A 51,896-nucleotide genomic window follows, 5' to 3' on the forward strand; every position below is an offset into this window, starting at 1 on the left:
AGTGGGAGTTATAGTTGTCTGTTCTTTAGCTGTAGTGGGATTTATAGTTGTCTGTTCTTTAGCTGTAGTGGGAATTGTTCTTTAGCTGTAGTGGGAATTGTTCTTTAGCTGTAGTGGGAATTATAGTTGTCTGTTCTTTAGCTGTTGTTGGAGTTATAGTTGTCTGTTCTTTGGCTGTAGTGGGAGTTATAGTTGTCTGTTCTTTAGCTGTAGTGGGAATTATAGTTGTCTGTTCTTTAGCTGTAGTGGGAGTTATAGTTGTCTGTTCTTTGGCTGTAGTGGGAGTTATAGTTGTCTGTTCTTCATGTTGTAGGGCTGTTCCATCTTTCATACTTGTCTTTCATCCTCCTCTTTTGAGCCCTCTTCCTCTTGTTTCTGTTGCAGGGCTCAGATTTGTCTGTTCTTTAGCTGTAGTGGGAGTTATAGTTGTCTGTTCTTTAGCTGTAGTGGGATTTATTCTTTAGCTGTAGTGGGAATTGTTCTTTAGCTGTAGTGGGAATTATAGTTGTCTGTTCTTTAGCTGTACTTTCTCTTGAACTTCTGTGGACTTCAGTGATCACAATGTCATTATTCTTGTTCCCTCATTCACAATGTCATTATTCTTGTTCCCTCCTTATCCTCATGATTTACTCTCTCAAAATATTGCTGATAAAAATAAAATGAGACAAAATTAAAATAAAATAAAATTCAAAAAGAGAAAAAATCGTGAATACGTAAAGCCGACCTTTAATTAGTTGCATGATTAGTTCATAAAACCATCCAAATTTCGATGGCAGTGACTGTATGTGAACACTCGTTCTCAATTCACAAAACCATGGTTACGGAAGTAACCTTTAATTCATTAATTCTCTCTAAAACCATCCAAATTTCGATGGTAGTGACTGTATGTGAACACTCGTTCTTAATTCATAAACCATGGTTACGGAAGTAACCTTTAATTCATTAATTCTCTCTAAAACCATCCAAATTTCGATGGCAGTGACTGTATGTGAACACTCGTTCTTAATTCATAAACCATGGTTACGGAAGTAACCTTTAATTCATTAATTCTCTCTAAAACCATCCAAATTTCGATGGCAGTGACTGTATGTGAACACTCGTTCTTAATTCATAAACCATGGTTACGGAAGTAACCTTTAATTCATTAATTCTCTCTAAAACCATCCAAATTTCGATGGCAGTGACTGTATGTGAACACTCGTTCTTAATTCATAAACCATGGTTACGGAAGTAACCTTTAATTCATTAATTCTCTCTAAAACCATCCAAATTTTGATGGTAGTGACTGTATGTGAACACTCGTTCTTAATGCATAAACCCTGGTTACGGAAGTAACCTTTAATTCATTAATTCTCTCTAAAACCATCCAAATTTCGATGGCAGTGACTGTATGTGAACACTCGTTCTCAATTCACAAAACCATGGTTACGGAAGTAACCTTTAATTCATTAATTCTCTCTAAAACCATCCAAATTTCGATGGTAGTGACTGTATGTGAACACTCGTTCTTAATTCATAAACCATGGTTACGGAAGTAACCTTTAATTCATTAATTCTCTCTAAAACCATCCAAATTTCGATGTGATACACGACAGTGATGACTGATCGTCACCCAGACCATAGATTATAGCAGAGAACATGTCCGTTCGTTTGTTATCCCGTGTGAAAAACCGGAAAACGGAACCCAGGTCATGAAATCGGATGCAGGTGTGGTTGAAGCAAGTGGAACTCGAAAATAAGATTGAATACTTAACATTATAGCGCAATCAGAGATTAAACAATGAACGCGCGTCCAACGCGTCTAAAGCGTCGACGCGTTTTCGAGTCAATGACGTTTATAGAGTCTTTCTCTCTCTGTGTGTCTCTCTCTCTCTCTCTCTCTGTGTGTCTCTCTCTCTCTTACTGTACCTACAGTAATTATGGACCTCTCTCTGTGTGTCTCTCTCTCTCTTACTGTACCTACAGTAATTATGGACCTCTCTCTTACTGTACCTACAGTAACTATGGACCTCTCTCTTACTGTACCTACAGTAATTATGGACCTCTCTCTTACTGTACCTACAGTAACTATGGACCTCTCTCTCTCTCTCTTACTGTACCTACAGTACACTATGGACCTCTCTCTCTCTTACTGTACCTACAGTACACTATGGACCTCTCTCTCTCTTACTGTACCTACAGTACACTATGGACCTCTCTCTTACTGTACCTACAGTACCCTATGGACCTCTCTCTTACTGTACCTACAGTAATTATGGACCTCTCTCTTACTGTACCTACAGTAACTATGGACCTCTCTCTTACTGTACCTACAGTAACTATGGACCTCTCTCTCTCTCTCTTACTGTACCTACAGTAATTATGGACCTCTCTCTCTCTTATTATCTCTTTGTATATCTCTTTGTATATCTCAGAGTATCTCTGTATATCTCTGTATATCTCTGTATATCTCTGTATCTCTGTATCTCTCTGTATCTCTCTGTATCTCTCTCTGTATATCTCAGAGTATCTCTGTATATCTCTGTATATCTCTGTATATCTCTGTATCTCTGTATCTCTCTGTATCTCTCTGTATCTCTTTGTCTCTCTCAGAGTATCTCTGTATATCTCTGTATATCTCTGTATCTCTTTGTATCTCTCAGAGTATCTCTGTATATCTCTGTATATCTCTGTATATCTCTGTATCTCTGTATCTCTGTATCTCTCTGTATCTCTCTGTATCTCTTTGTCTCTCTCAGAGTATCTCTGTATCTCTGTATCTCTTTGTATCTCTCAGAGTATCTCTGTATATCTCTGTATATCTCTGTATATCTCTGTATATCTCTGTATCTCTGTATCTCTGTATCTCTCTGTATCTCTCTGTATCTCTTTGTCTCTCTCAGAGTATCTCTGTATATCTCTGTATATCTCTGTATCTCTGTATCTCTGTATCTCTTTGTATCTCTCTGTATATCTCTGTATATCTCTGTATCTCTGTATCTCTCTGTATCTCTCTGTATCTCTTTGTCTCTCTCAGAGTATCTCTGTATATCTCTGTATATCTCTGTATATCTCTGTATCTCTGTATCTCTTTGTATCTCTCTGTATCTCTTTGTATATCTCTTTGTATATCTCAGAGTATCTCTGTATATCTCTGTATATCTCTGTATATCTCTGTATATCTCTGTATCTCTGTATCTCTCTGTATCTCTCTCAGAGTATCTCTGTATATCTCTGTATATCTCTGTATATCTCTGTATATCTCTGTATCTCTGTATCTCTTAGAGTATCTCTGTATATCTCTGTATATCTCTGTATATCTCTGTATATCTCTGTATCTCTTTGTATCTCTCAGAGTATCTCTCAGAGTATCTCTGTATATCTCTGTATATCTCTGTATCTCTGTATCTCTTTGTATCTCTCAGAGTATCTCTGTATATCTCTGTATATCTCTGTATATCTCTGTATCTCTGTATCTCTGTATCTCTCAGAGTATCTCTGTATATCTCTGTATATCTCTGTATCTCTGTATCTCTGTATCTCTCTGTCTCTCTCAGAGTATCTCTGTATATCTCTGTATATCTCTGTATATCTCTGTATATCTCTGTATCTCTGTATCTCTGTATCTCTTAGAGTATCTCTGTATATCTCTGTATATCTCTGTATATCTCTGTATATCTCTGTATATCTCTGTATATCTCTGTATCTCTCAGAGTATCTCTGTATATCTCTGTATATCTCTGTATCTCTGTATCTCTTTGTATCTCTCAGAGTATCTCTGTATATCTCTGTATATCTCTGTATATCTCTGTATCTCTGTATCTCTGTATCTCTCAGAGTATCTCTGTATATCTCTGTATATCTCTGTATCTCTGTATCTCTGTATCTCTGTATCTCTCTGTCTCTCTCAGAGTATCTCTGTATATCTCTGTATCTACTGTAATTGGGATCATCATTCATAACACAACGTTACTACACTTTCACACACAACGTTAAAACACACCGTCACCTGTTTTGTCTTCCCTTAGTCTCTCTTCTATCGCCCCTAGTCAGCCTCTCTGCTGACTGCCTCTCCTTCTGTAGGGGTTATAACATTTACAACACAACATTAATACACTTTTAAACCACAACGTCAACCACACCGTCACCCGTCTCTCTTTACATCACAAAGGTTCCTTATATATCACAAAGGTTCCTTAGCAGCGTTGTGATATATTCTTTTGAGGTAGCTGTATTGATAAATGTTCTTGTATAAATTGTTTATGGAACCAATGTGGTTGCTTGTGTGTTGTGGGTGTGTGTATATGTGTGTGTGTGTGTGTGTGTGTGTGTGTGTGTGTTACAGTAGTTATGCGTGTGTGTGTGTGTGTGTGTGTGTGTGTGTGTGTGTGTGTGTGTGTGTGTGTGTGTGTGTGTGTGTGTGTGTGTGTGTGTCTGTGCAAATACAGCGGCATTTGTGATATTTGAGGTAGACCTGAGGTAGATTTCAAAAAAGAAATATTCTTCTAGATTTTCAGAAACCCTTAAATCTAATACTTTACAAAGTTTTAAAATGTTCACGCAATCCACACATTATTTTAAACGTCAAACCGACCACTGCTTCACTATTCTATTCTGACCTGGTAAATAACACCAGGGGCCTACAGAGGCACAGAGATAGAGACGAGAGGCAGAGGAGGTTAGCACGGGTGGGGGCGCCTCCTTAGCGCTGGATCCCCCTTCTATTCCCAGTGAAGCTCGCTCTCCCATTTTTCCTCTCTCTCTCTCTAAGCTCCAACCTAACTCGTATATCAAGTTTAGGTTGTCATCCAGGCTTCACAGAGAGAGAGCCACGAGAGGCAGAGAGGCCAGCACGGGTGGGGGCGCCTCCTTAACATTGGATCCCCCTTCTATTCACAGTGAAGCTGGCTCTCCCATTTTTCCTCTCTCTCTCTCTAAGCTCCAACCTAACTCGTATATCAAGTTTAGGTTGTCATCCAGGCTTGGGGACGCATAATTTGTTTATTTTAAATTACCGCGTTCAAATGTTCTAAACTGCATTATTTTTTTCATTTAATTAGTCCACTTTAAAACATGTTTTTTCATTTAATTATCCTCTCTTTGTGTTAGGTTATTTTTCTTTTTATTAGTACATTTATTGCATTTATTTAACCTTTTTCCGATCGATTTTCTGTATTCTCTTTTAAATCCACACTGCACGCCATCCAAATGAGTCTATTTCTATGCGTGCAAAATACTTCATTCACTCACTGTAAAATTGTCCTATTTAAGCCATCATGCGCTCATTCAAATCCATTCTGCACGCCATCCAAATAACTCTATTTCTATGCATTCTAAATACTTCATTCACTCACTGTAAAATTGTCCCATTTAAGCCATCATGCACTCTTTCAAATCCGCACTGCACGCCATCCAAATAACTCTATTTCTATGCATTCTAAATACTTCATTCACTCAGTGTAATCCTGTCTTATTTAAGCCATCATGCGCTCATCAATCACGATCATCACACTCACCAATATTGCACCTAGTTATCTCAACCTGTGATTAAACCAGCCATGTACTCCACACACTTCCATTGCTCTCTTATTTCCACTGTCTAAATTCTCCAGGTTGGTCATGACTTTATGCGCTCTAATTAATTTGATTATACAGTATATATTATTATTATTATTATTATTTTATTCTCTGTGTAGCTACATTTACTCTATCTCCTTATATAAATACCTTGACTCTCAGCCTGTCGGCTGATTTATATAATTGCTTTCTACTCTTTAAATGTTCCTAAATTATCACATGTGAGCTCACCATTCATTTCTTTTTCTGTGTAACGTTACTGGTTCTCTTGGCCTTTTTACCTCTTTAATTATCTGAATACAGCTTAATCTCTTACGCAGCCTGATGGCTGTATTATTTTCAGACTTACAGACTGTCATTTTTATCTCTTCAGACTCTCTCTTAGTCTGTTCCTTTTTAAAGCTCTATATTGTAGCTTTTTCATGCGTCTGTAATTTTCCTCGTCAGACTCTCTTAGTCTGTTCTCTTTTAAAGCTCTATATTGTAGCTGTTCATGCGTCTGTTATCTCTTTAGACGTGTTCTGTCTGTGTTTTGTTTGTATAAATCTGCGCAATATCTCTGCACAGTTTACTGCAAACTTTTAAATTTATCTCTTTAACCGGTTTATCTCTCGACCTTGTTATCCAATTATGGTCATTTAAAATTTTGCTTTTGCCGTTTGCTTTGCAAGGCTCTTGAAGCTGAGCATTTTAAACATGCTTGTTTTGCTTGGTTAGTATTATTAAGCTTAATCGTGCATTCATTCACCTTCCAATCCGCTAATAACTACATTTATTTTTGGTACTATCCTCCCCACACAGATTCTTTTATTTATAGTTTCGCTGTTTTTTCCTCCTCCCCGCTCAGCGCCCCACAGCCCCGGGCCGGGACCCCCCCGTCTCCCCCCAGCGAGAGAACTCCACAAAAAGGCACTGAATCAATGGCTCGAGTTTTATTACCTTTTCTCTGGTGGCCACCTTGAGTTCTGTCGACAGGCGAAGCGCGAGATTGGCCCGGTCCTCCGGCCGCTGCAGCTGCGCCGCGCGAGGCGTCGGTCAAAATTCACGAAACGCTTTATTAAACTCCCGTTTTCGTGACGCCAATCTTTGTGGGTGTAGTACCTAGGGATCCTTAGTCTTCCCGGTGATGGATTGGTAGAATGAAACACTCTCAAACTTGAAGTTAGTTATATCAGCAGAAGAGGTTTATTACAGTAAGCATAGCAAGGCTTAAGCATTACAGCAAACGATGTTGCCTCTCTGGGCTCCCGAATATCTCTCTCTACTCCTTTTCCGTCTATCTTACTAATATATCTGGGCACCATCGTCATCACTGGGCTTCACCCGTAATCCTCTCATCATACAAATATTTGTTATCTCTCCACTGTGTCCCACATGGGACCACAGTGTCGAACACCACCTGTTGTTTGCTTGCTTAGTTGTCAAGTCATCTTGACATGACTCGTATCTTTTAACGAGTAATTGATCCTCCGTGTCGAGGCATTCCCCCTCCCTTATGTTCTTCTAGTTCTTTCTAGCTGTTTCTACGTTGTTTCTTTATAGGCCTGAGGTTACTAGGCCACGAGCGCTCCTTGGTTGCCCCCTAATCAAGCGCCAACCAGCTGTGCTCAGCTGTAGACCTTGTTCGTCATACGCTGTCAGTAGGGATGCTCGCTGTCAGTAGAGAGATTCCTCTGCCTGATTTACCTCCCATTCTGGGCATATAGTATTCTTTTGGTTTACACCCACTTCTGGGCAGAGGAGTGGGCAGCTTATCTCGATTTACTGACAAATCAACTGGAACTGGAAATGGACTGGAACTGAAATGGAAGTCCACTTCTTCCAGTACCTTCTCTATTAATACAATTTAGTTTAGCAGGCCAGGGTCATAGGTCACGACCTTCTGCCCCCACACATGCAAACTGTTACGTTAAAGTTATGAGTTGATGAGATGCTGATGTTTGACTTTTATCGTCTGTGGACCTGTACGGAGTCCAGAACAAACCTCCCTAGGAGCTGGAGACATTAAAGTAACCTACTGTATATCTTACCTCTTAGATCTCGGGAGAAAGATGTGTGCACAATTAACCTTAGACTTGTATCACATTTTCATTTAAACATATATGTTGAATCATGTTTTAAGACTACAGTAGGCCTACTATACAGAGTAGGCTACAGTAGAACCTTTGGACAATTAAACTAAAGTTTTCAAATCTTGTCCCTAGTGCCCACTCGTCCAAGGTGCCCAGTTTTCCCTAGTGCCCAGAATGTGTTGGTGCTCAACTATTCTGTTACCCCTGAGATTAGCTGCTGATAGACTCACAGACTCAGACAGTAGGCCTGGTGAAGACAACAATCATAATATGCAATGGTGCTTTTGGAGCTCCCCCTAGTGGCATTTAAGATACACAGTAGGTTTATGTTTATGTGAGATTGTGGGATTTTGTCATTTTTTTCATCCATTGGACCCAAAGTGCTGTCTCATTGGATCATCAGATCCAATGATCGCTTCTACTTTGTATGTTGGTGCACAGAAAGATTATAGATTACTGACTGAGTTTTCTCATTACTGTAGTGGACAATGGACACCTTTATCAGCATAATGACTTATGCCCATGATGAGGTGAACCTTGACAATGCTTTGTGAAAAGGAAACTGACTGCATTTATCATGCAATGAACCACAGCTGTAATAGTTATAGTGTTGGTAGAGGAGAGTATATGTGAATGATGTCTGTCTGTGTCTGTCTGTCTGTGTCTGTGTGTGTGTGTGTGTGTGTGTGTGTGTGTGTGTGTGTGTGTGTGTGTGTGAGAGACTTTTTTCCCCCTTACACTTTTAAGACATTTTAATACCTTAAATAAAAAATAAAAAAAGACCATTACTGCATCAAAAGTAATCAACAAACTATACTATAAAAATTGGTCAAACATTGGCCAAATTGTCAAATAATAAGAAAAGGGTTAAAAAAATTAAATAAAAAAAGCCAATCTACAAGCTCACAACGCCTGGTGTTGCGAGGCGTTGGGGGTCCCCCAGTTCAAATATGATTATTTTGGGGGGTCGGGTCGCGGCCTGAAAAGGTTGAGAACCACTGTTTAGAGGACCACAGCAGTTCAGTAATAAAGTATTACTTCTCTTTTTAAAATGACGTGCCTTTTTTAAAGGTGTTTTTCTGGTTTGTCTGGTATGCATTCCAAATGCATGCAAGTCATCATTAAATACAGTAGAATCCATTGACAAACCAGACATGTTCTGGATCTGGACACTTTATTTTATATGCTTATATATTTTTAACTGCCTCCCTACATGTTTGCTTACAAACATTCTGATCTGGTCTATTTTAGGGCTGTCAAAATTAGTGCATTTAGCTACGTGGGATGATTAATTTATGAAATTAATGCATACAAAATATTTGACCCTGAATTTCAGAAGTTGAACAGTATCATACATTTTATGAACAGGCAAAGTAGCCAATTACCTCCTCTTGGCCTAAAGGGGACCCTGAGGACGAATTCAGAATTCCATGGGATTTGCTGCTCAGGGTCCCAACACAAAATATATATTATGTGTGCCGTGCATGAAACAGTACATGAAAATATATACAATAGTATCTAAAATAGCATCCTGGTAGGATCATGTGATGATCACCAATCTTCCTTTTGTCGATAAGAATTGTCTCATGTGACAGCCTCATTCATCACATGCACGCAAACAAGACAAACAAGTTTCACACAAACTCCCTCGCCCGATTGGCCCAAGTCTTGAATGAGTCGGCAAAGCTCTTCTTGATTGGCCTAGCCATGGTTCACATGAATGGCTCTGGTTCACATGACGGTCATCTGTCACGACCGTAATGGAAGAACTTCAACCTGGTCTTTGCACTTTCTCCATATTAGCCCCTTACGTCTACATAAACGTTCAAATGTAAAAGATAAAGTGCGTACCATATGTCCATGGATATTGCAATACTGTACGGGCCCTCAGAAGTACCCGTATCTTCCGTATTGTTCAACAAAAAAGCATTGTAATCCGATCGGTGGCCATTTTCTTCGTATTTCCTCATATGCTTTCAACGACATGACCCTATCGGTTGGGAGGTGTACTGCACTCTGAAACATTATAACTATGAGAAAATGGCCACCAATCAGATTTAAATGCTTTTTATTGAACAAGAACGGAAGATACGGGTACTTTAGCAGACCCGTACAGTATTGTAACATCCGTGTCCATAGGGTACGCACTTTATATTTGAATCTGAACGTTTATGTACATGTACGGGCCAAATATAGAAAAGGTGCAAAAACCATGTTGAAGTTCATCCATGACGGTCATGATATAACAGTCATGTTTCAGGGAGCCTATCATTGGCTCAATGATTGTTTGGTGAGCAAACGCTTCCTGGTTTGGCACACAAGGCTGCGGTTCTGCAGCAATCGAGCTTAAAACTTATCATGAAGTCGGGACAGCAACATCTCGCTTGAAAGTCAACGGCTATCAAAATGTCAGTCCGGAGAGGTTATGGGATCGTTTTATTGGTTCTATTCGCCCTGAGCGTCACGGCTCATTGCAAGACGTTCCAAACCCTGGATCACTTGAGACCGCAAGCCAGCGACAAGACCCAGAGGAGAGCCGTGGTGGACCTCCTGAAGCGCTTGCTGGGGGACAGACACCGAGAGTTCATCGTCTCTGTCAACAGAACCCTGTCCAATGACAGTCTGGACGTGTGCGAGCTGCGATCCTCCGCTAGGAGCGACAAGATCGTCGCCACGGGAAGCACCGGGGTGGCCGTTGCATCTGGGATCTACAACTACCTGAAGTACTTCTGCAACTGTCATGTGTCCTGGTCTGGTGATCAGCTGGATGTTCCTCGTCCTTTGCCCAAGATCACCGGCGTTCTGCGCATAAGCACACAGCACAAGTGAGTTAGATGATCACACACACAACCAGTGGTGGGAAAAGTACTCACATTTATTTACTTAAGTAAAGGTATCGATACTGCAATGTAGAAGTACTGTTACAAGTAAAAGTCCAGAATTCTAAATTAAAAAAAAAAGTATTGGCATCAAAATGTACTTAAAGTACCAAAAGTAAAAGTACTCATTAGGCAGAATGTCCTATTTCAAGTTTTCAAATGTATAAAAAACATTTGAAATAGCAGATAAGCTCACTGTATGGTAAGTGGTTAATGTTTTGTAATAATCAATCTGCAAAGTAACTAGTAACTAAAGTTTTGTTATGGCGTAAAAGTACAATATTTGGTATTGAAATGTAGTGGAGTAGAAGTAAAATAATTGACAATTGGAAATGCATGCAAAAATACCTCAATTGTACTGTACTTGAGTAAATGTACTTAGTTGCTTTACACCACTGATGACTGACATTGTTGCTGCAGGGGCGTGCCGCGTGCGACTAGATGCCTGACGTGATCTAAAGTCTAAAGTTCATCATCAATCAAGTGGCATACAGCATAAACATAACGACACACTCAGAACATACTATTTGTACACTCAGTTGCAAAGTGTGAGGCCTGGGGCTGTATGTTATCGGCTTGATTTAAATGAAATCTTTTTGAAACGGTCCAAACAATCTCAGTCCTGTTCCAACTTCCATCCAAGCTTGTGTTAAAGTTGTAGCTGAGTTCTAAAGGTCAGCGGCTTATATGATCTATATTCTGCATTGTATTCTAATTAGAATGTATATTCTCAAAACAACTATGGACATTATTCCATAGGAGCCATATGAATGCTGGATGAGTGCCAGAACATACTGTGGGCCAAATGTCATGACATAGACCATTCAGCCCCTTTGTGTTATGTTTTGTCTCGTAAGATAAACAGGTGTTTCTTGTCTCCTATACCCTTAGAGGAACTTGCATACTTTACAAAACTTTGTTCACATTCTATGGTAGGTAGCCTTGGTCCAAGGCTAATTCGATGGCAGCCATCTTAGGTATTACTTACAAAGTAATTTGTTTTGATTCAGGTTGAAGCTTGTGTTTTAACATCGGCAAATCAGTATAGTATCAGTTAACATGAGTTTTAACATGGAAGGTTGTATAAAGTGAGAGGAATAGATTGGTTCTCAACCTTTTTTGAGCTCTGGACCACTAGCATATTTCAAGCAATCTTCGAGGGCCACCCCAACCCACCTTTAGCTAAACTTAGCCCACATATCCCCACCCAACACAACAGTGGTCCCCCAGGTTGATTCTTAGTCAGGGTGGTGGTCCCTGGTTCACAGTCAAAACCCCTGATTTAGTGGACACATATTTGGGGTGCAGTGGTATAAACATCATTGTGTCCCCGGCCCTTCCACTGCATTACATTACAAAGCCAAACCCATGGGTGCGTTACAAATGTGGATCGTTGTCACACATGAGATTTCCTTGTTTACTGTGATTGTTATGTGAACACTTGCCATGACAGGGCCTTTAAAGGACCCTTCCCTTCAATTATCTGTCGTGCATTAGGTTCGCATCAGCTCACTTCAGTTATGCCATGTGCACAGTGGTTATATTGTAAAATGCATGCAACCATGGAACAGCTTTTCCCATGGCTCTGTTGAGGAACATGTTATGGGTTGGGTAAATGCTTATGTCAGCTTTTCTACTGTCTGCATGTTTTTTCACTATTTATTTTAGTTAGGCTAAATGTTTGTCATGTAATAAACAACTTCATTCAGTGCCATGTCCTCATACTTACAGTTATAGCTTCACATTAGAATAAATTTTTGATGGTGGATTCTTAAAAGCAAGTGAAATGTTAGTGAATTTCAGTTTTTGAACATTGCACTTTTTCAAGCAAGATAAAAACATAAATACAAGTTTTTGTCTTTTCATTTTGCATTCTTATCTCTTTAGGTCTGTGACTTTTATCAACTGAAAAACAATGTAGCAAGTTTTTCTTGACAAATACAGTTGTGCTGCAAATATAGAATTGGGCTTAAGTCTATTATGTTTGTGCCATTTTCCAGATTCCGATATTACCAGAATGTATGCACTGTCAGCTATTCGTTTGTGTGGTGGGACTGGCCACGATGGGAGAGAGAGATCGACTGGATGGCCCTCAATGGCATCAATCTGCCATTGGCTTTCACTGGTCAAGAGGCTCTGTGGCAAGAGGTAAGACATCCAGTGAGGTATACATGCATGGATACAGTTAATTCATCTAGTTTGGCTTTGTTACTATTGTATGTTTACATTTGATGCATATGGTGATGATTCAGGGTTCCCAGAGCTGGACAGTGGCCCTGGAACGCGGCAGAGATACTAAGCTAAAATACTCGTACTCTGCGTCAGTGAAGCCCACCAGTGGAGGAAAACAATTCCACCAACAGATGTACCTGATTTGTGTCTCCGCCAGGCCGAAAGGCATGGCGAGAGAGTATGTTTTGCCCCCTGTCCGTCCGTCCGTCCTTCCGTGTGTCCGTCCGTCCGTCCGTCCGTCCTTCTGTCTGTGAGCAGCTAATCTCCGCCACCGTTGGCCAGGTCGCTGTGAAACTGCGCACACACACTCCCTGGATGCCACAGCAGAACCTCTGCCCCACATTTTTCAGATCAGCCTGTCATAGCGCCACCATGAGGCCGACTTTTGCAAAACACATTTTTGGATATTACTCCTACAGATTTTGTCTAAACAACACGCAAATCGGTAAACAGTATCTCTATAGTCATGTGATCAACACGGATCTGTCCGATTTTCCATATGCCATCCTGATTGCCTAAGATTGTCTTCCAAAGTTTGCAGGATTGGTTCATTTTTAACAAAATGCCTCAAATCATGAACGCAGCATGGGATTTCCGTGAAATTTTTCAAATCAGCCTCATGGTGGCGCTATAACAGGCCAATTCACGTTTTTACCTATAACTGCACCGATCTGCGTGAAACTTTGCACGCACACTCCCTAGAAGCCAAGGAAAAACCTTTGCCCTGCATTTTTCACATATGCTTTTTAGAGCGCCACCAGGAGGCTGACTTTTGTAAAACATTTTTTTTGCTCTTACTCCTTTAAATTCTGTCCAAAAATCACACAAATCGGTCCACAGTATTTCCATAGTCATGTGGTCAAGATGGATCTGTCCAATATTTCCTATTCCATCCTATTTGGCTAACATTGGCTTCCAAAGTTTGCAGGATAGGTCCTATTTCAACAAAAATCCTCAAATCATGAACGCAGCGTGCGACTTCCGTGAAATTTTGCACGCATATTCCCACTAGGCCGAGGAAGAAATGCCACCCTTTTCACATTGACCTGTTATAGCGCCACCAGCAGGTCTAATTTAGCAAACCACATTTTTTTAACAAAATGCCTCAAATCATGAATGCAGTGTCCGATTGCCGTAAAAAGCCTAAGAAGAAATGGCACCCTTTTCACATTGGCCTATTATAGCGCCACCAGGAGGCCATAATAACCTACCTGACCTGGCGGAGACTTGTGCTCCGAGGAGCACTTTTTCGAGTTGTTATTGTTATCGTTAAATCCACACATTTAGCCAGTTCTTAGTGTCCAAATATTCTTAAATGTTTTGAGGGTACGCTTTGTAGCATTCTGCCGCTTGTCATCTGTAATAACAACTTTGTTATACAAGCTTTGTTTATATGTTTGTTTGTTTGTTTATATAAGCAGCATAACATAAAGGGATGGCCATGTGATGTTTAGATCCCATAAGCCGGTGGGACAGATGCATTGTAATTGGCTAATTGGTTGTTCTCAATGCATTTCTTCTTGCATTGTTTTTCTAAATGCTACATGGATTAGTGTTGTGATCTGTTTGTGACCTCCGTATTCTCACTTTGTAAAGGAATCTTTGCAGGCTACGGTTACAACAGTTGCATGAATGAGAGATAAACAGAAACATTGATACATATCGATATGAGGGGCTAGGTGATCGATACAGTTTTGTGAAAAATATGGTGATACTCACTCATCTGTGTAGGTTTTTTTTTGCTAAGCCCTTCCCCAGATTGATAAACTGTCTGCTTGTGGCCATGTCGATTAGAGTGGTGACAGTCTATGTTCTTTGACCAAAAGGAAATGTCGATCTTTATAAATGCCTTGCTGACAAAAGTGCACCACAAAAACAACATTGGTTTAACTTCACACTTCATCTTAACGTCTTTCACTCCATTTCCCTTGCGCTTGTGTGCAGTTTGTGTATGGTCAGAGGTAGTTCTCTTTTGTGATGTAGAGATGTAGGATATACATGCACATCCCCACAATTCTTGATACAAATCTCAAAGTAAAGAAAGGTAATGTCCACACACAGAGTATATTAAACAAACAACATTTCACCCAGGAAGGGCTTCATGAGGTTTATAGACAGAATTATACTGTTATCAGTGGTTAATAAATAGCTGATTTACAAGCTCACAATGCCTCGCATCGTAATTGATAAAAGCGGCTGCTAAATGACTGTAATGACTGTAATGTAATGTGTTGTGAACTTCTAAATCAGCTATTTTCAAAAATGTGTGGCTGTAATGACATGTCCAAAATCTAAAGCCTGATATGCTGCAATATGTAAACATTAAACTAAGTATAGATGTCCTGTCCATCCTTTTTAGGTTTACCGTGCTATTGGTTTGAACCAGTCAGAGATTGAAGAGTTCTTCTCTGGGCCTGCTTTCTTAGCCTGGAATCGCATGGGGAACATGTTCGATTATGGAGGACCCCTAACGCAATCCTGGCATGTCAAGCAGCTGTATCTCCAGGTATTATATCATCTCATACAGTTTATTTAAAACATTTAAATAGAATAATCTTCTTTGGATGATACAAAATCATCTCTGATTTTGATACCTTGACTTACGGTAATCAACTGGCCAAATATTTCCAAAATGTATGTTGTAATTAATCTTTTAATAATCATTTCTCTGTCTCTGCAGTTTAAAATCTTGGAGAGAATGAGATCGTTTGGAATGATCCCTGTTCTGCCGGCATTCTCTGGAAACATTCCCAAGGGCATTCTAAGGTTAATATGAAACTGTTGTTAAAACAGACTGCCTGTTTCTGATGATTATTTTACATTTCACGTTGGCCAACAATTAAACCAAATATTATGCATATGTCATATACATCATGACATATGTATATGTCACAAACTTGTTTGTTTCAATACATTTAAATGCCGTAACCCATATTTATTATAGTAATCTATTTAATATAGTTTCTGAGGAATTCATAGTCCACCGGGAAAGCGTCTGTGTCATTTAAAATGTTAGCGTTGGCTATTCAAGAATAGCAGATATACAAGCTCAAAGCGAGTCACTTTGTGCCGGGCTGCGAGCTTGCACATCTGCTATTCTTGAACATTTTTGAAAAATCTTGATAGAAAAAATGTTGAACCATTTTGAATAAGAAAAACAACTACTGATTTAGAAGCCATTTGTAGAATCGGCCTCAGGTCTAAATGGGTTCAAACCGTGTGTCTGTATTGGCTTTTCAGGTTGCATCCAAAAGCGAACGTAACCAGACTGGGGCCGTGGGCTGGTTTCAACTGCAGCTACTCATGTGCCTACATCTTGGATCCCCGTGACCCCCTTTTCCTCCAGATCGGATCTCTCTATCTGTCACAGGTGGTGAAGCAGTTTGGGACGGATCACATCTACAACACAGACACCTTTAACGAGATGATTCCTCCGTCATCGGACACCGAGTACCTGTCCGCAGTCAGTCGTTCTGTCTTTGCCGCCATGACCACAGGTGAGTACAGACTTCTGTGTAGACTTCAACCCATGCTAGATTTTTGGGTCCGATGCCAATCCAGACTTTGGAGAGTGCTAGACCTTTTAGATTACTGATATCAGTCTGGCTGATAAATCAGCCTGTCTCTAATTCTGTCTGACAGCAGTAAAGTTTTTTGGTTAGTATTACAAGCGGTAAATATGCCATGAGAAGATCCCCACAGCTTTGAGTTCATAAGTTCAATAACTGCCCCAGTTTCATAACACAGGGTTGACACACTGCCCTATTGCCTCACACAAACGGCCCCTCTTAACCCCACTCCTGTTTTCTAGGCATGTTCAAACTGTGCCTTTCTTCTCTCTAACATGCACATTGTTTTTGTCCCTAGTTGATCCGCAGGCAGTGTGGCTGATGCAGGGCTGGCTGTTCTTTAGTGCCTCCGCATTCTGGAAACCGGCCCAGATTAAAGCCCTTTTGCAAGGAGTGCCTATTGGCCGTATGATCGTGCTGGACTTGTTTTCGGAGACGGAGCCAATCTTCTCCTACACCGAGTCCTTCTACGGACAGCCCTTCATCTGGTGTATGCTGCACAACTTTGGAGGCAACAGTGGTTTGTATGGCACAGTGGAGAGCATCAACTCGGGGCCGTTCAAAGCACTTGACTTCCCCAACTCTACCATGGTGGGCATAGGCCTGACGCCCGAGGGTATTGAGCAGAACCCCGTGGTGTACGAGCTGATGACCGAACTTGCCTGGCGCAAGGAACCCGTCAACTTGGCCAAGTGGGCGTCACTGTATGCTTTCCGACGTTATGGTAGCACAAATGAGAACTTGGCTGCTGCGTGGAGGCTTCTGTTTGCCAGTGTCTACAACTGCACTGTGCCACATTACAGGAATCACAACCACAGTCCACTAGTGAAACGACCGTCCTTCCGCCTGAACGTTGGCGTCTGGTATGACCCAGGTGAATTGTTCAAAGCCTGGAAGCTCCTTGTGGATGAGGCTCCATCTCTCATGTCCAAGGAAACCTTCCGTTATGACCTTGTAGATGTGACACGGCAAGTCCTGCAGGATCTTACAACCTTGTTTTACCTGGATATTGCGGAGGCCTTCCATTTACAGAAATTGCCCGAGCTGCTGACTGCCGGTGGCGTGTTGGTCTATGACCTCTTGCCTGAGCTTGACCGTTTGCTGTCGAGCGACCGCAACTTCCTGTTGGGGGTGTGGATTGAGCGGGCACGTTCCTTAGGGCTGGATGAGAAGGAGGCTCAGCTCTACGAGATGAACGCCAGGAACCAGGTCACTTTATGGGGTCCGGGTGGTGAGATCCTGGACTACGCCAGTAAAGAGTGGGGAGGCCTGATGGGAGACTACTATGCTCAGCGCTGGAGCATGTTTGTCAACACCTTGGTGGAATGCCTGGACAGGGGACACAAATTTAATCAAGATGCATTTAACCAGGCCGTATTTCAGATAGAGAAGGGCTTCGTCTACAATGGCAGAAAGTACCCCACCAAACCTCTCGGAGACACTTACGAGATTGCCCACAGGATCTTCCTGAAGTACTACCCACAAGCTGTGAAGAGTAGTCACAGACTATCCAGACAGACTATCTCTCCCACAATCTCTGACTGCTACAGAGAGTTTGTATTTCCGCCCCGTAAATGTTGAGAAGCTGTCGTCTGCTCTTTACAGGAAGGACATTTGACCAATCACAATGCTGTGTTCATAAAAGAAATATTTTGTAATATCGTTCAAATATATTTTAGAATGACCCTTTCTGCTAAGGCAACTAGCTAGATAGACTACTTTGGTTTCTATTGGGAGTTATTTACGCAACTATAAAGGCAAAATGGAAGTGGAGAAATGATGTGGCATTGCCTTTATTTTCTACTCGTTTTCAGAGCTTCCGAAGTGCGGACTGTTAAGCGGAAGCATTTGAAAATTGTGAGAGCCAACACGTCTACTTGAAAGGCTATAGTGAGTGGAAAGACACCACTTGAGGCTCATTAGTAGCCATAGTGGGCAATATACATATTGTAATAATGGTGTTTTTTTATTTTTGTTTGTTTTAGATCAAATTATTTGTAAATATAAAATATTCAGTTAAATCAACAGCTCAATCAAAAACAATTACAAAAGGGATGAGTGAAATGATGTTAAAAATGTTGCTGGTTTAAAATTTTGCTGGTTCGAAATTATTCTGTATTTTAAACAATTTGCTCTGCCATCTCCTCAGTTTCCTGGTTCAAACTCAACTGAAAATGTTTCTTCTGAGGAATATTTTTAATGGTGTTTTTCAAATCTTACTTAATATTACTTTGGAATTTAAATGCAGGTACAAATCTGAATGTTTTAACACACACAGAGAACATTATTTAAATAGTAATCATGACAATAATTGTTTTCATATCATGTTTTCTTTATGGACAGCACATTTAGATTTTCATATTGCACAAAGTTTTGCCGCTCAAACATAGAGTGCCTTCATATTGTTCTCTACTTGTAGAATCATGTACAACAATTATAGAATATGTGGGAAATGTTATTTTTGTATTTTGATAATAAAACTAATAATATAAAAATGTACAAACTGTTCTTGTTATTTGTAACCTCAGGGAAGTGATACAAGTCTGAATACTACATGTATAATATAAGCCAAGAATCTAATACTTTCTCCATGCTAGAGAATACAGCGGAGTACCTTCAGAGACGCCTACTGTAGGCTAATCAGACACCCCTTGCTAAGAACTGAGTGGTGGTGACCAATCAATCTATAACACATATTGTGTTTCACACGAAAAAGTATGGAAACTATTTAAAACCTCTACTTAAACCCTATGCTTAGTTGACCGTGGTTCCCCACAGAGGTCTATACATGGTCCGCTCCTTTTTTCCCTCTACGATGTGTGCATTATGTCTGTCGGCCTGAGTTGATCAAGGGGAGCGATATCAAACACACAGCTGCCCGGCTGAAAACTCAATCTGAAGTTCAAGGTCAGCTGTACATCTGGGAAGGCCCAGGTTCATTCCGGTAAGGCTTGAGCCTACCCTGGCCTACCGTTGATCCGGCTCTACCTCTACCCCAAATCTCTTCACCGAATATAGACGATCTACAAGCTGAGCTTGTAGATTGCTATTTTTGCTGACAGTACGCTTGGGTTTTAAACAAATGCACTTGGGGCCTATACATAATTACTATGCTACTCCTTTTTAGCTGGACATACATTTACACTACATGTAAATATACTTTGGAAACTGCTTCACGGTACAAATAACACCACATCATTTCAAATTTGAGCACTCAGGATGTTGAGGTGAACAGGGTCTTGAGACATCGGAGTATTTTTAAGTGAGATGTGTATTGCTTGAGCTTACGGCAGAAGTAAGGTGAATTGTAATGTGGGACACCTACTTCTCCCTTGAGCTCTTGCAATAAACATTGCGCCAATATCCTGATTGCTCCAGGATTATTTGATGAGCACATGATCACACACAGGACAGTGGTCACGTAGCTCTCTGAACAAAGAACATAACAGGGTGATCATGTTTTAGTCACAAGCTGTCCTCGTGTAACAGATGTCAGGTGGTACCTGGACAACATGAAGTGGCGTCTTGTGTCTACAGTATTCAAATTGTCAGAACATACCATAAATTATGAACAAGACGGTCTGTTGCTTTAAAAGGATGTCTGGTGGAGACTTAAGAAATCTATACTTATATACAGACTAGGCTTCAATGGATTTATATTTTAAAAGACAAACTATTACATTTTAGCAAGCCAAAATAAGCGATTTAAAAACATTTTCTACGATTACCCCAATATTATTAAATTATCTAATTTAATTTAACACCATGAAGTAAAAGCAGGAACCAATAGACACAATGACCAGTACCATATAGACACAATGACCAGTACCATATAGACACAATGACCAGTACCATATAGACATAATGACCAGTACCCTATATATAGACACAAGACCAGTACCAAATACTGTTGACACAATTACCAGTAAGTACCATAGAGACACAATGTCTCAGCATTTAAGAACAACTCAAAAGCAATGAAAGACAAATCTGGGGTAGAACAGGAAAGTTACATAATGCAGCTTTAAATGCTGGAGTATTTCACCTTTACTAATTGAAGGCTAACATACAAATGAAGACTTCAACAATACTAAAAGACACATGCTAAGGGTGATGGTCTAGTGGTCTAATGACCAGACTCTGAACACAGAGATTCCATGTTCAAATCCCATCGCTCCTGTAGCTCTATGCTGGAGTAGTTCAACTTTACTAACTGAAGGCTACCATACAAAAGAACACTAGTTCAAAAAGTCGTCAGTTGAGAAAGACTGAGTGATGGTTTACAGCTCAAACTCTCAATGCCCGGGATCGAACCCATGACATTGTGATCTTAGGGCAAAGCTCTACCAATTGAGCTACCCAGGCATGAAAGACAAAGGCTAACTGAAGGTTAAGATACTAAAGAACACCTCAACGGTACTAAGAGACAATTTTGAGTGTCTGAGGTCCTCCTGTGTTCTTGGCTGTTGCTGACAATAAGCCCACTTGTAAATTAAAGGCCAAATGCCTTTAATTCATTTGGGGGAATGACTCCTCACGTTCATGCAATGTCAATGTACAAAGCTTGACATTGTGCTTGGGTAGCTCAGTCGGAAGAGCTCTTTACTTCAGACCACAAGGTCATGGGATCGAATCCTAGCACAGGGAACTCAGCAACTTAGCAATCCGGCTCCCACGGGTCTACTAACTTTTTTCTTCTTTAAATGTCCATTGCCATTGACAATGCATTGGGCGCTTAAAGTTAAATATTTCCAAAACAACAAATTATTTCAAAGTAAAAAATCTCAAGCATGCATGTCCACAGTAAGGTGGAATTTTAAAATTGTGAATCAAGTTTATAGGTTAAAGTATGAAGGAACAGCGAGGTGCCAAAGTTTTCAGATATACGTTTTAAAAGTTATACATCTAAAAAACTACAAAACATTTCAAAGTAAAAGTTTCAAGCATGTGTGTCCACAGTAAGCTGAATTATAAAAAGTGTGAATGGAGTTTCTAGGTGATTTTTTTTTAAAGTTTATTTTTAGGTGCCAAAATCCTCCATTGACCTCCATTATACATTTCTAAACTTTTAAAGGAGTATATTTCTAAAACTATGAAACATTTCAAAGATACATTTTCAGGCAAACATGTCCACAGTAAGATGAACATTTTAAAGTATGAATGGGGGTTCTAGGTGTACGTATGTATAGGACTAGTAGCCTGCCAAAGTTTGTACTTGTTTCCCTTTAAATGTCCATTGCCATTGACAATGCATTGGGCGCTTAAAGTTAAATATTTCCAAAACTACAAATTATTTTAAGCATGCATGTCCACAGTAAGGTGGAATAAAAAAATTGTGAATCAAGTTTATGGGTTTCTTTGTCATTTGTTTTTCGTTTTTTGCTGAAAGATGACGTGACAATTACTGTACAACTATTAAACTACTCCATGTAAATAAAATATGTTCACGACATGTATCTTTCATGGTAAAAACAATTCAAATGTTATGTTTATTGTCAATATATTGGGCTCTTACTGTAGCTCCTACTTCTCCATTGTACTTTTGCTAATGAGATCGTGTTGCAGCCCTCACACTATCCTGTCTAACAACAGAAATTCAATTTGATAAATAATAATAATAATAATAACACACACAAGGGGATCAGTTATTGGGAATATATTTTATTAGTAATAGTTATTCATCTGCCAAATATACAGCCTGTTATTGAATCTTCTACATATTGTACAGTTCATATATGTAATTTACAAAAAACGTTAACATTAGAAGGTTCCATTCTTGACAATATGAGACATATACTCTAAAAAATAACACAGGATGTCTTAACGCATCCAGATGTGCTTCATATCAACACACCTTTGTTTTATTTTTCAAGAGTGTCAATATTTAGAATTACATAGTATTTACCCTGTAGTTCCTGAATGGGCAAAATCACACTGTATAGAGTTTTGTTTCAAAATGATACAGTATATCCACCATTTGACACCCACTCACATTGTAAAATGATTGATAGTACAAAATTGAAACAAATGTTGGTACTGGACCAGATTTTGGTAATAGACCTTAATCACTTAACCACAACTATTTTTGAAATTATTTACAAGCCCACAACGTGTCGTGTGAGCTTAGATCAGCTATTTTAGAAAAATCTTAATCTTAATTATGCCTAGAATGACATGCCCAAAATTGGGACCATGGTTAAAGTGGTTAATTACAAACTGGGACAGTGTGTAATTGAGGTCCCATATGATAATAGCTTTAATAGACTGGATCCTGTACATTTTAGAAATATTGAATGATGAACTTCAGGTTCAACTTCTTTGCCCACAAAAGTATATTTAGGAAATTAACTCTTCATATATATTTATATTATATACACAGGGAAATTGGAGATGTCATGAATGTACAATTAAAATATTGAGTTGTATCCGTAATTTGTGTAATTTTAATTTTAACTACAGATTTAAAGGAGAATGTATTGGGGGCAATCATCATCAACCCTCTTTAAATCTGAACGTGTGTGTGTGTGTGTGTGTGTGTGTGTGTGTGTGTGTGTGTGTGTGTGTGTGTGTGTGTGTGTGTGTGTGTGTGTGTGTGTGTGTGTGTGTTTGTGTGTGTTTATATGTCCAGTAGACTGTACTATAGCTGAGCACCAGAGGTAACCCCCTTTACCCAAACTCCAAAGTCAGGGTGTTCAAAAATACCTTCTGTTAAGTGGTATTTTCACTCCAGCATTTTTGTTTGCAATGTGTGTGTGTGTGTGTGTGTGTGTGTGTGTGTGTGTGTGTGTGTGTGTGTGTGTGTGTGTTTATATGTCCAGTAGAAGCCTGAGACGTCAGTGAAACAAAACAAAACAAATAATGGTGTAGCCTCTCAGAACAGCAGCTTATTAGCTATTTGGATTGATACGCTTAATTTATACTTCAGCAAAAAAGTGACCACAAAAATGACATACATCAAGGCGTCTAGTTGAAGATACGTCGCCAAAGCATAAAATTAAGTTTTCGGCTATGACTTTCACATTCTTTCCATTATCACATTTTATGATTAAATGTCACTGAAGATACAGTAAAATGAATCTATTCCTTTTACTTAGTAGTTCACCCTTGTGTCTTCTGAGTGGAGCTGCCTTTTTTTAATACCAGCTTTCCAATACCTGAATCCTAATGTATAGAAACAGCTTGTCATTTTTAAATGTATGTTTGTTTTTTAGCAAGACTTTGTAATGTGTGAAGTCTATAGTGTCTTGTAAGGCAATGAGCTACAGCAGCTTGTAACATATTCCATTTCCAATCAGGAAAGTCATGAATATCTATTTCTAAATTATGAGAAAAGGGGGTTCTGTAAATCAATTAGAAACCTTCTAAAAAATAATGACTTAGTATCTCTAAATAATGACAATGCTTATCTTGCAATAATGAGTTTGTCTCAAAATAATGAGTAGGATATCTAAAAAAATTATCTAAAAATGTGTTTCCAAAAATAATGGGATAGTATCTCAAAATAATGAGTTAGTATCTTAAAATAATCTCAAATGAATGACTTGGTGTCTAAAAATAATGAGAAACTATCTCAAATATACTAAAATGTGTTAATAAAGATTCTCATTATTTTGAGTTTCTCATTATTTGAGATACTTAAGACATTATTTTGATATACTAACTTTTTTTGAGTTTCGCATTGTTTTGAGGTTTCTTAACTTTATTATTATGCCGACTTACAGTCACATTGGTGGAAATGGACTTCCACAATGTTCCCCGTAAGAAAAGGAGATTAATGAGAGCATCCTGGCTAAAGCTACTCCCATGGTGTTATATGCAATATATGTACTTCAAGAAGGCAGATATACAGTATTTGTTGAAATGGTAGTTCACCGACTCCGTATCAACTTGAAATGTAAATTAAAACTTTATATGCTTCCAGCAAACACCTAGTTTGTTCATGAACACGTTTAAGTTTTATTCTTGCAAAAATAAGTAACGTTTCTTTTAGCAGAGAATGTTTGAGTTTTTGAGTTATCCTCCTTATGTACACAGATGATATTCTCAGTTCTACTTTAGACTCATTTGTCAAATATACTGCATTAAATCCAGTCTAAATTCAGGCTCTCTTTAAAAACCACATTCAGAATTTACATAATTTGTTTCCACAGCAAAACAGGACTAGTAGGGTCTTGTTAGTTTGGTTTGCACAGCAAGGCCAACAGACAATTTCTCAAGAACATTTTGTGGACTTCACATTTGCCTAGCTGCTGTCAATAGAGATGATAAGCAATCACACAAACCTTCTAGCAGGAGTGCAGTATTATTTCATTTCATAATGGCATTGTGTAAAAACAATAATTATGGAAACAAGCATACCTATACTTAACTGATACACCTGGTCAATGAGATTATGCTTCACAAATAACGGATTGTGGCAATTATGCTTAATATTTCAATTCAGACATTACATAAAGACACTTTTGTGGATAAAGAGAGGAATAGTCAGCCTAGAAGAAAAATGTTGGTGGCTATGGTAGCGTCAATCGATTTCCACGTTAACCATTCCTAAATATCAGATGGGTAAATGTTTCAAATTGTTTCCGTACTTCGCTCAAATTTGTTCTTTCATATTATTCCCATTATATCACAGAATGTATTCAACTGACTTTGTTTACCAATATCCCTCCCAACATTTCCCTTCTTGGTCTCCACAAAGGGGTAGTGACTGGTTGGTTAGTTATTCCATTCACAGAAACGCAAAACAAAACAGATATTACATATTGGTTATTCCATTAGTCTTTCAGTGCATTACAGATCAAAAACAAAACAAAAAAGTCCAGCAAACAAAGGTAAAGTCCTGGCCTTAGTACATGTATAGGTTACCAAATATCTGGCCATGAGAAGAGCTACGAAGACATGTTTGGTTTTGAAAATGAGTTGAGTTGTAAACAAGATATATAATCATTAATTATAGAAACTTACAATCAGACTGTAATATTCAAACTCTTGATCTTCGTTTGCATTGATGTTGGGGATGCACTGATACTGGCATTGTACTGCTGCTATCGCTACATTTGAAAGATTTAAACCTTTCTTTAGGTGTGAAAATGGCAGAACACCACATTGCTCAGTATCACATTTGCCATTGGGCCTGTCACAGAAATATGATAAGTCATACTTGTATAACTGCCCACCTACATCAATACCAAATGTCTTAATATCATAGCCTAATTTCAAATAACATAAAATGTATATAGGCTGTGTATAATGTATGCAGATTGTTTGTTCAACCAACTGTTGAACTCAACAATGCCCTGTATTGATATGATAAAACACAGGGTGAAGGTTTCTATGAGTACAGATTTACAAAGCTGCCAAAATGTTCAATAATTATTCAAAACATGGATAACATGGAGACATCTTCGACAGAAATAAGGCAGTGATAGAAAATAGGGCAAAAAAATAATTTCTTCTCTAAACATTGTAAACACTTCACCTCGATGATTCCAATGCCTAGCAAATAATCAAGTTTATTAATTCGAGTAAGTCAGCGAAAAAACATATATTTGTGTCCTTTGGTTAAGATTAGATTAAAACCATACATGTAACTGATTAATTAAAAAAAATCAAAATATTCTCAGATTGTTAATTGTACTGATGTTACAAGCTGCATAAGAGGAAGAGGATATATGTGCATATTGTATCAAAATAAATTCAAGGTTTGTGACCAGCCTGGGCAGTGAACGCTCAAAGATAACACGTTAAAAGTGGACTATTTTCTCTATTCATCGTAGGGCTTAAGTGGTTATGGGAAAGCAAAGTGAACACAATTAATTCTAAATTAATCACAGGGTAATTTTGCAGTTTTATGAACACGCACCTTTTCATGATTAGACTTTGCGAAGTTCAAAGTTCACCTGTGCATTTCTCAACACATTTTTATCACTAGTTCAGTCATCACTGGTGTTCTATTCTGCCAATTCTGAAACCATCAAAATATAATTTTGTCTGAGGTAAGGGAGAAAACTGCCTTTTGTTCAGTCTAAAGAACCATTCAAATGAATCGTTCAGCAAGTGACAAATTACAAAATTGCTAATACAATGTTTGTATATATGTTGCATAATGACAAATGCACACTTTTGCTTTACATATAGTCAATACTTTGGCATTCTGCAGATTTGACCCAAGCGATAAAGAACTAAAATAACATTCAGTCAATCATGTACATGTCCTCCTTTCCTCATCTCTCAAGCATTCTATCTCTTTTTTCTGGTACGTTTGTTAGATTTTTGTCACAAAAGCAGCTCTCAGGACCAATTTAACCTACAGCAGGGGTCTTCAACGTTTTTCAGGCCATGGACCCCTTAGCTGAGAGAGAGACGAAGCAGGGACCCCCTACTACATATTGTAAAAAAATGTGTTGCACATTAAACTTTTTAATAGATTTCATCGATAGCTTCATAGACTATCATCAGTGCTGTGTAACTTTATGGTTTTTCTTTTGTTCATTTCAGACATTTAACCACTTAAAACCCTCAATACTTAGTAAAACTGACCTTTGGCTCTGTACTTGGTTTGCTCCTTTTTCCCTCTAGACCAAATCTCTTTGCCGAAAATGGCCGATCTACAAGCTCATGTTAGCTAATGTTCCACAGAATATAGAGGCTAGGGTTCAAGTTCCCATCACACAAAGATTTGGCGACCCCCTGTAGTAACTCTGAGGACCCCCTAGGGGCCCCGGGACCCCTGCTGAAGACCCCTGACCTACAGTATCAATTAAAGTAAAAAACGAATCATTTGAATTTTCACATGACAGCAGCAACATAACTTATATGTCAAGCTGGGAGTAGGGTGATTATGCCTTATTCGGATTAAGAAAAAAAGTCAAATCTCAAAGGGCAGGCAATTTGGCAGCTAAGAATATACATAAATGATTAAACAGCTGTGGTAAAACACCAGCAACCATTCCTGGAATCAATGCGGACAAGAGGTCAGGAAAATTATTCTATGGGGGGGGGGGATAAAGATTTTAAAATGAATCATTAACATTTCGTAAATTGTACAAAACACAGAACTGTGAGCAACCGGGTTGGATGAGGATTGGTTTGTTAGGAATAATAACAATGATAATGATAACTAATATTAACAACTAAGATGTTTTGATTATAGTAAATTTACCTGAGTTAGATACCTGTAGTGGTTCAAAACAACAAAAACAGAACAAATTTAAAGAGTTATGAAGAAACAATGACCCAACTTAAAACAGAACTTTCCTCTGACAAGGTGGTTTGAATGCTCACCAAACTGTTTATTGACCCCAAAAAGTGAGGCAATGTTCTTTTTGACCGGTCATCATAGCAGTCAATTTGTAAGCCTAGTTCAAACCAAAGATTTGCAACGAGATGAAACTGCGTTTAAGCCTGATTTATATTTTGTCGTATGACAGTGTTGTGCGCGGCACGTGACACTGTTAGTATGACAGAGTATAAATTAAAGCAGACAGTTGTGGAGAACAATCGCAGCGGTCTGAATTACCCTTAACAGCAGAATGTCAAAGCTGATTTACTGTAGAATATTAGAGGTGTGGATGCATTTCATCGGAGCTTATTGTGTACTTCTATTTCTTAATTATTTTAATTTTTTATTTCTCCAGCCTCTCACTTACACTTTTTTTTTGTTGCTGTGGTGGCCCACTCATTAGAAAAAACACACCATAGCCATAACTGGAGTGTCATAGTCATCAAGGTGCCTCGTGTCCTGGAGTAAGGCACTGAACCCTTATCTGCACACTCAACTGTGATAAAAAAAACAACAACCATAAAACCTCAACAAGAGTGTAATGTAAAAAATTAAAACTTGAAAGTACACTCCAAAGATTAACTATGCCATCTCTAACTGTTAGTAACTTTCTAAACAACCTGCAGTGCACCATAGTGGTCGGTTGTGAGTGTAGGTCAAATTCAGTGTCTAATGATCAGAAACATTTTTTAACAGGAGAATGTTGCAACTAATTGGTGAAAAGTAAATGAGAATCAAAGTCTTCCCATTAGCTGACGGACATCAGTCTCAATTTCGAATCAATCTATTTTACGGAATGGACCTTTAATGCTGCATCCAGACCCCAGTCCTACAGTAGTGTGAGCATGTGTAAACCAGCAGTCGAGGACGTGTTCTGTTTGAAGTGAATGGCTGTAATGCCTTCATGGGTATGATTAGTGCATATACTGCTGCAGATCACAAAGAAAAGAGACTAGCCAACTCATATTACCTCCACTCTGGTCTCAAAGTGGTCTCTCACACATACACACACACACACACACACACACACACACACACACACACACACACACACACACACACACACACACACACACACACACACACACACACACACACACACACACACACACACACACACACACGCAATCACACACACATTCTGACTGAAACACACCATTGATAGACCATCAAATGAATAGATGAGGTTATGGTAGATATCTTTTCTTTTCTTTTCCATTTCCTTCATTCCTCTTTCTGCTCAGAGGGGTTTTGAGACGAATTTAAACAAAACTGTCCTTTGCTGTTCCAAAAAGAAAAGACATCAAAGACGGGGAAACAGGGCGAGGAGAGGGAGGGCAAAGAAGAGTCTATGGGAACATGAACGAGGAGAGACAGTATTTGAGATACTCAAGTCTCGTGCAGAACCATCGTGGCCAGAGGAGAGAGGAGGCAACGGCAGACGAGAGCAGGAGGAGAGCAAGAAGGAACACGGAGTCTTTGAGGGAGAGACACCTAGGAGGACTCGTGCAGAATCTGCTCCAGCACTGCCAGCAGGTGTTTCAGGCCGTAGATGTAGCCGTGGTCATGGCTGTCGCTCGAGAACACGTGTGCAAAGTCTATCATCCGGACCTCCACCTCCTCCTCCTCTCCCCCGTTCCCTCCGTCTCTCTTTTGTTTGCTCGTGTCCCTCCTCGCCGCTCGCCTCTCCGTCTCCCCTTCGCCCTCGCACCGTCCCTCCAGCTCTTCCTCCTCCTCCTCGCTTTCCAGTTGCGATCGGATGCCGTTTCCGTTGGGCTGCGGCCGCCTCCCGGCCATGTGTTTCCACGGCGAATTGTCTTCCTCGCTCGACGCCACGATGACGACCGCGTTCGTCACCGGACCCGGCGTCGTCGTGGCGTCTCCGTTGCCATGGAACTGCCCCTTGGCACAGTAGTGATGATGCCCGCCTTTCCTGTGGTTGGCGTACATGGTGGCCAGGCTGTAGTCCAGGGGCACGGCGACCCGGATGTTGTTGTTGTTGTACTCGGCCACTTCCGCGTCGTCCTCCTCCCGCCTCCCCTTCCCGCCGTCATCGTCGTCCGCCTCCGGCGAGGCGGGGTTCTCCGTAGGCGGGCTGATCAAGGGGGTGCTGGGGAGGGAAGACGGAGGAGACGAAGAGGAGGGAGAGGTGGAAGAGGAGGAGGTGGGGGAGGAGGAGAAGCCCTCGTAGACGAAGAGCAGGGAGCTGGCGTAGAAGACCAGCTGACGCTGGGACTCGAACCAGCGGAGGATGTGCCGCACCCTGCGGATGCTGGCCAACACAGCGTCCTTACGCAGACCGGCGCCGTTGTGGAAGAACTTGGAGAGTCCTGGTGGAGGAGAGGAAGTGAAGGGAGTGGAGAACAGGATGAATCGAGAGAGAAATAGGAGGGTAGGGAGCGAGGAGCAAGCAAGGGAGGGAGGAGTAGAGGAGTTAGGGAGGGGTGGAAGGTTGAGGAGAGAAAGGGAGAAACTTTATCTTCTTTCTTTCTTCCATATTCTTTTCTTTCTTATGCCCCGCCATTTTAAATATGTTTTCTATTTATTGATATTGCACTGTTTGCTTATCTGCATGATTGATTGATTTTCTTTATTAAAGTGTCACACTTCCAAGGAAGCCCAGCCCATATGGATTTTATTTCCTATCCTATCGTTTTAAGAGCCTCCTGTGAACAGGTGTTGTAAATTAATAATTCACTACAGACACAAGAACTTGCTCAAATGTTATTGTGGTAACAAATCAAATGATGTGACTCAGCACCAGTGGAAAGTGCAAAACAGTAAATATTTCATAATAATACAATGACACTATTAAAAAATATATAGTTTCCTAGAAATGGACTCGGAACATGTGAACAGGTGAAAAGAAGTGCATGTCTGATAAGTTACATTTTTAGGCCTATCTTTAGACTTGCAATGTGAATGTGCTGATTTCAGCATGTACTGTGACTGTCCACGGTTTGATGTTCTCCAGTAAACATATTTTTGTTTATCTAAAATGTTTGTTATTTGACAGTTTGTAGTTAAAATGTCCACATAGTAATCTGCAATTAAAAGAACATCACTATTTGCCATGAATGATATTCATATTCATTATTATATTCTGGTGGTAGACGTCACATTGTATCCAACTCATCACTCACACACTGGCATAGCACCTGGAGAGAGTTTGAAGCATGTGTGCACACGCACACACACGCACAGAGTTATACATACCGTCTTTAATAGTGTCTTGAACTAGTCCTCTTCCATAGTGCTGATCATAGGAGTCAAAACTGTCACTGCACACCTTGTATACCTGAAAAACAATACATTATCAATGAAAATAACACACCAATCACACACATCAATAACACACAGTACATATCATTGTTCCTCTCTGCGTGCGTGCACGTGCGCGCGTGTGTGTGTGTGTGTGTGCGTGCCTGTGAAAGGATAACTTGGAGATGGAGCCAGTAAAAAACAAACACCACTTAGAGAAATGATGATAGTAAATGCTAATTTGCGTTCGGCTGAACAGCTATCCCCTCTCTTTTTAAGCGTTTACATTTGAGTCATTTAGCTAATGCTCATGTTCCACAATAACTTTAACAGCAAAGCAGAGTAACTTTGCAACTGTGGATCATCAATCAATGTTAAGGATTGCAAGTGTCAACTGTCAAAAACAGATTAAATATCAGGGTGTGGAACAATGTCTCCATCTAGTGGGGAAATAACATACACCATAGCATGGGTTTTCACATTCTCTGCCCTAAGTTTATCTAAAGTCTATATCTCAATAAAATCTCTCTCTCTCTCTCTGTGTGGACAAAATTAATACTAATAATGTATGTACAATTAAAGATATAGGCCTTGTGCTACTAGAATACAGACATTTGTAACAACAGAGCTGTTACATTGCACAATAGGCTCTATGCACAGCAGCCATATTGTGAAGACATTCACCAATGATACTAATGAAGGCTCTGTTCCATTCTGGTCAAACAGAGTCAGGGTGCTGATAGTGTGCATGTTGGCTCACTGGAAACACTCTGCTACACCAATGGGTCTAAAATTTGGGTCCAGGGACCCTCATGGTTTCTTAAGGGGTTTCCAAATGCCCCCCTTACGGGTGTGTAACTCTGAGAGTGTACAAATGGAACCAAATGGACCTGCAAGGGTCCATTTGGTTCCATTTGTACACTCTCAGAGTTACGGGGGTAGTGGAAATTGAAAAGTCTGCTACACTAAATGGAACAGAGCCTTTATTATTAGTATCATTGGTAACACCTGTGAAGGAAGTGATAATATGGCTGCTCTATTGCAATCAAATGGGGGTAAAGTTAAATTGGCATATTACAAAACCTAAGTGTAAAGGTATCTGGTCTCTTTGTATGTACAGTATGTCTACAGTATGTACCAAGATCGGTATGGTGCAGACAGTGCGATAATACACAGATGATTGATGGTCTACTCTGTACAGGGGTCGCATTCTATTGGGACATCCTTTTCCTGTCACAACAGCTCAGAAATCTCGCCGTCCGTCCGTGTTTGCACATTGCTGTACTTCACCCAGCAGATATGAACTTTTTGTTATTATTAGTCATGTTATCATCAAATTTTTGGGTGTACAGTATGTCATCTGTGGGTAGTACAGTATGTGTCTCTGATGCCTTGGCTTCTCTCTCTCTCTCTCTCTCTCTCTCTCTTATCACCTCCCTATCAGGAACGTCATTACCACTAATGAGTCTCCTCTCTCTAAACAAACAAGCTTAAGCACGAGACATTTTCCATGCTGTGTGCCAGCCAGATAAGAGACCCCCTGGCCCCCAAAAAATTGCCCTCGGCAGATTTGGTCTGGCGCCGCTCAGTTGTGATTGGATTTCACTCCCCTCCCGAAGTAGTGAGGGACCAATCAGGGCCCAGTATGCAAATATGGGGCGGGTTTATCACCAGAGGCAGCCACCTGTCTGAGTGAAAGCTAAAAACCTGACTCGAAAATAATCTTAACCACTTAAACCATATGTACTTCATTCACAAATATCTAAAATAGCCGATCTGCAAGCTCACATTGCGATGCATTGTTAGATTGTAGATCTGCTATTTTCACTATTTTTGAAAAATGTTGCCTATAATGACATGTCCAACATAGGGACACCAGGTTGAAAGTTTTTTTTTTGGGAAGATACTGGGCTTGCCACTAAACAACGAATAGGGTTTGATCTAAGGTTTTTATTTTCATGGACTGAGAGAATATAGCTATGCTTCGTGCCGCGCTGCGAACTTGTACATCTGCTATTTTTGAACATTTCGGAAAAATCCGTTTGAAGGCATTAGTAGAATCGGCCTCAGGTCTTAATGAATTAGGGGAGCAGATGAAAGCACAGCTCAGATTGAGTTAGTATCAACAACATGCTTGCGTATGTATGTACTGTGGCATGTAGATATATGACGATAGATAACGTCTTTACTCGCCACAGCTGATGGAGCCAAAGTCCAGTGGCTAATTACAGAAGAATTTGCAACGGCTCCAAGGAGAACCATTACGGGTGAATGTCACAGCACTTAAGCATAGGTATACACATAGTCGAGTGGGTTTACGGAAGGTGTGGACCTTGTAGTCATGACGCAAAGCACCCAATCAGTCACTGTCATTAAACAGGGCCTGATGTAAGACAAACACCATTTGGGCCTTTGAGGAATAGGCTCTGTCTTACCGTATACAAAGGATGACCCGTTGCTGACTTCTTCAAGAAAGCACTTGATACATCCTTGTCATAATTCGTGCATTCCCCTTCTCTCACTGTTTCTACTTGCACTGAAAATGTCTAACACATACACAGTAGCGGAGGCAAACCTTTTTATGGGCCGTCCGCCCACACCAAGCGTAGCAACTATAACTACTGTATATGGTTTTAAAAATGGTTCTAAATCAAGTGGAGGGAGGGCAGAGTCCACACCACAACTATAACAACATCAGTGTGGATGCTCACCTAATTGGTGTTAATGTGCTCGTTGTGGATGGTCCATTAGACCCTAGCTTAGTAATTAACCTCAAAACATGCATGAACTAAGAATGTTGAAGTGAATATATTAACTTATATTATGATACTAGCCACATGGTACCAAAAGCTCACAATATGATATCACAATAACAAGTCTACAATACGATATTTATCACAATATATATAATTGATATATATATATATATATATATATATATATATATATATATATATATATATATATATATATATATATAAAATACTAGTATCTACTAAATCAGACGCAGTCAGACCATCAAACCGCCCTGTGTTGCATGCTGCCTGTGGGAGAGAGACGGGGCAGGAAGGCGGGAGATAGTGTTGATGATGGTGATGAGCGTTATGGAAACTGATGGAAGTGATACCAAATTCTTTCTCTCTTCCGTCCCTATACCGATAAGATCCCTACAGCTCTCTCCTCTTCAACATCATCGCTTTCTTGTACTCCCTTTCTTTCTCAGATTCCATCTCGCTCCTAGTCCTCTAGTGCAAGGGTTCCCAAACTGGGGGTCGGTACCCCCAGGGGGGTCTCCAAATTATTTTGGGGGGGTTCCCACATGATAGTGTGCAACATTGTTTTCTCACTCAACAGTTAACAAACCAACATACAGTATACGTGTATACAGGGTAGGGCTTTCACCAACTAGTCGACTAGTATAACCACTAGTCGACCTTGTTGGTACTAGTCGAATAGTTGATTTAATTTGTATTTATTTTTTTGGCATCGTTTTAATGCCATTACTATTATTATTATCCTCCTGCCTTTATTTTTATCAAAAGGGGGTCTGCCCAATAATAGCCTATTATTGGGCAATAACCCCCTTTTGAGGATCCTTGGAGACGCTGCTGTGCCAGAAACGCTTCCCTTAAAAACGGCATAAAAATAAAGGCAGGAGGATAATAATAATAGTAATGGCATTAAAACCAAGGCAAAAAAAGAAATAAGTAGGTTGGAAAAAAGAAATAGGTAGGTTAACATCGACTAGTCGACTACCGCTGGGTCAAATTAGTCGACCAGTAAAAATCTCTAGTTGTGAAAGCCCTGATACAGGGTATCTGCACATTTCTAAAGTTACACTTTAGTGACTTTTAAGACCTTGGCCAAATTGTCAAATATTACATAAAAAATAGTCACAATTTTCTTTCTGTGGAACCGAGTCAAACTAAATGTAATGCCTCAACTCATACAATTCCAAGTGCTGGTCAGGGTGGGGGGTCCCCAGTTTAAAGAAATTATCATTTTGTGGGGTCGTGGCCTGAAAAGGTTTGGGAACCCTTGCTCTAGTCCTAATAGAAAACGTTCTTCCTCCTCCGTCATTCTCACTATCTTGGATGTTCTCTCTTTGTACATGGTATACATTTTTTCTTTTATTTCCAAAACAAAGGCAGTTGAAATCCCCAGGCCAGCTGGGAGTGCTTGAGTCAGAGGTGGGAGTATTGTACTCCTTACAGCTATCACTGATGTGCTACTGAGCAATGTTCTCGACCTCAGCTGCTCCGTGTCCCACAGTACCAGCCATTAAGTTGTACTCCACTGCTTTCAGGCATAGATACATGTAACTGGATACCAGTGGTGGAAAAAGTACTCTTTTTTTTACTTAAGTAAAAGTATCGATACTGCAATATAGAAATACTCTGTTACAAGTAAAAGTCAAAATCTACTTGAGTAAAAGTACAAAAATATTGGCATCAAAATGTACTTGAAATACCAAAAGTAAAAGAAGTTATTATGCAGAATGTCCTATTTCACAGGTGTTCAAAGCGACGCGTTGTGAGCTTGTAGATCTGCTATTTTCAAATAGCCGAAGTATTTAGGGATGAAGTGGTTAACGCATATTTTGCAATAATAATGCAAATCTGCAAAGTAACTTAAGTTTTCAAATAAGTGTAGTGGAGTAAAGAGTACAATATTTGCCTCTGAGATGTAGTGGAGTATAAGTAAAAGTACTGACATTTTTAAATAATCCAGTAAAGTAAAAATTCCTCAAATTTGTACTTAAGTACAGTACTTGAGTACATAGTTAGTTACTTTACTTTCCACCACTGCTGGATACAGCAGGACAATGCTTAGCATTAGCATGTGTGCAATCTGTGCATGACATATCCCAAGATGATAAATTAAACCTAAACATACTAATGTTTTCAGCAGTGACGTTTCACAATAGGCACTCGTAACGTTAAACATGTTCTCTGGGGCTGTGCAGAATCCATGCAATCCATTACAATGGAGCAATTCATATATAAAAGGGTAAAGGGAATCATTTTTTTCAATTACTGAAAAAGAAATGTGAAAGAAATGTACTGTACTGCAATTTTCAGTCATCTTGATCAGTTCCCAAAGAACAATGGGCCTCAATCACAAAACTCTTTTTGTATACTTTTTTTTAAATTAAAAAAAAAAATCCTCTTGAAAAACAAGACAAACAAACAGGTTTTACTTCATTTTGATAGTAGAAAAATGCCCAGCCGGTCAGCTACCAGCACGCTCCATCTTTTCTCTGCCTTAGTTCCTGTCTATGTCGGTGTTTTGCAGTAGCCTTTTATATTGACTTATTTCACAACAAGAGTCAAATCAGAGCTACAAATTGTCCTTAAAAGACCTAGACTTCATAACCATGCCCATGCAAAGGACCAGGCAGACTGTTTCCTACATGACAAGGCGTGTACCAAGCCACTAAAAGCTAAGACCTTTCATTTCCCATCATCATGGCTTAAAACGGAAATGAAATGCTAGAGCATAATTACATAGTTAAATATTACTTAATAACATACTGCCAACAGATGTAAAATACAGGATTTTGGGTGAAATTAATTAAGTTTTTTGAAAAGAAGTAAAGGGTGATTTACACTTATTTGTGCGCCGGTATCGCACACCGAAAATAGTCAATCTACAAGCTTGTAAGCTTGTACATCTGCTATTTTCGGTGTGTAGGTGGAATGGCACGATGACCTACTCTAAGTTAAAGTATGGATGTACTTGAACAATTTAGGAAAGTCAATCATAGACCATGGTGATGACCAATTGCCATAAAACAACTAGTGTGATTGTAGAAAATCTACCACGCTTTGCAATTTATGAGCCTTATTACCAATCCTTTATTGCAAACGCAGTGGAAGGAGGCACGCCTCCGCGCAAGTGGAGCTTACTATGAAACCGTGCTCGGCTTGTGTGTCTCTCTGCGTCTCTGTGTGCAGTATTGTGTGCACTGCCCACGCACACACACACACACACACACACACACGCACACACACACACACACACGCAGCTACAGTAAAAGATAACACATCTAAAAGCATCTACACAAGTTCAGCTATTGGGATCTCTAAGAATTCCATGTTATTTGTGCATATTTCAGGCCGGATGGCAAGTTGAAAGCGTTCGCTTCCCGCGTCTTACTTGTAGTGTAATGCTCTGCAGTGGTAATGTTACTCATATTATAGCCAGCCTAATACTGTGCCTGAGAGTGGAATGGTTTTAATTCTCGCTCAGTTTCCATTAGGACTGGAGTTTATTTGTTGAAAACGCCTGGTATGTTCCTCTTTAGACAGATATTTACAGAACGAAGGCAGGGCCGTAGCAAAGTGGCTTTTATATTGTGTAGTGAACATTTTGTGCTCCAATCCTTGCTTCCTGTGTTCCTGTTGTTGTGCAAAAGGCGACCCAGCGGTGAGATCCTCCGTCAGGCCGAGGGAGACCAACTGGCTTCATCTATTTTTCGTACTCCAGTGTATTTTCTAATCTTGGTTATTATTCCGTGAGGAGTTTAAGGTTCAAAATTGACCACGGGGAAAAGGCGGTTTCTGTTGTGTAATCATAGTTCTGAGTTTACGGAGCTGGGCATAATTGCTAGAATAGTTTGTTGTCGTGCAAGCAAGCTTTATTCCCTAGTGGTGAGCGCAGGTAGCAGGTGGTTGTTATCAATTAATTCAATGTTATACTTTGGTATAAGGCACTATTTGATGATCTGATATAGTATGTAACTGGTCAATAGCATGGTGTTTCTGCATCTGCTGCTGATAATAACTGAGGGGTATGTTAGTCAACAGTTGCCTACTGCACTGATATCCCTATAAAAATGGTGGTGCATCGGTGGCAACAGCCCTTTAGTGAAATTGTGAAATAAGGTGATTAAAAAAGTGTTCTAATTGTACAATGATCTTGTACACACTACCATTATACCACACAGTTATTGGTAATATCGGCATTTCATCTCTTTAAAGAAGGCTTATTTCCTCAAGTAAGAGAGGGCTTTCCTGGTTAGTTGTCCAAAAAAGAAAGACAAAAGCAATCTCCACAAATAATCGAGGGACATATCCCACTCACCCTCATGCCCAGAACCAGGAAGCCTATTTCCTCCATCAGAGGGTATTTTCTGATCTGCTGTTCTCGTTTCTCTTGCGAGGCGAACGGGTCGTAGCTTCGCTGGCCCAGCTTGACATCCATGATGCACGGCTTGATGAATCGACGCGTTACATCCTCTAGCTTCAGGTACAGGTCTGAATCAGAGAAGAGATGAAAATGACTTGGTCAGAAATGTCACCTTTGTGTGTCATTAGTACATTAAACCCTTTAAGACCTGGAACGCATCTGTGTCACTTTAGATTTCTTTGGCTATTCAAAAATAGCAGATATACAAGCTCATAGCGCGGCACCGAGTGCCGCGCTACGAGCTTGTATATCTGCTATTTTTGAAAAATCTTGAAAAAAAAAAGTTGATATTTTTTTTCAAAAAAAATGTTAGGATTTAGATTTTTTTAAGAATCGCCTCAGGTCTTAAAGGGTTAACACAAGGCACTCGGGTGGCGCAGTGCTAAAGTAGCTGCCCACCACCACGGATGCCGCGGGTTCAAATCCACCGTGGTGCATCCGGCTTTGTCGCCCATCTTACACGAGCACAATTTGGCCCGTGTTCGGGGGAGGGAAGCCGGGGCGGGGAGAGTGATAATTGGCACTGCACGTAATCCTACGGGCTGGGGGCGGCACCTGTCAGAAGGGAGTGTTGGGTGGGAGGAGAAGGACGAAGGCTCTACGTCCTCCCGGTTGGGGCTCCTCACTGGTAGGTGAGTCAGTAGGATACGACAGCAGTGACAACACAGAAATGTGTGTGGGGGGAGGAATCAACTGGCATAACGACTAAATTGGTGAGAAAAGGGGGTAAAAAGCAAAAAAAAGAGGTAGTAATAGTCACTCTGCAAAATGCTGAGTGCTCATTTTACTCTGAGAGTAACCAAGTGGACCTGTAAGGGTCCATTTGGTTACATTTATAGAGTTTAGCATTTGCCTTGTGGGTTTGCAGGATGTTGAAAGAAACAACATCTGTTTGTGTGTGTTTATAAGTCAAAGAGAGGAAAAGTAAGAACATAAGTAGCCAAAGATACACACAAGACCTAGGGGCCATATCTTCCACCCTGTGCAATGCGCTGCAGTGCCACATTGCGCCCAGCACAAAGCTCATTCCGTATCGCCCCCCCCCCCCCTGACGCATTGACACCTCTCCTTTCGTTGTTCGTTTTGGACACCTCTCGTATCCATGCGATGTTTTGGTGAGCACAGAGGGAGCTTTTGTTTCGCCTCCGCGTCTCCTGACATCATTACATTACATTACGATACATAATTAATGCTGCTCCCATAGATGGTAAGCTTGCATGCTTTCACTTCATGCTAGAGAACATTGGTTTCGTCACTAGAAAAACATTCTGTGCAGCTCCACCTAAATAGGACTGTGCCTCACGCCGGACGCAGATCGTTCTCAAAGGTGCTGGCAGCCGACAATCTGATTGTTTTAATTAATGTAATGCCCAAAACACAGCCCATGACTAATTAAGGACGTGTTGCGGCAGGCGTGAATACTTTGTGTGGCCACATAAATGCCTCCGGTCGATAGTAAAATTGGCATGGACACACCGCCAAGGCGCAAGTTAAGACCATGCGCCGTGGCGCAAAATTCCGCCGTTAACATAGGGCCCCAAGAGTTTAACCCATTAAGACCTGAAGCCGATTCTACATGTCTCCTAAATCCCAACAGTATTCTGAAAAACGTATGTTTCTATATCAGTGGTGCTCAATCTTTTTCATGTCAAGGACCCCCAAAATGATATGTATTTGGCCGCCGACCCCCAGCTCAAAATATTTTGTTCCAGGGACCCCCCAGAAGCAAAGATTTGAGTAATTTTTTTTTGCTTTAAAACAATATATATTCAAAGATTTGCACACATTTTCACGATTTTTCAAAAATAGCAGGTCTACAAGCTTATAGCGCGGCACTCGGTGCCGCGCTATGAGCTTGTATGTCTGCTATTTTTGAATAGCCAAAGTGTAAAATAATGTTTAGCTCAAATCAAAAAGTGACACAGATGAGTTCCAGGTCAAAAGCCCCACTACGAGTCCCTAGAGTCTGTGCTGCTACTTACACCCAACTACAAATTTGGTGAAGGGATGCCGTTAGAAGAACAGCAAATTCAACAAAATTATTATTGCTTAATTTTCAATGCAAGCCAGCGACATGAAGCTACAAAGTGAAACTCAACACTTGTCAATGAATGACAGGCGTGACACAAAATGGAAATTGAGTTGGTCTCAACTTTTTTCAGCACTCCAATGATGCAGTGAAGCATCAATGAATCATATTTCTTTCCACCATTTGAACTCCCATTCTCTCCCCACAATTACTGCTCCGTAAATGGAGGAAAAAACTCATTCTTGCCATTAACCAGTTTCCTGTGCTATTTAACCCTTCCCTTTTTATTTATACAGTGCGGCTTGAGCAACAACACTTAAATGGTGACTCTGCAGCAAAGTAGCTGGCCACGTTAGGCCGTCTTCGTGGCTCTGTTGCCGCTTGTGCGAACGCAGCAGCAGTCTTCCCTAGAGCTCCGCTAGCGGGGCTAAAAACAGATTCACACAAACTAATGAAAAAGGTTCTGTTACCTTTGGGGCTGTCAGGAGAAGACCAGGTGCCGTAATATGTGGGCAGGTAATTTTGGAGTTCCAATAGACATGGATCGCAGCAGTCCTCCGCATACACCTAGAAAACACACACACACACACACACACACACACACACACACACACACACACACACACACACACACACACACACACACACACACACACACACACACACACACACACACACACACACACACACACACACACACACACACACACACACACACACACTTGGTTTTCCAATACTGCATTAACAATATCACTGATGATGATGTCAAACTACATCCTTGTAGCAGAACCACATTGGTGGCGTAGCATGTTTTTAATATTTATAATTATCAAGTCTAAACCAATTTATTAGATGTTGCGTACATTTATATACAGTCATATTTGCGGTCTTAATATACATGCCCTGGGCCACATATAGAATGCATTCCAGTGGAATGGTCAGAGAGATAGACAGAGATAATGCTGTGACTTACTGTTGTGTGTATGAGAGCTGCTGAGGCTAACAGCTTTTCTAAGCCCTAAACCAAACAATGCTTGAGTAGTAGTCTACATCACAGATACATCACCCTGTGTGTGTGTGTGTGTGTGTGTGTGTGTGTGTGTGTGTGTGTGTGTGTGTGTGTGTGTGTGTGTGTGTGTGTGTCTGTTCGTTTCAGCGTATGCACACACGGTATACTGTATGTGTAGGCCTGCAGTACGCTGTTATTTTTGTAATTTAAATTAAAAAATGGACTGTCATGTTCATACGTAACTGAACAGCTCTGTAAGTTTCTGAGAACTGCATCTGTGTGTCTTTTTTTTCTCCTTTTCTTTTCTTTTCTTTCCATTACCATGCTATAAAACTGCATCTCACGCGGGCCTCTCGGTGGTGGCTGAAGCTGTTTCAAAACGGTTCCGTCCGGATGCTGTAAAATACCTGGAACAAAAAAACTAAACGGTAAATGTTATGCCCTTATTTGCTGCCATGAACAGTGTCGAGTGCTGCTCGTACATGAAAAAAAAAAAACTAACGAACTGTCCTTGTAGACTCAGCATGGGTCAGCATGTACACAAACGGGAACTTGTAAACAACACTGTGGTGTTATGGTTTCCCTGGAGATGACACTGGTTTAACAGTTAATAACCACTTAACTATTTGACCTCTCAACCACAAACATTTTCTACAATACTTCATAAATAGCCAATCTACCTACGTGTTGAATTTTATATTTTTGCCTATAATGACATACCCAAAATTGCGACACCAGGGTTAAAGTGGTTAATACACAAACACTGTCTGATATGAATTGACACACTGACTGTCCTGTGACAGTTGGGATGGCATCTCAGCTCCCAGAAAGCACAAACCTGCAACCAACATATTATCCACCCTGCCAGGAAGAAGAGTTCTGGCAGGCTTCCTGGTACGGTGATGAATTATGGACTTCAATTTCTACCCCATAAGAAGCTCACTTTACTGCTTGTTTGCATCTTCGTGAAGCCATGTGACTTCCCACATTCGTTACAATGCAATATCATCTAAAATTATTTCTATAATGTATACTTCTATAATTTGAGTTAATTTATTTACACACACACAGATAATGCTATGAAAAAATATTGATTCGAGCTTAGTGGCTCTTTTCAAAAACAGAAGATGAATTTACAATTGTGAAATTTGTCACAACAACACAGCTCAGGCAATGTTTCACGTAAAGCAATAAGACTAGACAATGTCATTTTTCAAACACACTACACGCCGGCCACACCTTTAACCACCAAGCAATAAAATCCAGGGTGGGGGGTGGCAGTGTGGAAAGAAGGCTAAGAGCCATTCCCTCAACACACACAAAACAAATTGTCATCTGTGAATAAGAGGCATTTTGCAACTGGTTCAATAGGAAGTAGGGTGTAACAGTACATGTACAGTACGGCCATTTACCAAACAAGTGGCGAAAAAAGAAAAGAAAATGTGTCTTTGTAGGACGCTACAAAGACACATTTTTGCCCTAAAGCCCATCATACAGTGTATTGCCAGCCGAGACCGAGAGAGAGAGAGAGAGAGAGAGAGAGAGAGAGAGAGAGAGAGAGAGAGAGAGAGAGAGAGAGAGAGAGAGAGAGAGAGAGAGAGAGAGCCAGAGCCAGAGCGTAATCTCTCTTCTTCACTTAAGTTTAAATGTAATATCAACCAGTGGTGTGAACAATTAAATCAATGGCCATTTACTGTACAGCAGTATGAGCATGAGTGACTTCACCTTAAGCTACAGTGGGACAAGAAAACACTTGCTATAATTAATTAGAAACACAAACTTGCCAAACTCTTACAAATGTGTTAGTCAACACATTAATAAAATGGACACACTGGTCAGTCCCTTTCTGTTTAATATTAGACAAGGGTCATTTGACTGGCAACCTTACATCTACAAAAAGGAGAGGGTGCTTTCCCATTCCATCAGCATTCTTGCTTTGTCAGTGTGATGGTCAAATTGGTACAGCGCTCGCATTACGGGTCATCATGTAAAAAAGAAAAATATTTCTATAAATATTCCCTTTTTTCCCGCTTTTTCACAGGCAGTGCTCATCAAATGAGCTTTAACGCAAAAGGCTTGTAGCTCAATGTGAAGCCTCATTATTCACTCTCTTGCCATCCCTTGCACTAAGCCTACAGCTAGTGCTGTATAGAAGTACGTATACATATAGAAGAAACGCTGTAAGGAGAAGCGTGTTTCGCCTGGTTACATCATCATGGGCTGACCACGGCTGATTAAATATGGACTGGATTTAACCAGGGAGGGTGAGGATTAGTCTACTCTTTGGCTGCTCCATAGATTGTCTTTAAGACAAACACAGCGCGCGCGCGCGCGCGCGCGCACGCACGCACGCACACACGCACACACACACACACACACACACACACACACACACACACACACACACACACACACACACACACACACACACACACACACACACACACACACACACACACACACACACACACACACACACACACACACACACACACACAAGCATGTTTGCACACACAATATATCAACACACAGAAGAGGCTCAGGCGGTGGTAACCTGAAATGCAGAAAACAGCAGACAAAGTGATCAGAAGTTTGCCGTTCGAATGCCAAGAAAAATAAGCAAGCAATGCTCTAACTTTTTTCAAGGTGCCCTTAGGCGTTGAGTTACTCAATAGCCAACAGTACAAAATTGTGGCAGCACGAGGTAAGAATCTAAGTAACCCTCCCATTCTGTAACTAACCGCAACAGGCCATTTCTGTAAATACAAATGTGTTGTTAGTGTTCCTATTCTGTGTGTTAAATGAGAGTTGCTATCAGACTTGAATCATCAAAAAGCCTTTTCTTCAGCATTTTGGTTGACACCCTTAATTTATCTTATTTCACACTGCACTTTATATTGTATACGTCATGCCTTGTTGTCATTGTAATTTTTTTATTATTATTTTTAATGCAAAGCGCTTTGTTTTCGATACAAATATAATAATTATGTTTATGTCTATTTATTAACAGAAACTCTTGACAGCCATAATCTCTGGCACACCTAGTAGGCCCCCTGGCACTGTTAAATCAGATATACTGTAAGATATATCCAGCTCTCCTTGAATGTCCTGCTTTGCACAAAGTTATTTGCAGGCTGACGCCTTTATGCTTTATCGTCCACGAAACACGGTCGAGCGAGAGGCACAGTCGTACGAAAAAGATTAAAAATGTGAATTAATTGCACGGAATAAACGCCCCCAGAGTGCAAGGACCTTTAAGCTTAAGCCTGAGCATTCTCTCCTTCCTTGAAACACACACACAGCCAGTCAGTTTAGTAATCAAGCTGCAGTATAGAAACGTGTCAGTCACTCATTCAATTAGTCAACAGGAAGACAATGTCCGATGCAAATGACAGGAAACAAATATCTTCAACGTTTTTTCTGTTTTACTTTTTCAATTAATTTACCCACTTTTCTCTATTTGATCCCAGATGTAATGGGAAGCCATAACATACATTATTCATTGGATAATTTGTCAAACTGCGTTGCCAGCGAAACAGACTGTACATTTGTACTCAGGTTCAGGTTGTACTGTAGTTTACAATTATTATTTCAATCAATAAATCAGTCAGTAAACTACAGTAAAATGGCAAGTGGTAAACAGGGAATTTTATTATAGTGCTTTTCTCCAAAGCGCAATGTTAAAATATTGAGTGAAAAGCTAGCCATATTTACAGTATGTCTCCAATTGAATTCACATTGGTCAATTAGAGAAAATGGAGATGGGGAGACAGGCAACATACCCGGTCTTAGATTTTTAAACCTGGAGAGAAACTCTCCAAGATTTTTAAGAGGGTGTAACATGTCTGAAAGTTTGTCTTCCAGTTATGCCGGTTCTGTTAGTCAGCCAGCTGACAGGTTTGTCTTCAACCAGCCAAGCATTCAGCTGTTCAGTCAGCCAAGCAATCAGTTGGTCAGTCAGTTAGCCAACCCAACAGTCAGTAAGCGCTCGACTCAGTCATTCAGTCAATGAGGTTTGGAGCAGCACATCCAATTCCGTAACACTGCAACAGTTTTGTGTCAGACATCATCAGGTAACTCTGGTGTTTCAGCAGGTTGCTGTAACTGCATATCGTACAAGGTACTGCCTGGTCCAACATTTTTCTTTCGGCTCTCTTAACCCGTTTTTGTATAGGTGCATATTTTCTCAAATAAAATAGAAATTTCAAGATTTTAAAACATTTCAAATCTAGAAGCTCACAACATGTCGCGATGTGAGTGACATGTTGATGTAAGCTTGTAGATTGGCTAATACTACCTATGCATGATGTAAATGCTTCAATATAATTATGAGAGACAGCGAGATCCCAAATAATTATTGACATAAGCTGATTTTCTCTCAGTAATCAGGGTACTGGTGTGCATGTACATAAATGCAATAGTGACACTACAGTATATAAGCTACACTCCTAGCATCTCTAGAGCATGGTTCCCAAACTTTTTAGCTCGAGGCCCGAAAGAGAACCCAAACTAGTGAAAATAGCCGATCTACAAGCTTGAAGATCTGCTATTTTCACTACTTCTTGAAAGTATTTTCCCCCTCTAATTAATGGATTTTTAAAAAAATATTTATGAAATCTTTAAAAAAAACGTTTTTTTTAAAAAAGATAACGAAATGTAGGAAACAAAAAATAAATGGGTGTTTACTCACGACCCATACAAATTGGTCCGTGACCCACATATGGGTCCCGACCCACTGTTTGGGTGATCTCTAGAGCTCTGTCTGAGACAAGAGGAGACAGGTGTCCAGAATGCATGCAATGCATTCCACTGTTAAAGAGAACTATTCAAATCCAGCATAGGTTCAGGTCAGCGTTAAATCAGCACAAAATTAATTAACCCTGCACACAATCAGCATCTGTTTCAACAGACTAAAATACACATTTCACTCCCGACAGGGATCTTCATCAGGCATGACTGAGGAAGACCTGACAAGCTAATCGACATCGGTCTCAGCTTTTTCCAAATTGCATGCCGATTGTAGCGATTTCCTTCATTCCGCTGAAGCCTACAAACATAACTCTCTTTAACACATATAAGCAGCTGAAAGGCAACACGAAGCACACAATAATACACATATTCCCTGTGACCGTGCACCACTGTGGATTCAGACCTCGTCAAACTGTCCTGACAACTTTTAGCATGCGACTTGAGGGTCGTAGAGCAGTGGTTCTCAAAGGATCATAATAACCCTAAGAACTATTGGTTGTTCCATCCAAACAGAAAGTTAATTGCATTCACATGCTGTCCTTGGTATATACTTACTAATTAAAGACTTACACCTGGGACACCAGGGGAATGCAATTAATGTCCTGGCATAACAGAGCAATGAACTAGGTACTAGCTGGTGTTCCTGAGGAGCAGGTTGGGGAACCACTACAATAGTTGGGCTAAATCACACTTCAGTAGAGTACTGAATAAGCGATAAAAATAATATAACTAGGCTAATAATAAACTAATTCACAAGTTTGTACACATTTTTCAGCCGAGGGATTTTAACCCATTAAGACCCGGAACGCATCTGTGTCACTTTTTCATTTGAGCTAAAAAAGCATTATTTTACACATTGGCTATTCAAAAATAGCAGATCTACAAGCTCATAGCGCGGCACCGAGTGCCGCGCTATGAGGTTGTAGATCTGCTATTTTTGAAAAATCGTGAAAATGTGCGCAAATCTTTGAATATATATATATTCTTTTAAAGCAAACATTAACTCAAATCTTTGCTTCTCGGGGTCCCTGGAACAAAATATTTTGAGATGGGGGTCCGCGGCCAAATACATATCATTTTGTGTGGTCCTTGACATGAAAAAGTTTGAAAACCATCTATATAGTAACATAAGGTTTTTCAGAAAACCTAGGACATTTTGCAGAATCGGAACCTCAGGCCTCAATGGGTTAATTGAGTAAACCAAGCCTCCTTAAGAGATCTCTTTAACCCTTAGGACACACACGGTCAGACATGCACGTCGTACTGTACGTATGCGTCTGCTTCCCCGTTCACTTCCATTCTATGGGAGCAAAGGGGTGGGGCTGACTGGTGTGTGTGCGTTGACGGCATTGAAGGAAAGGCAATTCAATGTGTCACTGTTTTGTGTAAAACATTAAGCGAAAGAAACAGACTGGATTCAGTTTGATATGCTCTGATTTAAAGTAATACTCTGGATATTACAGTGTAGCGCCCTTGTAATGTGGTACCTACCCCACAGATACAGTAAAGCTCCATGAAGCTTTCTGGGTCACTTCAGGGCCCATATTGTTATGACAACTAGCGAAGGGACAGTGGGACGGTCTGAGTGAGCAGCGCTATGGACACAACATGGTGTCATTGTAAAAGAGAGGCATTACGAGATAAACAGGATTCCAATACTGGTTCTACAACTACAGTTGGTTATACTGTAGCAGCTTGTAGAAAGGATATTCCATACAGTAAAGTCCTCTGTGTTAATTCTTCCATTTGTAACAGGTTACATTTGTATACTCATTACTCAAACACTGAGGTTTTTACTCTGTAGCTAGGCCTCAATTTTGTATCACTGCAATCTTTACCTGCCTAGTTGATTAAACTTCAGTGGTCCATTTGACTCTTTTGTTTTGTCCACCGTGAAGGAGAACATATAAGTCGTGGCGTGAATTCCAAAATGTCCATCACGTTAAATATATTACATATAATTTCCTGTTGCATTGGCTTTATGGATTACTTCCACTGACACTGCTGCTTTGTTGGACAGGAAAAAACAGGAGAGCGGAAGGACACGAACAAGTCTTAAATAAGTTGAAATAGTGTATTCTGTTCCAGAATCTTTTGTGTATGTGTGATCTCACAGAATCACATTCTTGTGTTTCATATGCTTTGTGTACAGTATGCAAACACAAGGCATGCATATGTCATCGCTGTATTTACTAATGCCTTGTAAACAGTAATTTATAGATATATTTATTCCGCCCTTAAGAAGAAATGGAATATCTTGTTACTAACTGAAGGCCATAAAGAATGTTGTGGATGGACAGGTCTTGGCCTGCCAGCCATTGAGCCATACTCGTCACATAGAGGCCTCAAAACTGGTTCTTGGTGATGACCCCTCATACTGAATTTCCAATCATTCCAGGAAGTGCATTTGACTAGTGTTCTCGTCATTCTTGGTGTGTAATCAGGGAGTAATTACACTTGCGACAGTGACACCTTGGGAATGAGGTTAACTACCTTGTAAGGTAGAAAACTAGTAGTAATAATATATGGGTGCCATCTGACAGGGTGGCCCAAGTAAACACAGACCATTCTGAAAACATGTTTTAAACCTCAATGGATCTGGGTACATCTTGGTGAGAAACAGAGACGTGTGTGTTCCAGCGGCCTGTAATTCAGTCAAGTAACTCATTGACCAGCTGGTGCCTGCCATGACTCATCCAGGTGCGATTGTACTGAACCTGACATCAGTTACTGATTGATCACTATATAATCCACTCAATTCAAGCAGCTCAACACACAGTGGAGTCACTGATCACCATGTCTCCTGTGAATGTATGCATGTTTAACCATTTGTATCAGTGATAAACTGACAGAGGTGTGTGCTGTTGTGCAACTGCTGTTACACAGTGAAATACTCAATGTTAATGCATCCATCAGTAGCTGTGAGTTTAAGTGTACATAACATAGTCACAAATGAAATTCTTACTACGATTCTGACAGCGAGTCAGCGACTAATAATAAGTGAGAGAATTAATCGAATTACATACAAGAGATCTCATTCTACATCCTAAGGGTCTTAACGCATACAGATCGGGAAAGCACCGGTGTTTTAGATTTCTTTGGCTATTAAAAAATAGCAGATATACAAGCCCGTACATCTGCTATTTTTGAAGAATCGTGAAAATGTGTGCAAACCTTTGAATATGTATTTTTAAAGTGAACATTTGTAACTCAAATCTTTGCTTCTGGGGGTCCCTGGAACAAAATATTTTGCGATGGGGGTCAAATGCATATCATTTAGACTAGGGTCCTTGACATGAAAAAGTTTGAGAACCACTGATACTATAGCAACATAAGTCCCCCCCCCCCCCAATCAGCCTCAGGTCTGAATGGGTTAATGGTGGAGATCAACGGGGGGGGACAAAGTCCCACATCCAGTGAACTGACTCACCTACTTTATCCACGCCAAACTTGTGACCTGCCACCTGGTGAGACAGCGGGACGCAGCCGTTCAGGTGAGACCCCGGAGGAGCAGGAGGAGGAGGAGGAGGCTGGCCGTTCTTCTCGCTGGCCGGCGGGGAGGAGAGCCGGCTGACCCCCAGGCTGACCCCCACCGGGTCAACAGTGGTGGGGGTCAGTTCCAGTCTGCCCAGTGCCAGAGAGGACTCCATCATCACTTGATGCTGAGTTGACGACATTCACAGAAATAAGCTCTTAAGTATACTTAAAAAAAAAGTATACTTAACTAGTCCACAAAAAAAAAAAATATATATATATAATTGATGTGGATTAATGTACAGATTCACATATTGCTATTACGTCTCCAGTGAAGATAGCAGCCCCGCACAATTGATGAATCGGTGGTGAGGTGGTGGTGAGGTTGAGGACCCCTCATAGGACAGGCGGCTCAACCCCGACCGACGACCCCGGCGACAGGACTCGATCTCGCTGCAACCGAACCCACAACAACCCGAGCAGGAGGAGGAGGAGGAGGAGGAGGGCGACGACGAGCCTCTGGTGTGTCTAGTGTGAAGCAGCACAGTGATGAAGCAGCTATGCTCCCAAAGCAGTGCTGATTCAATGCTTTTCATATCTTGAACAGCAGCATAAATACATTCTAGCCACATCCCACTTCCTCGCTTAGGAGGAGAGACGTAAACACTCCTCGGTATGTTTGAAGCTCTCTCTCTCTGCCTCTCTCTCTCTCTGTGGATAAATGGTGGTGTTGATGACAAGAGGGGGGGGTTGATGATGATATATCCAGATAATATCCAGTCAGGTTTAATTGCAGAGCCCGCGGGGGGGGGGGGGATAAAGGACAGCAAACGATTACCCTCCGAAACCACAACAAGAGTCTATTTAGTCCCGGGTTTCGATAGCGATCTCCTGATGATCCTGTGCATTCTATCACCCTTAACGTCGCTTTTAGACAGGCAGTCTTGTCATCCTCACATCTGAGTATATCACTCCGAAGGTAAAGAACCTGGGGTTACATACGTAACCTCTAGTTATCGTCGCTCTAAAATGCATGATCTCGCAAGAGGAGGTCGGTGTGTGTGTGTGTGTGTGTGTGTGAGTGTGTTCCTCATAATAGTGATAGATATTCGGGTCAGTGTAGGCGGCGGATCGACGTAACATGACGCATGCTACCACACAGCCACCCACACTTACGACAGCACTACTGTCGTAAAAACAACACGCGTTTGTGGCAGCTTTTTCGGTGTAACACTTTCCATTACAAAAAAATCTAGTCAATGGAGCGATGCTTTTCGGAGAGTGTGTGTGTGTGTGTGTGTGTGTGTGTGTGTGTGTGTGTGCGTGTGCGTGCGTGTGCGTGCGTGTGTGTGTGTGTGTGTGTGTGTGTGTGTGTGGCTGTGTGCAGTGGTGGAAAAGTACTTTTTTTTAACTTGAGTAAAAGTATCAATACCACCATATAGAAAGTATGTCAATACAGTATGTCAAATAATCAAAATTTACTTCAGTAAAAGTACAAAAGTATTGGCATCAAAATATACTTAAGTGATATCTTTTGGTATTTTTTTTAGTTTTTTGTTAAAAAGGTTACTATATACTGATAGTAATCATTGCTACAGAGCATGTGTTCGGTCACAGGGGTCTCTCCAGCTCTTTAGTAAACAGAATATAGTACATTTTCAGGTAGGTGACAACATTTAAGCCAATCAGAGCACTGAAAATGCATTTTCTGTTTAATAAAGAGCTGGAGAGACATGGGAGACTCCTTTTACTGAACAAACACTCTATAGCAATGAGTACTATCAGAATATAGAGCTATTTAACACTTATTTTAACCAAAGTAAATCACTTACCCTACCTTTAAAGTACCAAAAGTAAAAGTACTCATTATGCTGAATCAATGTCCCATTTTGCAAGTTTCCAAATATATAAAATCCTTTGAAAATAGCCGATGATCTACAAGCTGTTGTGAGCTTTGTAGATCAGCTATTTTAAATTAGCCAAAGTATATGGCTAAAGTGGCTAATGTATGTGTTTTTGATAATAATCTAAATCTACAAAAAAAAAAAGTACAATATTTGCCTGAGATGTAGTGGAGTAGAAGTAAAAGTATAGAAAATTAGAAATACTCCAGTAAAGTAAAAGTACCTCAAAATTGTACTTAATCTTTATTCCACTGTATTTTTACTGAATTTTTGTATTTATCTTTTGAAAAAGGAAAATATGACAGCAATAACCACATGGGGGGAGGGTTGGGGAAAGGGAGAAAATTAAAAAAATGTCTGACTGCCAACATGTCTATTCTATGTGACTCTAATAAAGATATTTATATAATAAAAAATTACAGTACTTGAGTAAATGTACTTAATGTTACTTAAACACTGTGTGATAGAGAGGGAGAGAGAAAGGGTTGCCATTTGCTTCAAAAGCTTTATACCAAGTTAGTGCTACCCTTGCCTGCGTATATAACCATTATTCCTAACAGCAATTTTTTTTTTATAGTGGTGTTAGCTGTTAGCAATTTGACACTGCTCTGTTTACACACCCAGTTTTTGTTTTAATTTGACACTTGCTCTGGCAATGTAAATGTATGTTTTCTCATGCCAATAAAGCTC

The 51,896-nt window shown here is 40.3% G+C and overlaps 2 protein-coding genes across 3 annotated transcripts; one reads left to right on the forward strand and one right to left on the reverse strand.

Moving 5' to 3' along the window:
- The first annotated feature begins 9,942 nt into the window (after positions 1–9,942).
- naglu (N-acetylglucosaminidase, alpha) lies at positions 9,943–18,794 on the forward strand. The gene is made up of 6 exons (XM_080454555.1): positions 9,943–10,453; positions 12,508–12,655; positions 15,099–15,245; positions 15,420–15,505; positions 15,980–16,236; positions 16,607–18,794. Exons 1-6 carry the CDS (start codon positions 10,035–10,037, stop codon positions 17,887–17,889), a joined length of 2,340 nt encoding a protein of 779 aa, XP_080310681.1. The 5' UTR covers positions 9,943–10,034; the 3' UTR covers positions 17,890–18,794.
- A 3,155-nt stretch (positions 18,795–21,949) lies between these two features.
- Positions 21,950–50,348, reverse strand: ipmkb (inositol polyphosphate multikinase b). Of its 2 annotated transcripts, XM_080454557.1 has the most exons (7): positions 49,627–50,348; positions 49,259–49,490; positions 41,401–41,486; positions 40,541–40,637; positions 37,937–38,109; positions 30,806–30,887; positions 21,950–29,919 (listed from the first exon to the last, which is right to left on the reverse strand). In XM_080454557.1, exons 2-7 carry the CDS (start codon positions 49,479–49,481, stop codon positions 29,084–29,086), a joined length of 1,497 nt encoding a protein of 498 aa, XP_080310683.1. In that variant the 5' UTR covers positions 49,482–49,490; positions 49,627–50,348; the 3' UTR covers positions 21,950–29,083. The 2 variants fall into 2 exon arrangements, with proteins under 2 accessions (XP_080310683.1, XP_080310682.1); XM_080454556.1 differs by having other exon boundaries at positions 49,259–50,348.
- Between the last annotated feature and the right edge of the window lie 1,548 nt (positions 50,349–51,896).

Source organism: Gymnoscopelus braueri, assembly GCF_963280865.1.
Source record: "Gymnoscopelus braueri genome assembly, chromosome: 17".
Classification (NCBI taxonomy): Eukaryota; Metazoa; Chordata; class Actinopteri; order Myctophiformes; family Myctophidae; genus Gymnoscopelus; species Gymnoscopelus braueri.

Bases quoted from the DNA above. Each gene is read 5' to 3' on its own strand.
- naglu (XM_080454555.1), top strand. From the start codon at position 10,035: ATGTCAGTCCGGAGAGGTTATGGGATCGTTTTATTGGTTCTATTCGCC. The intron at 10,454-12,507 runs GTGAGTTAGATG...GCCATTTTCCAG, and splicing joins CGCATAAGCACACAGCACAA to ATTCCGATATTACCAGAATG. The intron at 12,656-15,098 runs GTAAGACATCCA...CATCCTTTTTAG, and splicing joins AAGAGGCTCTGTGGCAAGAG to GTTTACCGTGCTATTGGTTT.
- ipmkb (XM_080454556.1), bottom strand. From the start codon at position 49,505: ATGTCGTCAACTCAGCATCAAGTGATGATGGAGTCCTCTCTGGCACTG. The intron at 40,638-41,400 runs GTAATGGAAAGA...TGTGTTTTCTAG, and splicing joins AGATGCAGTTTTATAGCATG to GTGTATGCGGAGGACTGCTG. The intron at 38,110-40,540 runs GTAACAGAACCT...TCTCTGATTCAG, and splicing joins TTCTCCTGACAGCCCCAAAG to ACCTGTACCTGAAGCTAGAG.